Source organism: Delphinapterus leucas, chromosome 8, assembly GCF_059928025.1.
Source record: "Delphinapterus leucas isolate spDelLeu-1000000601 "Yukka" chromosome 8, BTC_Dleu_Yukka2, whole genome shotgun sequence".
Classification (NCBI taxonomy): domain Eukaryota; kingdom Metazoa; phylum Chordata; class Mammalia; order Artiodactyla; family Monodontidae; genus Delphinapterus; species Delphinapterus leucas.
Window position 1 is genome coordinate 6,448,120 of NC_143136.1, and position 72,089 is coordinate 6,520,208.

General features: G+C 43.7%; 1 pseudogene; it reads left to right on the forward strand.

The window, feature by feature from the left end:
* Nucleotides 1-70,401: 70,401 nt before the first annotated feature.
* Nucleotides 70,402-71,126, forward strand: LOC149748497 (charged multivesicular body protein 3 pseudogene; annotated as a pseudogene).
* The last annotated feature ends 963 nt before the right edge of the window (nucleotides 71,127-72,089 follow it).

A 72,089-nucleotide genomic window follows, 5' to 3' on the forward strand; every position in this document is an offset into this window, starting at 1 on the left:
CAGGGGATGGTCCTTACTGCAGGGCAGGACCACAGGCCAGAGCACACCTCTCTGCAGGCAGGTTCAAAAAAGGGAGTGAAAAGTAGCTGGGCTGAGATGCCCAGACCACTCTCCAACCATCACCAATGAACTACAGACCCCCTTCCTCCTAGGGGAGACAAGAGTGACAGGTGAGGAGAAAGGGGCTTAGCCTGCTTGGCGGTCCTCAATCCTAGCCCACCTGCACATTAGAATCACCCGGGCTCCTTCAAAAGCACAGATGCCCACACGCTACCAACTGATGGACGGAGATAGAAACCAGGCACCAGCATTTTCAAAGTGTACCCCCCGCCCTCCGCCGGTGCCTTTGATGTGTTGTGTATCTCTGCTCCAGCTGAAACCCAGCTGTGAGGAAGCCTCAGGTGTGAGGGCACAGAGCCACAGAGTGAACGGGGTGACCCCTGGAGGACTTGTCAAAATGTGTCACCAGGGCTTCCCTGGTGGCGCAGCGGTTGAGAGTCCGCCTGCTGATGCAGGGGACGTGGGTTCGTGCCCCGGTCCGGGAAGATCTCACATGCCGCGGAGCAGCTGGGCCCGTGAGCCATGGCCGCTGAGCCTGCGCGTCGGGAGCCTGTGCTCCGCGACGGGAGAGGCCACAGCAGTGAGAAGGCCCGTGTACCGCAAAAAACAAAACAAACAAACAAAAAAATGTGTTACCAGGTGGTTCTCGAGATGACTCCCAGGGCCTCCCGTATCCGCTCTTCCTGCCATCCACGGATGATCCAGCCAGGACCATCCACGCTCTGAACCTTCTATGAAACAAGCCGGTGACCTCAACATCAGCCGTCCTGACTGTATTGGTCCAACCCTGCAGTCCCTGGCGAGTCTGGCTAACAGAGGCTCACAGGGAGACTGTCTGGAATACACGTATGTTTTCTCGACTCATTCAAGCGCAGGTGATCGTGGTGAGTTCAGCAGGGCTGACCCCTGCCACTGACACACTGAACAGAGGGAAAGGCGGGCAACCCCTTCCACCACTGCAGAGCTCTGAGGGTCTATGCAGGCTCTGAGTCTCTGGGGCCTCGTGGAGGTTGCTCATGGAATGCTCCTAATCGCTCAATATTTCAATTAAAGGGAAGTAAAAGCACAGACATCACTGTTTGACGATATGTGGGTTGTAAGTAATGGGTGCTGATTTGCGCAAGGGAAACGGGAATTATTTGGAGGCGTTAACTACAGCAAAGCCTCTTCGTCGTTCAGAACGACTTGCGACCACTAAAACAGGTCTGTCTTTAAAACGGACTCATACGAAACATTCGTGTCCTTGGGGATCAGGGTTAACAGTTATGACTTTGCTCACCTTTTATCTCTCATCGCTGTTCCTGGCTGATCTGAATCCGTCCTCCGGGACTGGGGAGGTGGCAGGACAGGAGGGGGGATCACAACACAAATCTCCTAGTGAAGGGTGTCCTGGGCTCTTTTTCAGTGACTCTCGCTCCCCTTCTGCCAGCAAGTTGACCTCTGGGTAGAGAGGTGAGTGGACCTGGCCTCACAGCATGGGGGAGGGAGGGTCGACTCCACGGCTGGTCCCTGCACTGCTCTGGGTGTCGCCCTGCAGGTGTACTCCGTCCTCCCCACCCCGCTCTGGGTCCTGCACGGCTGACCTGTATGGACCCCGTCTGTAGGTCTCCTTGCCCTGCAGCTACTGGCTGGGCTGGCAGGAGACGGGAGGCGGGAGGAGAGTGAGGGCGGGAGATCGGTTTCCCTGGTTCTTTCCCTGTGGTGTCCCCAGGGGCTGCCTGGTCCCTCGACTAAAGGTCTCAGCTCCTGGGAAGCAGCCCTCCCTATACCCGGGTTCAGTATCTGCTCCTGACCCAGAATGCTGCACTGTCCCCTTTGGTCCCCTGCTTTCAGACACACCTTTGAAACCATTCCTTTATCCATTCTACTCCAGGCATCCTAATTCGAGTGTGCCCTCTGTTCCTGGAAGGAATTCTGACCCAGGCTTGGGGCCCTCTAAGGCCCCTGAGTGATGCCCTGATTCCACTTGTGCCCGTCTGACCCTGCTGCGTAAGCCTGAGGCTCTCTGGGCATGGCCAGGCACCCCAGGGTCCCACAGTGGTGCTCACTGGTCCTCAGGGTCAGCCACAGCCAGCCTCAGCCATGGGGTTGGCCCACCCCTCTCTATGGGAACTTCCAGACTCCCAGCTTCCCTCTTCTGCATCCCTCTGAAGCACAGGGCACAGGGTCTCAACCTAGACATGGCAGATTTCCCCCTGCTAGTGTGGTGAAGTGGGTCAGCTGGTCTCTCTGAGCCCCAAAGAGGAAATGGGACAAAAGCCCCTTGCTTCGACTTTGACTCTTGCTTTTTGAGGGTCTCCATCCTTTTCCGATCCGCAGGAGAGCTCAACACGAGGGGGAGGCAGGACTCTGACTTGCCACCTCCTGGCTCAACTCTCTTCCCCCTCCTCCTGCCTCCCACTCTGAAGGGCCTTCTCCCCACCTTTCATGCCCCTGGGGACCTCCCCTAGCTCAAATCATCCCCTTCCCTATCCGGTGAGCACCTCTGCTGTAGGGGCTTACCCTCTTCTTCTAGGGGCACCAAATCACATGGCTGAATCTTAAAGACAGATGGGTGTACGGAGAGAGAAACTTATCTATACTGGAATTTTCCTTGCTAAACCAACATAGGCTCAGAAATTCATATTTGACTAACATTTTGGGAAGTATCTTCTTCAGACCTTCAGGCTATGATAGTGGTATAAGCCCTCCTAAAAATAACTTGGGAAAACAAGCAAACACAGGCTGCCCCTTCAGCCACCACTGCAGGACTTATCAGAGCCTTGTCTATGCTGTTGTGCATTAAGACTCTCTAAGGTGGTACACAGAATGCCTCCTTCTTCATGATGTTTGACCTCAGATGTCTTTTTTCCACAGAGCATCTCACAGAGTCCATGTTCCGCTAAGCACTTTGGAAAGCACTGCTCTGTTAGGATTACATTTACAATATCAAATTTCAAAACCATTTCAGAGAATAAAAGCAAGCTAAATGTATTTCTCTGAGACAAAGGGCAGGTGAGAAATGGAATAGCGAAAAGCATTAAAGTCGAGAGCATGAAACATGACAGCACAAGAAATGGATTAAATCCACTTATTAAAATACCAAAATTCTCCCTGGTATGCTGTTTACAAAAATACACCCAAAGGGGGGAAAACAAGGAGATGAAAAACATAAAGGAATGAACAAATACACAACATGCAAATATTAGCACGTTAAGAGTAGAAATAGAATTGCAGAGAAAGTGAATTCTAACCAAATACCATTTAATGGGGCAAATAGGGCCATTTTTAATGGACACAAAACCCAGTCCACTGTGAGAAGATAATGATGGTAGAGCTTTACATGCTGGCTTAAGCCCAATAAAGCAAAAATTATTATAATTACAAAGGACATTGAACAGAAAAGCAATCGTAATATTTTAAAGCAATATTGTCAGCTCAGAAGAGATCAAACACAAATATTGACACAGGAGATTTGATCAATGTAACTAATAAGAAATTTATAGACACATCTTTATTTTTTTCTACAAATAAGCTTTCTTTTTTACTTTAACTATCCATGAAAATTTAGAAAATTGGTCATATGCTCCCCTCTACAGATCTCATATATTCCCCAAAGGAGTGCACAAAACAGCCTATTTTTTTTTTTTACCATGACACAATAAACCCACAAATCAATAATGTGAGCTCAAAAGAAAGCACCAAATCACTCAGAAATTTAAAAATAAATAAAAATGAAAGTCACTTGTCTAAAAACTTGTAGGATTAAGAAAGAAATAAAAATATACAATGATGGGCTACTTAGATGAGAATGAAAATGAGAATACGTCATTTCAAAACACCATGTGTGTTATTGCCACTAAGATTTTTCAGAGAGAAAGGCACACTTTTAAAAAGGAAATGACGGAAAATATATATACTAAAAATTCACCTCAGGTTTTAGTTTTTGTTTTTAAACAAAAATTAGTCCTAAGGAAACTTAGAGAAGAAGAATAAAAGAAATATGGCAGAAATTAATTAGCTGGAAAAAAGATGGAATCCGTAAATATAAGCAAGAGAAGCTTCCTTTTAAAAAAATAGCAAAATAGTCAAACCTCTGTCAAATCTAATTTTTAAAAATTCAAGATACCAAAAAATAAATTCGAAGTTTGTAAGTTGTTATTAAAGAAAAAGATACAACACCCTTTTTAAAAGATGAGTCTACTTAGAAAAATTGTGGGCAATAAAATTGAAAATGTCAATGAAGAGAAATATTTTGTGCAAATTTTTAAATAACAGAAAAATTTAAATAACAGGACTAATGACCGAAAAGTATTGTAGAAGTTTTCAAACAATGGCTTCTTAAAGGCTCTGGTTTCAGTCATATTTTAAAGCAAATTACAATGATAATTTAACAGAAAACTTGTCTTGAAATGCTAACATAAACCTGATTTCAACATTTGACTAGCAGGTATGGCAATTGTAAAGCAGTCTCATATTTAACAAGAATGTGAAGATTCTAATCAAAATCTTACCACACACACCTATGTTCTGAATCTGAAGACGCACACACACATACACAGGTTATATAGAATTTATCCCAGGAATGGAAAGATGTCATAAAATGTAAATGATGCATTATATTGATACTTGAAAAATATATGTAACCATTTCAATCACTTCCCTTTCAGATATAACTCTTCGAAAACTACAACTGAACGGATTCTTGCCTCACAGACTGAGAATAGTTATCTTAAAACAACAGTCATGATCACAGTTAGTGATTCACTTGAGGCACTCAGTGAAATCAGGAGAAAGTGAGAATTGTGACTGTGGCTACCAATTTGTTCAGTTACCCCACAAATATTCTTTGCAAGCCCGCTAGCTCCACGTGTTGTTGTCGGTATTAAAGACACCCAGAACATAGTGTTGCATTATGTCATGGTCATGGTATTGCTATGATTGTTGCTATGTTATGATTGCAGTTGTTATAATTATTGCTCTGATTATTATATGCCTAAAGTGTCAAAGCACACTGCAAGAGTCCACGTCAGAAGAGAGTTCACCAAAGCATGTGAACAAAATCAATGTCCAAAAGAGTTTTCCTATAAACCCATAACCCTGAATTAAAAGACATGGTATAAAAGGAGCCCATTTACTGTAATGACAAAAAATATCCCATAAAATACCTCCAAATAATCTTGAAGACAAATGAAAGTTGCACTGAGAGCTATAAAATAATCTTCTGGAAAGGGGGGAAGAATAGAGAGTCCATATTTCTGAACAGTAATGCAGAATATTGTAAAAATGGCATCTTCCTCAAGTTAATTTTTAACAGTAGAATGCCAACTAATAGATGTAGGAGGCATAGCTGGGTTAAAAAATTACTATTTTGCAACCACCATACTAGTAATTATTTCGGACAAGAATTTGGGTGAATGTTTATTGGGGACATGATATCCACATGGTACTTCCCCACCAATTACAAATTAATTACATAGGAGGAAAAGGTACCTTTCTAGTGGAGAAATCAGGTAGACATTATCTTATTTGGGTGATCAAAGTGATGTCATAAGCCTCCAGAAGTGAGGCATTGAGAAGGACAGAGCATTAATTCTGAAATATTCTGAGAAAAATAAATACCTTGAACTTAATCCTAAAGAAGCAACCAGAAATATCTATATTTAGAACATATTCTACAAAATCATTAGTCTGTAGTCTTCAAAAACGTCAGTACCATGAAAAACTAAGAACCTATTCAGATTAAAGGAGACTAAAGACACATGAGAACTAAACGCAATGTGTGATATTATATTAGGGGAAAATGTTACTACAGAGACATTACTTGGACAACTGGTGAAATTTTAATGTGGATTATATATTATATAACAGCAATATAAAAATGTTAAATTCCTTGAATTTGATAATATTGTGGTTTTGAAAGAAAATGCTCTTGTGCCTAAGACATCCCTACTTAAGTATTTAGAGAGGAAGAGTTATAATGTCTATAACTTACTCTCAAATGATTCACAAAAAGAGATGATAGATAGATAGATAGATGGAATAAATATGGCAAATTGTTAACAATCGAATCAAGATGAGCAGATATATGGGTATCTATTAGATATATCTTGCAACTTTTCTATAGATTGAAAAGCTTTTTATTAAAATGTTAAAAAAATTTTAAACAAAATAAATTCTTAAAAATCCAAAGAAAGAAAACTCAATAGAAAAATGGACAAAACTTATTGGATAAATGGCTGATAAATACTTGAAACAAGAGTCCATGTCATTAGTCACTGGGGACAGAATTAATGGTAGAATAAACAGTGGCTTGTTGTGGAATATTATATAGCAATGAAAATGAATGAACAATTGCTAATTATAACAATATGAATGAAACTCCCAAACCTAACAGTGAGTGAAAAAAAACAGAAAACAGACAAAAGCATATATAGCTTATGATTTCATTTATATAAACTTCAAAGACAGCCAAAACTCATTTATGGAGTCAGAAATCTGAGGGCATGTGATTCAGCAACCCCACTTCTGGGTACACATCCTAAGGGAATAAAATCTGTATCTCGAAGAGATACCTGCATTCCCATGTTCATTGCATTATTATTCACAATAGCAAAGACATGGAAACAACCTAAGTGTCCACTGATGGATAAATGGATATATATACACACACAGTGGAATATTATTCAACCTTAAAAAGAAAGAAGTCCTGTTATTTAATAACACAAACAAACCCAGAGGACGTTATGCTAAGTGAAATAAGCCAGGCACAGAAAGACAAATACTGCATGAACTCAATTATATGTGGAATCTTAAAAAGTCTGACTCATAGAAGCAGAGGCTAGAATGGTGGTTGCCAGGGGCTGGGGGAGGGGTGGGAGGGGAAAATGGGGAGATATTGGTCAAAGGGTATTAGGTTTCAGTTATGCAGGATAAATAAGTTCTGGAGATCTAAGGTACAGCATGGTGACTAATGTTAATAATACTGCATTGTATATTTGAAATCTGCTAAGAGAATAGATCTTAAATGTTCTCACACACAAAAAAAGAGAGATAACTATATGAGGTGACAGACAGGTTAATTAGCTTGATTGTGGTCATTATTTCACAATGTATACATATATCAAAACATCACATTGTACACCACAAATATGTACAATTTGTATTTGTTGATTACAACTCAACAAAGCTGATAAAAAAGAAATTAGGGACAGAGGAAGCTTCTACGGTGCTGATAATGTTCTGATTCCTGCCCTGGGTACTGGATATACCAATGGGTTCTCAGTGCTAAAATCCATCAGGCTATATGCACTTATTATTTGTGGGTTTTTCCTATAAGAAGCATAATCATTTTTTTAAAAAAAAGAAGTGCAAATACAATCATCCTGCACTGGAAGAAAAAACGCTCATGAGAAAACTTTCCTTTCAAACTGCAAAGAAGTCAAGCAGAAGTAGCTTCCCAGCTTATCCCACTCTCACTCATTTCCTGAAGCACCAGCTGGATAATCCCTGTTATTAGCTCTGGAATAGTGAAAAGGTGAGTCACACTGGTTAATGCAGCATAGCTTTGAGAGGAGCTTTGAGTAAGCCCCACGTGAATAGGAACCTGGAATTAATCACTGACTATTGAAGCAGTACAAGTGTTTGAATTAGTAGCCAACAAAATAAAACCTATTAAAACATGTTTTTGAGCAGAACATTTATACTTCAGATACGTGTTCCAGACAAAACAAGTGTGTCATCCTGCTGCATCGGGCAGGCGTTCCCTGAGCATGTGTGCCAGGATGCCAAGGCCATTGCAACTCTACAGACGGCACCAGGCTGCCACACATACGAATCTAGGAATTTCAATCTTGAGATTTGTAGTTACATGGATTACTTAAAAAAAAAAATCTATCAGTGTCCTGTAGCTTGATTTTTATCCTTAGTATTGGTAGCTAACGACAGCAGAAAGTAACTATTAATTTGTCACAAAAACATGGAGACACATTAACCTGAAAAAAAGACGAAGTGGAATTTAAGAACACGACCTCCAAAAACAAGACCTCCACCCAGTCTTACCATTGTGCTCTGCAGTTGGAGGATATGAAGGCTCAGAAATGTGGTCCAAGTAGGTACCCCAAAGTCTTACTGAACAGCAGCAGATGAGTGGGTTCCCATGGTTCGGGGTCCACTCCATGTCCAAAATCTTGGTTGGTCAGTGTGCCCAGAGCAACTCATTCTAATCCCAGCTAAATTCAGCAAAACCTGGAGGATGCTCAAGAATGCCAACCTACAAATTTACAAGGAGAACATGATGTGAATCTCATAAAGTTGAGTGCATTTACGGTCATCCTATCTAAACGTCTAGATGAGAAAGCAAAACGTAAACAGAAAGTTACTTTGTGGGCATGAAACCCAAACAAAAGGAACTCACTGGATATTCTTAATGACTAAAATAAAAACCGGTAACAGGCAGGAGAACAGAATTCGGACACATGTGATGTGAGCCAGGCTCTCCCTGACAACCACAGCACACGACAGTAGGCATTTATTTAGCTCCTGAGTCTGTAGGTCAGCTGGGAGTCAGCCGGTCCGGGCTCAGCTGAATAGATTTTGGGGTGGCTCTGTCCATGTGTGTTTCATCCTCCTCCTAGGAGCAGAACGCCAGCTCAGTCATACGTCTCCTTGGGGGATGGCAGAAGCACAGAGGTGCGAGCAGAAGCACAGGTGCACATTCCACTCCTGCTGCATGCAGTCCACTAACATCCCACTGGCCAAAGCAAGTCAAATACGAAGGTTCCTCAAAAAATTAAAAATACAATGGCCAGATGACCCAGCAATTCCACTGTTGGGTGTATATCCAAAGGAAATGAAATCAGGGTCTCCAAGAGGTATCTGCATCCCTCATCCATTGCAGCGTTATTCATAAAAGCCAAGATCTGAAAATAACCTAAGTGCTCATGGACAGATGAATGAATAAAGAAGATGATGTGTATATATACAATGGAATATTATTGCACCATGGGAAAGAAAGAAGTCCTGCCACTTGTGACAATATGGACGGGCCTTGAGGGCATTATGCTAAGTGAAATAAGTCAGAGAAAGACAAATGCTGTATGTTATCACTTACATGTGGAATCTAAAAAAGCTGAACCATAGAAACAGAGAGTAGAAGAGTGGTTACCGGGGACAGAAGCGTGGGGGAAAAGGAGAGATGCCAGTCACAAGGTGCATAAGTCCAGTTATAAGATGAACACGTTCTGAGGATGTAATGTATAACATGGTGACTATAGTTAACAATACTGTATTATATACTTGAAAGTTGCTTAGAGAGATCTTAAATGTTCTTACCACACACACGAAAAATGGTAATTAAGTGATGGAGGTGTTAACGAACCCTCTCATGGTAACGATTTCACAATATACACACATATCAAATCATCACATTGTAAATCTTAAACTTACACAATGTTATATGTCAAATATACCTCAATAAACCTGGACAGTAAAACAGTGTATAGATGTTATGAAAAATGAAGAATATTTCATAATGTCGATTATAAGGTCGGCAAAACTAGGAGTAATTTTTTATAATTCTGGTGCTTTACTTTCTATAGTAAAGGTGTAGTTTTAAAAATCAAAACCATTATTGAAATACCAAAACAAAAAAAAATAGGCGGGGGGGAAAAAGACTTCTCTGTCCTCGACCATCTAATATAAGTCCTGGCTTCCCTTTCAAGGGTCCAACATGGGTCATTCATCAACCCCTAAAACTAATTATTGACAGAGGAATGTGCCTTGCTGATTCCTGAACCAACCACTGTGGCAGGGAGGATGAGACTATATCAATTGTCTTAACCATCTGGATATAGAAATGGCATCACCTAAACCAGACGGCTACTCCCAGTGGTCGGCTGAAGGCTTGAGAGGCCACCGTGACTAGTCCTCTCTAATTCTCCTTCAACATGCTACGTACTGGGTTGTATACTGTCCCTCCAAAATCCGTATCTAACCAGAACCTGTGAGTGTGACCTTATTTGCAAATAGCATCTTGGCAGATATAATCAAGTTAAGGTAAGGTTATACTGGATTAAATGGGTCCTAATCCAGTGACTGAGGTCCTCCTAAGAAGGAAATTTGTAGACAGACTCACAGGGAAAACACCATGTGACCACTGGATGCAGAGATTAGGATGATACAGCCACAAGCCAAGGAACGTCGAGGAATGCTGGCAGCCACCGGAAGCTGAAAGAGAGCTTGGAATGGATCGTCCCGCAGAGCCTCCAGATCTGTGAGAGAAGACATTTACCTGATGCTGTAAACCACCCAGTTTATAGTACTTTGTTAGGGCAGCCAAAGGAAACTAACACTTGAGGCAATGTGAAGACCAGCTCTGCGCCCTTTGGTTTTCCAACATACAGAGGCCCTTACTCCTGACTTCCAACAAGTACACTGATTTCTCCTGTTTACATATTCTGGTGGTCCTTTTAGAGTTGGAAAGGGTGGAGCTAGAAGCAAACTTTGATCCTCTGTTCTTTATTTCTGTGAGTCTTCTTGCACCAGAAAAATGCATTAAATAGAAAGAAAATGAGGAAGGAAAACTTTTACTGAAATGCTCAGGGGATGGATTCCTTGCCACTTGGAGTTGTGATGTGTCTCTGCACGTGTGTCTCTGTATGTGTGGTTCTGTGAATACGTGGGAAAGGGAGAGGTTGGGGTCATAAGGTAGGGAGTGAGGGAAATATACTGAGAAAGAGAGAGAAAAGGAACAGGGAGATATTTTATCTGAAGCAATTCATTTATCGGTAGTAAAAATAACCAGGGAATGCTGTTCCAATCTGCACAGTCTGCCTTGTAATCCTCTGCTGTATTATTTAGAATATAGATTTAGACATCCTTTTCTCACATGAGTCTAATTTATGTCAAGAACAGCTATATAAAGAAACTCTTGCTCCATTCTTCTTTTAGCTAGTGTCAGGGAAAGTCATCCTTTTCTTCGAAGTTTTTGACAAATACGGTGTTTTAGTTTTTAAGCTAATACTAAGTTGGTCAACTGATCAAAGGAGCTCGTAGTGGCAGGACGTCAATTTCAGACATGTGTTTCTCACAAAGAGAGAGAGATCTTTTTCAGTGGATTTTCACTGGACTACAAATACAAGTTTCAACATGGTTCCAGGTAGATTTATATATAATTTCACTTTACAGCAAAGCAAGGAATGTCAGAACTTCCTGTTGGTCATATGAGGGAAAGACTTACAATAAAAGGTTGATCTGACTTAAAGAATATATTCATTAAGCAAGGGTTTCTGTTTTACATTAATTGCAGCCTCTATTTCATGGAATGATTTGCCTTTCCAGAGAAGGGGAGAAAAATAGATCTACTGTTATATATAGAAAAATCATAATCAGCTGGGCAGAGGAATTCTAACCAGCGCTTTAAATATGCTCTAATGATAAAGGCATGGGCAGGTTATGTTAAAGAAAAATTATTTGTGCCATTTGTTAAAGAACAGTAAGGCAGACTACTCAGGAGACGAGGAGCAGAGGGTGGGGTCTGTGGATGGAAAATTACTAAGAGAAAGCACCAGAAGTAAGGGGGATTCTGGTCAAACGGACTTGACAAGACTTCTGCTGAAGGCAAGCCAGGGTGATAAGATACGAGAACTGGCGGGGGCGGGATTTTTTTTTGACATATTTAAAGTGTGCAATTTAATAACTGTTGATGCGAATACGTCTGTGAAACCATGCCCGTATTCAAGATAGTGAACACATCCGTCACTCCCAAAACTCCATCCTCATTTCACAGTCCTCCGCTACAGCCCTTCCCCATCCCCAGGCAACCATTGATATGCTTCCAGTTACTAGTGATTACTTCGCATTTTCTAACATATTGCCTCTGCCATTTCAGGAAACAAAGGATGTTGCAGCCGTCAAGCCATCACATTACAGCTGCCGGGATGGTGAGCCCTGAGGGAACTCAGGATGGAGACAAACGCAGGCTGCCCACTGCCAAGCCCATGTAGCAGTTGGCTGCTGTAGCCGCCTTCACGGTGCACCTGAGGAAACTCTGCCTGAGAAAACACAGGATGCTGGCCCCAGAGAGCTGAGGTGCGTATCAAAGGAATGATTTCAGTGAGTCCAGCCTCTTGCATCTTCCCTTACATAGAAAATCACTAAATTCCCTAACTTGAGATGTCTGGTTTTCTTTTATTAACAGTCATCCTTTGATGTTCCGACTACCTGGTCTTTTGTTGCAAAAACTTCGATATATCCTGGCTTCTGGGGGGAGGGCTTTGATCAGATATCCAGGGTGGTCAGATACCAAATAAAGAAAAAAATCCACTTTCTTTTATTCTCTTCACAGCATTTCTGTCACCACATGTGTGGGGTTCCCCACACCATCCAGTTCTCCAGCTCTCCAGATACCAACTGGGTGTCCTGCAATTCAATTCTGTTGCAAACTACTGGAGTTAGTGCAGACTCCACAAGTCAAGGGCTCCGTCCCACAAGACTGCTCACACATCAGGTGTCAGTCACAAGTCCTGTACTTCTGCCCAAATGGCTATAAATCAAGGGTTCCCATGACTCCCTCCTTGGGTTTGATAATTTGCTAGAATGGCTCACAAAACCCAGGAAATTACTTTACTTGCTATTACCCATTTATTAGAAAGGATACAACTTAAGAACAGCCAAAGCATGGTACAGGGCTTTCATGCTTTCTCTGGATGTGGCCCCCTCCCAGCACCTCCATGTGTTCACCAACCTGGAAGCTCTCCTCACCCCCTCGTATGGGGTATTTTATGGAGAGCTGGTTGATTCAAACATTGACCCTTCGTGATTAACTCCACCTCCAGCCCCTCTCTCCTCTGTGCGTTAGGGGTGAGGGGTGGGCTGAAAGTTCCAACCCTCTAATCACACAGTTGGTTTCCCTGGAAACCAGCCCCCACCCACTGGTCTTTTCATTAACATCTAAAAAGACATGTATGACTTCAGAGATTCCAAGGGTTTTAGAAGCTATATGCCAGGAAACTGGGACAGAAGCCAAATGTATATTTCTTATTCTATAATAAGGGTGTGGGATTTTTGGTAAACAGACCCAGCAGGATTCTTGCTAAAACTGGACTGACCAGGCCAAGGACAGAGGCCAAGGGCAAGGCCTTGTTAAATACAGGACTCAGAAGAGCCCGGCTAAAGTTTGTTTAAGGACAGGATCTTTGTCAGTTACTAACTGACATTTGAAATACCGTTGAAAAATGAAATTTCATACACTGGGAGACATTATTATGTTCCATGAGAGAGGGGGCAGTGGAAAGCCGGCTCCTGGCATTGTCCCTGGCACACAAGTAGATGCACAGTAAATATTTATTCAATGAATAAATTAATGCTACTTAAAAAAAATGAGCATTATTTGCTGTGTTTAAGAGTCAGCTTAGCCGGAAATTTTATGAACGTGCATTCAGTATCTCTACAATTGTTATCGTGAAAATTAATAACCTCACTAAAATGGAGTCAAGAGCCACAAGGGGCAGCTCTCACATACGTGCCCTCACATCAGTACAGACCCCAACAGGAAGAGTGGCACCTTGCATTTCCGGGAGGAAGTGGTGTGGCTTTACTACCCTTGGCAGGATTCACCACTGCATCCCAGGTACAGAGCACAGTGATTGGTACGTGGCTGACGCCCCCAAGTATTTAATATGTGAATTGATTAAAAGATCTGAGAAGATCTGGGCAGAGAAGGAAAAAAAAGAAAACGGAACTTTCTCTACCAACAAGGTAATTTAGCAAAATTTTATTGTGTGGGAGCTGCTGTTGGAGCCCTGTTAGGGCAGCCTGCTCCACCCCTAGAGCCCCATCCCCAACAATCTTCCCAACCCACCCCAGAAAACCACACTACAGGAAGTGGGGTAGACTCTGGGTGCTGCATCGCACCTTGGGAGATGCAGTCCCCATGAGTAAAACACAGGACTCTGTCAGTCCTGCACAGCAGTTTGTTGCTTTTCCTACATTCTGTTGTTTCTGGACATCTGAGGCAGTGGTGTGCTAATAAATAATTAACAATTAGCTTTTGGGAGTGGGAGGGAAAAAAAACCCAAAACCTGATTTGTAGCATTTGCCTATTTCTGTGGTGTAAATACTACCACTGTAGGCAATTTCAAGCTACCAACATGAATTCACTGAACATGGAGTTGGGAAGATTTACACACAGTTGGGGCTCATAAACCTGTACAGACCAATCTACAATCTCACTGGAGAGTCACAGGCACTCCAGGATCTCACAAACTCAGGATTCCAAGTGGCTTAGATATTTGCAGTGGGTATGACTCTCCTTCCCCACACATGGGTATGTTCAATAACTTTACCCAGTCTCTGACTTAACCCTCATTCTCCCCAGCTGATGGAAATATTAACTTTGGTCCTTCTTGTGTCTTTTATTCCCCCTCTCAGGGTTTTGTCAAGGGTGTTAATGCCAAGATGTAGCAGGGGGAGGGATGCCTCTGATCCTCGGTCAGAGGAAACATGCATGGACTCCACATCTCCTGTTTGTCCTCTCAGCTCAGATGGAAACTTTTGCCAGTCTAAATGTCTACCTAAATAATAACTATGCCATTGTGTTCTGACACTTGATAATAGCATCCAAGCTCTATGCAGTTTTGATGTGAGAACAGCTAAACAAAAAGATTTTTCGTCTCCCTTTACAAAGACCGTAGATTAGTGGAACAACATAATGGCCATTTTTAGTGCCAAAGACTAGAGCAGTGATTTTCTGCATCTTCAAAACTCATAATGATGGGCCTGAATCTCTGGATACTTTTCAGATGAGAACAGTCAACAAACTACCAAGAAGCAGCTTTTCTGTGATGAGCACGCAATTCCTTTACAAACAGGGGAAAATAAACTTAAACGTCATGATGCACAATTTTGAATGCACCACATGATCTTAATAAATGTAAGACAAAAACTGAACTAAAAAAAAAAAGATTTGAAGGAAACACATCCAACTGTTAACTAGGCTTGTCTTTGATAATAAAAATGTTTGCAACTTTTTCTTCTTTTCTACTATTTTTATTTCCAACTAAAAAAAACTACCTCAGCATTATTTTGATAATGGGGAAAAGAAATGTATTTAACTTGCAAAAGCAAGAGAACAAGCAAAGAAGTAAACCATGTTTCCACCACCACCAGTGAAAGCCAGAGAAGCCATGGGAGACTGGATGCTGCCTCGAACTCATGTCTAGGGGCCAGGGGGGAGTCTCCCCCACCCAGGGTGGCAGCAAGACCACTTAGAGAATAGTTTCTTGAGTTCTGCCAACATTGCCCTGACAGTCACTTCCTGCCACTTTAATCAGAGAGTGGTAGCTGCTGCCTGTTCCATTGGTTCCAGGGTCCACGGGTGTAGGGAGGAGTTGGAGGGATCTGGGGCTGATCTAAGAAAAAGACATGACCACAAGGTGGCAATAGCACACACAAGCTTTATCTTGTGAGGCTTTGATGGTGGGGAAAGTCCCTCAGGCAGGATTTTTTGTGGGGTCCCTTCTTAGAAGGGGAGGAGGGCAAGGGAACTCAGGGGGAGAGAGAACTTACACGTCTAGGTGAGACCGGAGAGGCTCTGCATCAGAGAACTCTGAAGGCCAGTGGGGACTTAGGGCATTAAAACTACAAGACCCTATCTTATTAATAGGTAACAGGTGTCAGGTTGGGTTTCCTAGGATACACAAAGAAGTAGGTTTTCAATGGCTAAAATTTTGCTTATTTTGGGCTATTTTTTAAATAACTGGATATGTAAAAGTTGAGTCTGGCAGCAGTGAGGTTTTGTGCTAATGTGTCTCAGCCTGCAGTGAAGAAATAAACAACCTAGGGGCTGGTACACAGAGGCTGTCTTTGGCTCATTTTATGTAACACTAGGGTATCATCAGGGCAAAGCAAAAGCCCTGCTGGCTGGGTGCTAATGGGAACTGGTGTAGGGAGACCGGCCAGCTTCTCTCAGGCAATCACATCTCTATTCCCCACCTCTGAGCCACCAGTGCTGATGTCAACCCAAGGGACTGCCTTATTCCAGGGCTGCTTCTCCCTGACCAGAGAAGCAGACTAAGGTCATGGTGGCAGGAGGAGTGATGCTCATGGCCTGTGATACGTGGGACTCTCCACTCTGAAGTCAGTCCCTGACTCTTCAGAAATTACTCAGGTCCACACACACGTGGGCCTGGCCTTTGGCATTTGCAACAGCATGCTGTTTACAAGAGACACTTGAGAAAAAGGACACACAGAGCTTGAAAATGAAAGGATGGAAAAAGATAAGCCAGTTAGATACCAGGAGAAGGCAAAAAGATATAAATTTCAATATCAGTTGAAATAGAATTTAAAGAAGATAGTGTCATAAGGAGCAAAGAAGGATGTTTTATATTTGTATGTTAGTAAAAGGCACTATAAACTAAAAAGGTCCATCTCTCACAAGCATATATGCATCAAACAATACAACCTCAAACTCTGAGATGCAACAATTGACAGAAAGGCAGAGAAGTCAGCCAACCAACAGTACTGGAGAGTTTAACCTACCTTTCCCTGAAAATGATAGACATAGTAGGCAAAATTTTAAAATTAAAAATAAAAAACACAGATACCAAAGACCTTCACAGTACCATTAATAAGCTGGAACTATTAGATATATGTAGAATGCAATACCAAATAAACAAAGAATGCATGTTCTTTTCAACCAAATCTGAAACACATACAAAAATATGCATGTATTTATCATAAAAGGAGTTCTAAGAAATTAATGTTTACCTACTGTGTTCTCCAACCACCATGCAACACAATCATAAATTAACAATAAAAGGCTAGTTGTAAAATACCATATCTTTGTAAGGTTAAGAAGAAAATTATAGAGTAAATTAAAACATATTTAAAACTAAATGAGGGTGAAAACACTTCATGTCAAAAATATGAGACATACCTAAAATAGTGTCTAAAGAGACATTCATCACTTTAAATACCATTATCAGGAAATAAGCAAGTTAACAGTAAATTGATGAAGTGTTCAACTCAAGAAGTTGAAAAAAGACCAACAAGGCAAACTAAAAAAATAATAAAAGGGAATAATACAGGTAGTTGCAGACATCAATCAAACGGAGAATAAAACAACAGAGAAGATTCACAGAGCCAAAAGCTGATTCTTTGAAAAGATTATTAAAATAAACAATCTCCAGCAAGGCTGATCAAGAAAAAAAGAAAGAAGGAGAGAAAAGATGCAAATAATCAAAATGAAGAATGAAAAATAGGGCTTCCCTGGTGGCACAGTGGTTGAGAGTCCACCTGCCGATGCAGGGGACGCGGGTTCGTGCCCCGGTCCGGGAAGATCCCACATGCCGCGGAGCGGCTGGGCCCGTGAGCCATGGCCGCTGAGCCTGCGCGTCCGGAGCCTGTGCTCCGCAACAGGAGAGGCCACAACAGCGAGAGGCCTGCGTAGCGCAAAAAAAGCAAAAACAAACAAAAAGAATGAAAAATAATTAACTACAGTCTCACAGGTTTAAAAATAATAAAAAGCATATTGTAAGCATATACACATTTTAAAATGTGGAAATCTGGTGGATGTGTTCCCAGAAAAAAAAAAAAAGGAGAATGTCAAATTGGAGCAAGAAGAAATAGAACATGAATACACTGGTAATATTAAGGATGCTGAAATTGCCCTTAAAGACCTTACCTCTCCCTTTAACCCAGCTCCAGATGGTTCCACTGATGAGTTCTACCCAACTTTCAAGAAACAGTTAATTTCTATATTACACAAATTGTTCCAGAAAGCAAAAGAAGAAATAAGCTACCACTCATTTTATGTCATCTGTACTCTTGATTCTAAAATTAGATAAGGGTGACACCAGAAGAGAAGCCATAGGCCATTTCACTTACAAATATAGGATCAAAACCCCCAACTAAAATGCTCGCTACCCAAATCCAACAGTGCATTTAAAACTAACTCATCATACTGAATTGGCTCTGGATAAAACGTTTCATATCAGAAAATGAATCAGTGTTAAAAGTTTTTAAATGGCAGAACTTTTTTTTTTAAAGACACATTTTTCATTTTCACCAAGAACTTTATTTTTTAATTAATTAATTAATTCTAAATTTTTGGCTGAGTTGGGTCTTCCTTGCTGCACGTGGGCTTTCTCTAGTTGCAGCGAGCCAGAGCTACTCTTCATTGCAGTGCATGGGCTTCTCATTGTGGTGGCTTCTCTTGTTGCAGAGCACGGGCTCTAGGTGCGTGGGCTTCAGTAGTTGTGGCATGCGGGCTCAGTAGTTGTGGCTCATGGGTTCTAGAGCACAGGCTCAGTAGCTGTGGCTCACAGGCTTGCTCCGCGGCATGTGGGATCTTCCTAGACCAGGGATCAAACCCGTGTCCCCTGCACTGGCAGGCAGATTCTTAACCACTGCACCACCAGGGAAGTCCAATGGCAGAACTCTTATTTAATGGCATATTCTTGATCTTCTCATTTAAGAAGGTAAATTGATTTGAGAGTATTATTTACACCACTACAGTAATTGATTAATGGAGTGCTGTCCCACAGATTTTTATATTTACATATGTCCTGAAAGAAATAATTCTAGAAATTGAGTATATATAGGATCTTTGTACTGTAACTTAAAAATCTTAATTTTCTCTTTATTTTTCTGTATTTTATTTTTGAAGATAGCCAGTATAAATAAAAGTGTAATTAAAAAAAAAAGAATCGGTGTAATTTGCCACATTCATAGACTTAGGAGGAAATAGCACAATTATCTCCAAACATGTTGAAAAAGTATTTGATCAGATTTGACGGCTGGCAAACCTGGCAGAGAAAGGAATGTCCTTACTGAATAAAGGTTATATACCCCAAATTTATGGCAAATATGCTCAGTGGAAACCTTTGGCTGCATTCTCATTATGTTTGTGTACGACACAAAAATGTCTGTTATCAATGCAAATGCTTGCCATAAAACTGGAAGTCCTGGCTCAAATTGAAGAAAGAGGAATAAGAGATTAGCAGGTGAAATACAAAGTTATCATTCTTTGAGGATGATGTCATCTTCCACCTAGAAAATGAAAACAACAGATTAACAATTAGAATTAATAAGATAATTCTATAGATTTGCCATATTAGAGGTAAGTTCAAAAAAATCTATGTAACTTATTAACATCAGCAATAACCGGCTAGAACATAATATAAGAAATAAGAAAACATTTACAAAAGCACCAAAACATTTATAAGTATTTAGGGATTAACCAAGAACACCCTAGACATCTCTAAGCACCAAAATTTAATAAAGGACATAGAAAATAATCTAGATAAATGGAGAGAAATTCCATATTCTTATATAGGATAATTGAATGTTATAAAGATATCATTTCTCACCAAATTAATCTATCGATTCAAAGCAATACCAACCAAAATTGCAGGGGGATTTTTCCCCACATATAAAACTTTACTGAAAATATGGACTTGGGAGAAAAAAAAAGTATGTGAATAGATAAGCCACCTCCAAAGGTTTCTGCCTCAAAAACAAATCCTACAGGCTAGTTTTTCTTTGAAGCTTTCCAGTTCACCATTGTCACCTTTAGAAACAGAATATAAAGGGAGGATCTTGCCCTATCATATGTGAATACATATTACAAAGCCAAAATATAATTTTTAAAAAACCAGCCTGGCATTTGTTCAAGAGCAGACAAATAGGATAATGGAAAACACCAGAGAACTGAGAGGGGCCAGGAGACACCCTCCTGGAAGCTTCCTCTCTGGAGAGGAACATTCAAAAGGCCCCAGGATTCATCCCCTCTCCCTCTCCAGCCCTGCTACCCTCCCCTCCCCCTCTCTCTTTGAGCCTGGCCATTTGCCTTTTCTCTGACTCATCCCCTTTCTTAGAATGCTTGGATCTAGAGATAAAGTGGTCTCATAGTTCACTTAGAATCCCATGATTGTTTAAAGGACCAAATTGTTTAAAGATCAGTCAAAAGAGGAAAAAATGGGAAGGAACTCTGGCCTTGACCCACAATCTTTCCACCCCCTTTTTTTTTTTAACATCTTTATTGGGGTATAATTGCTTTACAATAGTGTGTTAGTTTCTGCTTTATAACAAAGTGAATCAGTTATACATATACATATGTTCCCATATCTCTTCCCTCTTGCGTCTCCCTCCCTCCCACCCTCCCTATCCCACCCCTCCAGACGGTCACAAAGCACCGAGCTGATCTCCCTGTGCTATGCGGCTGCTTCCCACTAGCTCTCTACCTTACGTTTGGTAGTGTATATATGTCCATTTCCACCACTTTTATTTACCATTCGTTTGGCTTTTCTGCGGGATGTGTTCTCAGTCATCGTCATTACACTGGGGGCATTTGTGGAAAGAGAAAGGAAACTTTAATTAGCATATTGCATTTCACGCCGATCAACTGTTGTTGGAAGGAGATGCCATAACTCATTGGCATCCCTACCTCCCTCCTCCTAGGGATGCTTGAACTCAGGCTGTGGTGCTGTATTAGTTTCCCAGGGCAGTGAAACAAGGTGCCACAAGCTGGGTGGCTTAAAACAATGGATATTTATTCTTTGAATGTTCTGGAGGCTAGAAGTCTGAAATCAAGGTCTCAGCAGAGCCAAACTCTTGCTGAAGGCTGTAGGAGAGAATCTGTTTCAGGGCTCTCTCCCAGGTTTTTGCGCTGCAAACAACCCCTGGCATTGTCAGCCTGTAGCTGCATCACTCCAATTTCTACCTCTTTGGTCACACTGCATTCTCCCTTTGTGTCTGTGTCTCTTCTCCTCTTCTTATAAGTACACCAGTCATATTGGATTAAAGGCCATCCCTACACCAGTATGATTTCACCTGAACTAATTATATCTGCAACAACCCTATTTCCAAATAAGGTCACATTCTGAGGTTCTGAGAAGCACACAAATTTGAATGGGGGCACAGTTTAGCCTAGTACAGGTATACTTGCGTACTTGGTTGGCTTAATTTTATATAAGACTGACTTTGGCATTATCTAAATTATTAGGAATGCATCTAGTTCGTAATCCATCAATTGCTTTCCCCATAAAACCATGGTTAACGACACCAAATCATCAGACGTTTGTGCATGTGGTCATTCTGTAAACCTTTATTATTAAGCATGTACCACATGCCAGGGATTGTGCTAAGAAGGACACTGAGAAGTTCACACTCCATGAGCGGAACAAACACATAAACAAAAAAAATCGCAATAAATTAAAATAAATGCTAGTATAAGGGGCACAGGGAAGGGAGTCTGGCCAGATCAGAAAAGGCTGAACTGAGATAAAGCTTAGGGAGGATGAGGTGGAACTTACAGCAAGTAAGGAGCTTGGGGCAGCCAGACCAGCACATGCAAAGGCACAGAGACATAAAAGAACAATTCCTATCTGAGGAGCTACACGTATTTCAGGTTGACTAGAGAGGCAGAAGTGTCTGGAACAGCAAGAGATGAGTCTGGAAAGATCATCAAAGACAGGAGGACAGATGAGGGTAGAGCTTCATTTTGTAGGATGGGGAGGGCTTTATGCAAAGGATTAAAACAAAAACACGTGAATTTTTAAAAATGCACTTGGGGAGTATAGCAGTGGGGAGGATAGATCGAAAGGAAGGGGAAGAGGTTGGGAGACCTCAAATGTAACCATGTCTTTAGGTTATTCCAGAAGACAGAGTGTGTTGACATGGTCTCAGGTCATAGCATTGGGAGAGGAGAAGAGGGATGGATTAAAGAGATTCAGGAGGTGACACTGATGGGGTTGTAGGGAGGAGATGGGGAGAGCAGAGATTCTGATATGACTCCCTGGTTTCTAGTGAACACTGGTCATGCAAGCGCCACCAACGAAGGCAGACACCTTAGGCAGACGAGGTTTAACAGAGGGTGGCCCGGGCAGTGACTTCCAGTTTTAATCTGGGTGCATCTTCCTTGGTGTGCAAGGTGAATTAGGGATGCTCAGGTGGACGGTTGGCTGTAATAGTTGGGATATAGAGGAGACACAGGAGGTTAAAATACACATTTGAGAGCCACTGTGGTTTGGACATAGTCATGGGTGTGCACAGTGTGCAGAGTTACAGAAGGAACATGGTGGAAGCTCGGAGAACCGAACACGTGCAGCCCGTAAGGGAAGGAGCAGGTGAGACCTAGAAAACTGCTCAGGATGAGGTGAGAAGATAGGCAACAGGGACCTGGCAGAAGGCGATTCTTGGATTCAAAACTGTGGGGAGTGAAGGACACGGAACACTTTGGGCTCTGAGATGTGAGCCACACACACACACACACACACACACACACACACACACACTGTGCTTCTATAACAATGATCTCACGTCAGAGAATTCAGCTTTCTAAATTTATAAAGTTAGTATTTTGATGTTGAGTGTTAATATATCTATTTAAATGTCGAGAACAGTTCAAAGCATTTCTGCTGAAAGAAATTAAATACTGAAGGAAATTTGCTGCAGCCAATGGAGTCCATAAATAAAGCAAAGAGGACATTAATGTAGACTCTTCCTTTGTAGTTCTCTGAACCAGCTCCACACTACTCTGCTATAAAGGTGTTTCCTAGGATGAATTTGATCAGTGGTGGAGAAAGGACCCTGGCGAGGCCATATTAACAATCACAAGAATGACATTCAAACACATGCATGCATGAGTGCGCATGCGCGCGTGCGCACACACACACACACAGCTTTTAAAAGTTAATAAGGAGTTCATTCTTGCTTTTCTTTCTTTTCCCTCCCTCCCTCCCTTCCCTATTTCCTTCCTTCCTTCTTTCCTTTAGAACAGCACCTACAGGCTACTTCCTGGCTTTGCACACCTGGGACACCAGGAAATGATTATGATCGCGAGGAAGTAGGGTCCACCCAATCCAGCTATCTATAGATAACAACTCCTATGGACGTTTTTAAAACCTCTATAAATCTTTATGAAGATGAGAAATGACCCTTTAAATGGAACCCATGTTGATAAGACAAGCTCCTAGAATTTTATTTTTAAGATAGGGTTTTTTTTTTCTTAAGTATAGTTGATTTACATATCACCTGTGTGCAGAGACAGGGATGCATCCATCAAGAATCTATGGCCTGGGCTTCCCTGGTAGCACAGTGGTTAAGAATCCGCCTGCCAATGCAGGGGACATGGGTTAGAGCCCTGGTCCGGGAAGATCCCACATGCCGCAGAACAACTAAGCCCATGCACCGCAACTACTGAGCCTGTGCTCTAGAGCCCGCGAGCCACAACTACTGAGCCCACATGCCACAACTACTGAAGCCCGTGTGCCTAAAGCCCATGCTCTGTAACAAGAGAAGGCACTGCAATGAGAAGCCCGTGCACCTCAACGAAGAGTAGCCCCCGCTCGCTGCAACTAGAGGAAGCCCGCGCGCAGCAACGAAGACCCAACGCAGCCAAAAATCAATAAATTTATAAAAAAAAAAAAAAAAAGAATCTATGGCCCAAGTGGTGTCCATCTGCAGCTCTGCCATCCTGACGGGGAGGGAGTATTACTGAGCCAGGATTAAAAGCACAGTTCAGTTGAGCTGCCTTCCTCTCCTCCAGGCTCTAGAATTCTCTCCTGTGTGGTCCAGCGTGCTCTGGCCCACCCTGTTAGTGGACGGATGTCTGACTGCTTTCTGCTAAGCCTTGGCATCCTCTTCCACGTCTGTCCAAACCTCAAGCTTTGAGTTCTGAGTCTTTATTAGCTGGTATATAAGAAAGACTCATGAATCCTAGGCCATCTCAGTGAACTTAACCACATGGTGCTTCATCTTTCTGCGTCTAACTGGAGGCCCTGTCTCTGTAGCCTCTCACAGCTCTCGCCTCCCTGGGAGGGATGAGGGTCCTTTCCTGGGAAGGGGTACTTCAGCTCCTGCCAGGCATTCACTGAAGATGACAACAGCCACGACACTCCCTGCTTAATACCACTAAGTATGTGCTCAGCCAGCCTGGTCCTCCAAAGCCAGTGGGCATTGGGGCTTAATTACTGGTCCTCCAAAGCCAGTGGGCATTGGGGCTTAATTACTGGTCCTCCAAAGCCAGTGGGCATTGGGGCTTAATTACTGGTCCTCCAAAGCCAGTGGGCATTGGGGCTTAATTACTTGTCCTCCAAAGCCAGTGGGCATTGGGGCTTAATTACGGCTTAATCAAGGCTGCACAGTTACCTCAGGAAACTCAGTGTTTCTAGTGGGTGTGGCTTAAAGATGACAGGTAGCTTCATCTTTAGACAGTCTATGAATTATACAGATTTTATTCAACAGGTTTCCAAGGTCGGTTTTTATGTATTCCTCTTATACACCTTTGCTGCAGAATCTTTACTTCCGGCTTCTGCCTGCCTCCATGGACCACTGCTAGCTGATTCCTTCCACGTGAAGCAGGCTCTGTGGTGCAGGTCTGGACTCAGCTTTCACATGGGGGGTGAGTGAGTTTCTACTCTTTTAAGGATGGCGTTTCTTAGCAACAACGGATTGTTTGCACTGTTGCCTGTCAATCGATTCTCTGCCTGCTGCTCTCAGCTCAGTTTTTTCAATCTAATCTTTGGCAAGAAGTATTGCTGATAGGCTGAAACTAACATGTTCTTTCCATCCCTGCCTCCCCCGCAAGAAAAACCAACTAACCAAAGTAACATGTTGTAAGACTATTCTAGTTGCAGTACTGATTCATAGAATTCATCAATATTATTTAATATTTTATACTGAACTCCAAATGTGCTTGTTGTTTAGTGCCTGGAACAATTACAGCCAAGAAAACTTAATATAATATAATATAAAATAATATAATGTAATGTAATATAATACATATACTTTACTTTTCATTTCTTTCCTTTACATTTTATTTTACTTTGCATTTCTACTTGTACAAGTAGAAAATTATATTTTTCTTGTGCTCATTGGCTGTTCACATTTCTCATCCTATGATTTGTTCAGTTCAGGACATCTGTGACCTTTGTCAGTAGAGATAAATTATTTTCTGGACCACCGTTAACCAGACAGGTAAGAAATTGTAATGTTTTACAGTAAAAATATACTCATGCTTTTCTTTAGGTAATTAAAAATTATATTTAAATGCCCAATGTCACTAAGAAATCAAAAAATTCAAATTAAAAAGATAGCAGGATTTTTTTTTTTGTCCATCAGGGTGGCAAAATTGTAGAGATTTTTAATCTCCAGGGCTGGTAAGCAGTTGAAAAATGAGCGTTCAAGTAGGCTCTAAAGTGATATAACTGGTGCAACCTTTTAAGAGAAAATTTGGCACTATCTATCCAAATTCAAGTGTGCTTGCAATGCAACCATGATGTTTCTATTCTAGAAATCTATTCCACACAAACCCTCCCCCATGTACACAAAAGATGGGTGTTCAAAGGTGTTCACTGCAGCATTTTTATTATAGTGAAAAGTGGGAAAGACCCTAAGTGTTCTTCAACAGAGAGTGAATGTCTAAGTAAACGCTGGTGCACTCGTAGCATGGCGTAGTTCCACGCAATAGAGTTTTTTAGCAATGATGGAAATGTTCTGTATTTGCTCTGTCCAGCACAGTATCCTTGTGGTTGCTAAGCACTTGAAATGTGGTAAGCGCAACTGAGGAACTGAATTTTAAATTTAATTTAATTTAATTATCTTAAACTTAAATAGAAATAGATCCCAAGTGACTAGTGGATACCATAGTGGACAGCATGGGTCTAGAAACAACCAGTCAGCTACGAAAAAGGAGATAGATTTATAAGAACTGACATGGGAAAAGACAAAACATATTGTTAAATTTTTTAAAAAGCCAAGGGCTGAACAATTTTGTACATAGTATAAGTCAGTGTTTTCCCAAATATTTACATAAGCACAAATATATGTAAATAAACACATAGAAAACATTCTGAATAATACACATTTGTAATATCTGGAGAAAGGAGTTGAAATGAGAGCCATAGTGAAGGAGACTTTCATACTCACCTCTGTGTTGGCATTTTATGGTAATATAATTTGTGCCACTTGGTTAATTTTTTAAATAGTTTCGGAAAATCAAGAAAGATGTAAGCAAAATTGAATAAATAAACTATAAGGCATATGCAATATTTTGAGTGTATTCACATGGTCCTGATTCAAGGTCTGTTTCAAATGCCCCATCGCCCTGACATCTTCCTTAACCCATTCAACCAAATCTATTCTCTCTCCTTCAGACCCCACAGCCCAGCACTTTCCCCAAGGCCCTTGGCCTATTCTGTTTTAGTTGCCCTCAAGGCTATTTCCCCGCAATTAGTCTGTCAGTTTCTTGAGGGTAAGACTGCGTCTCCCCTGATTTATTCACTATACGATCTCCCTCATACCCAAACGCAGTGTCTTACATGTAAAATATATAACTTAATTATTCATTGAATCGGATTTTGAAACAGTCCTTTATGGAATCATTATTGATTCTCTCCTTTTAATAAATATTCGTTTATTTCCAGGATTATCATCAGTGCCATTTTCCTGGGCAAATTTGTACGTTCTGGTTGATGAGCTCAGCTGGTTAGAGCTCTGTGCTAACAAGACCATGACCCTGGTTAGCACTGCCCTCTGAGCTCCATGGCCACAAACTGCATCCGTAATTCCAACCAGCTGTCACCAAATGACAGTGGTGTATAATAATGAATATCAGATGGGAAGGCTGGAAAGGTCAGTCTAAAACTGTCACTGTTATTATAGGTAAAGAGGTATATTTACAGTTACACGCTCTATTAGGGTTGTTTCTGCTCTTGTCTCCCTTACTCATTTGACTGTAAACCTCATAAGGGAAAAAGATGTAGCCCATACATCTCTGTATCTGCTTCAATGCCTATCATTCCTTAGTGTATGTGTTCAGTAAGGGATTACTGAATTGAATTTTACTAAGAATGAGTGTTTTGCTAGTGGTGTATTATTTTAGTACATGAGGTCAACTGGAAAAACAGCCAGGGAACTAATGCTTTCGTGTACTTTCTATGTTACAAGGACTGCAGTAGCCTTTTAAATCTCTACTATCTTTAATCTGACAACAGCCTGATAAATTACTCCATCACTATGTCATAAATAAGAAAAATGAGGCAAACAAAGTGTAAGTTCAAAGACACCTAGATAATGAAAGAATGAAGTAATATTTAAACTAATTAATAATCTAAGCCTGTAAAAGTTATCATTATGATATAAAAACACTCAGTTTTCCAAATCCAGCTAATCCTAACTTATAACCAATGTACCTCTATTGTCAATGACCCAAAGTACCATAGTGGAGTCAACACAGCACGTGCAAGTCTTAAAAACAATCAACTGCATATGAGGTCGTCAGATTTGAATTGTGCTATAATTCACTTTGACTTTGTATAACCATTGCCTGAAATTACAAGACTGCAAAATTGAGAGGCTCTATATCCTTAAGATAGAAAAGGCAGACTCAAAGAGGAATGGGACTACCTTTAAGACCACCTTAATAAGTAGTGTTGGAATAGGATGGCTTCCTTTACAGGATTTAGCAAAACCAAAAATGGGAAGACAAGTTATGTCTTCCTTTTACATCGGTTTCAACATAGGAATGTGATATGATCCATGTACACAGAAGGTCCTTAAAACTAAATTGACCTCTAGATCCAGATAATCCAAAATATTAAAGTAAAATACTCTCCCCAAAATAGCATTATATAATTCCTTCCAAAACTTTTCTATAAACACATTTGTTTGAGATAGGGGGCATCTTGTCAGTTACAACTTTGTTTCACTTGGATCTTTACACATGGCATTGTGATAAGCATGTTCCCGTGTCATCAAATACTCTGCATAATTTTAAGTCAATGGGGATAAGAGAGATGGCTTAATAAATGACATTGGGACAATATATTAACCAGTTGAAAGAGAAAAGAAAACTCGATCACTAGAATTCTCTCCTTAATTCAAAGTAAATTCTAGATTATACAAAAATTAAGTATTAAAAATAAAAGCATCAAAGCACTAGAATACAGCTTTAGGTGAATATTCATAATTTTGAAGTGGGGAAGCATTTTCTAAGAATGTCATAAGACCAAAGCCTTTAAATAAAGAATACAGTCTGAAGCATGAAGTGGTTCAACTTCACTAATCAAAGAAAGGCAAGAAAAAAAGGGAAATACTTACCTGCTACCAGATCGCGGATGGTCGACTGGTTAAACGCAGCGTGACAAGGGTGCTGGGAAACGAGCGAGCTCATGGCTGCTCACCTTTCATTGGCCAAAGTGAGTCACATGACCGCATCTAATTTAAGGTGGGCAGGCAAGTTCAATCCTACTACCTCTAGAATAAGAGAAGTCAGAAAATTTATCAATAGCCCTAATGACTGCTGTATTAAGTGTTGGAATAGTTAGAGAATTTTTATTTTCATGTTTGTACTTTTTGTACTGTTATTTTAATTTTACAATTAAGTCTATCTTAAAACAAAAAAGCTAGTGAAATAGCTTCGTAAGCATAATTTTAAATATTTTTATAAGAATCCATTGTGTGGCTGTATCAGAGTTAGTAACTCATTACCTTACCTCAGACATTTGTATTTTTCTAAAGGTTTTACTGTTATACATAACACTATGGTAAACATTTTGTTGCAAAATAGCCTTACTTGCACTTCATTAGGATAAATTGTCATCAGCAGAACGAGTGGATCAAATAGCATGAACATTTTCTGACTTTCCTTGTTTTCTTATCTTTTGTACAACAGAATATAAACTTTGTGAAATAAAATGAAAAAGCAGTGTAGTTTTATGAACTTTAAGGGTAATTTTATAAGAACTGGGGGAGGGGCAAATAACACACACTTAACAGACTTCCATCTCAACTAAGAAATCAGATCATTCACGTGGGATCAGGCCACCCTGAGGTCCTATCTCCAGTCTGCCACCTCTTAGGTACTTACATTACTTTGGGCCATTTATTAAATCTCCTGGAGCCTCAATTTATTGACTACAAAAGAGAGATTAAAATGCCCACCATTCAGTGTCCTTCAAAAGATGAATGGATAAAGAAGATGTGGCATATTTTTACAATGGAATACTACTCAGCCATAAAAAAGAATGAAATTTTGCCATTTGCAGCAACATGGATAGACCTGGAGGGCATTATGCTAAGTGAAATAATGATTACCAGTTGTGGGGGGTGGGTGGCAATATAGGGGTGGTGGAGTAGGAGATACAAACTATTGGGTGTAAGACAGGTTCAAGGATGTATTTATTGCACAACACAAAGAATATAGCCAATATTTTGTAACAACTGTAAATGGAAAGTAACCTTTCAAAATTGTATAAAAAATAAATAATAAATTAAAAGAAAAGAAATATTCCATTAAGAAATTAATTTTAAAAATGCCCACCATTCAGTGATGTAAAATAAATACTTTGGAGAGCCTATTATCATGCATTACGGACCTGCTGTATAATTGTCTTATGGGAATTGTTCCAGCTACTTTTGTTGGTATTTTAATAATATTGGCTTAAGGCCCTGTTGCCAAGGATGGAGAGAAAAAGGTGCTATGAGCTCTCCTAGACAGAAAAAGAATTAATAAATTGATTAAAGCACATTACTGTGTGATTTTCAAAGCAACCTCCTTCTTGGTCTCCACTCCCCTCTAAAGCCCAGGGGAGTGAGCCTGTGCTGGAGAAAGGATTTTGAAAGGGAAAAGGGTGGTGGGTTTAAGACCTGCAAGTGTCCAAATTCATCCTCCAGCAAAGACAGAAGTCATTTTCTCTAACTCAGTGGTTTTCACCTGGGGTGTTTTTACCTCTGTAAGACAGCTTTCGGGGTTGATATTAACACCGGCATCCGGTGGGTGGAGGCCAGGGATACTGCTGACCCTCCTACAAGCGCAGGACAGCCTCACCACAGAGAATTATCTCATCCAGATTGTCAGTAGTGTCAAGGTTAAGAAATCCTGCTCTAAATTGATGTATTCTAATAATTAATTCTATTTTTTGTATTTAGCAACGTCTCTTTTATCTACAGGTTTATACTCTCATCCTAATAACTTTATAATTTTGATTAGATGTCAGTTGACTATATTTCTCCTAATTGGTTATAGAACTGAAGGTCTTTACTGGGAATGAAATTTTAGAAAAACTTTAGAAGTTAAACAAAAACCAAGTGAAAAAAATGTAAATGATGCTTTGTTTAATAAAAGGATCAACTTGTAGTTGCAACCTATTTAGAAAATAATACCCATGCAAACACTGTTAACCAAAAAACATATAATTTGGACAAATCTATTCTCAGATGAAATGTCTATGTTTTAAAAGCTTTTATCACTTGAGAAAAAAAGAAAAATATCAATAAACTAAGGATTTATCTTAAAAATCTAGAAAAGGAGGGGGGGGGAAGCAAAACTCTGAGGGAAGAAATGATGAAGACAAAACCAGAAATATCTGAATTACAAAAACAGTAAAAGTGTTAAATAAATCAAAAGTTAGTTATTTGAAAAGGGCATGGCAATATTCAAGTTACCCAAACTTAGATGATCTTAAGATAACGTCTTGGGCTGCATAAAATTAAATGTCCAGGTCCCCCTACCTCCTCAAATTCAAATCCTGAACATTTGAGGAAAGACCCTGAAATCCGTATTTTATCAAGCACTCCAGTTGATTCTTGTAAACGGGCAACTTCAGGAAATCCTGAAAGTAGCCACTCTTTAAAAAGGCTAATCAAGAAAAAAAGGAGAGGAAGCCCAGATAGAGAAGGTTATGAATGTAAGAGAAGTCAGAACCATATTTATGGAAAAGACTTTAAAATTATGAGTGAAACGTCATCTATTACAGGGAAATCTTTTTATTATGTCTCTGACCTTTGTTGCTATTTCCATTCTGATGATAGATATTTTGAATCTCCTGAATTTGTCCTCCAAGTCCTCTATTTATCTCTACATATTGTTCACTTATTCATTTATCTAGTTAATTTTGCTTTTCTTATTAATCTCTGCAGACTTTTCCTCTGAGAATTTTGGAGGCTCTGATCTAAACTTCCGCACTTCCAATGATTTTTTTCTTTGAATTCAGCGGTTGTACTTTTCATCAGAAAACGTTCTCTCCTGTTCTCATATCATTCTATTCACAGACACAATATCCACTGAGAACGCAACTTAGGGAATCTCCAAAGCTTTCCTTCTGGTTCAAGAAGCCCATTTCACACCCAAGAATTAGGGATCACGATGAAGAGGGTGTTTGCTCTGAGTCCCTAGATTGATCCCTTTTGGAATCAGCATCTCCTTGCAAACGTCCACTTGTATATCTCAGCTTGCTTATCACGCAGGGAGTTCTGAGTATATTTGCGAGCACGGGTAGTGGAGTGGCTTCTGGAAGAGAGGAGGACACACTGTGCAGGACACTCTGCTGGAAGTGTCTAAGCCCAGATAAGGGAGAAAGGAGAGCCATGACTTACCGTGCTTTTTATATAGGTCAGAGGCTGCATTACCTATGGGAGCTTCATGGCTGCACCAAAGACTTTCTTTGCTGAGGAAGGCAGGTCACTGCCCACTTCTGCAGCTGCCATGAAGCCTCTTGATAGCAGCTGGAGGTGACAGCATCCATAGTGTCGGGGTGTCCCTGCCTGCACCTGGAGACACTGTTGTGATGAGAGCCTCCAGTAGCCATCTGCTCTGGAGCTGGACTGCCTGTTCCAGGACACTCGCCAGGAGGGAGGGTGGCTCCCCATCACTGCCCATGTCCCCGCCCTTGTGTCTCTTCTCTGCAGCATGAGCCATAGGGTTAGATGGAGCCCTGCCATTGCCTTCCCAACAACGGTGGGGCCCACAAGCCCAGGAACCTGCCCCATCCCCTCCATCTGGTTTCCATCGCGTGACATTTTGCAGAGATCCCATGAAGTTTCTGGCATTATTTTGAAATGCACAATTCCTGGTTTCTGGTGCTAATGCATTTTCTTCTCTTTTGGATTATTTTCTTTAAAAAAAAAGTATTTATTTATTTGTTTGTTTTTATTTTTGGCTGTGTTGGGTCGTCGTTGCTGCGCACGGGCTTTCTCTAGTTGCGGCGAGCAGGGGCTACTCTTCGTTGCGGTGCGCAGGCTTCTCGCTGTCCTGGCTTCTCTTGTTGTGGAGCACGGGCTCTAGACACGCAGGCTTCAGTAGTTGTGGCACGTGGGCTCAGTAGTTGTGGCACACGGGCTTAGTTGCTCCGCAGCATGTGGGATCTTCCCGGACAAGGGCTCGAACCCGTGTCCCCTGCATTGGCAGGCGGATTCTTAACCACTGCACCACCAGGGAATCCCTGGATTATTTTCTTGATTTAAAACTGGGGATGGAGGAAGGAGGAGGAGACATGTTAAATGCATGTGCTTCGTTCAGTGTTTTAACTGAAAAGTCCACTGCACTCTACTCACAGGGAGTTTTCTTCTTTCTTGCTAAAAAATGAACAAAACAAGATAGAAATGGCACAAACATGTTTCTAAGGAAGCAAGATCTGAAATGTCCTGTGCCTCAATCCCAGAGAAGCAGCATCCGGAGCTGCTGGAAGAAGCCAAGGACCAACGAGCTCGCCCCTCTGAGATGTGGAGCTCACTCCTCATGCCCCCACGAGCTAGCTTCCTACCTTTTTGAGGACAGTCAGTGGGAAGATTGTCTTCTCACAATTAGGCTCTTTAAACCAGACACATTCCCACTAATATTTCATTTTAGAAGGTTGAAATCTGGTTTCACAGGAAACTCATTCCACAGAGACTTTTCCCTTCCACTCAGATCCAATTATTGGAAACAAAGGTGTACACAGCGCCTCCTTTAAAAAAAGGAAAAATAGTTCAAACTCGGGGGCAGCAGAAAATGAAACCTCAGCCATTCATCAAAAGGCACATTAAGCCCATTATTTTCTGAAAGGAAATCTTTTGGCAGGCTTTTGTCAGTTCCAAATTTAGAGGTGCTCATTCAGGATGTGAGAGTGGAAATGATGAAGTTAAGAGAGGCTCCACTGATGCTATTTTTAAGCCAACCCATGTGTCCTCATCAGGGGGATGCAAAATTCATTAGGAAAATGATGTCTCATTGGCTGAAAGCTTCTCCTTCTGTTCCCATTAGCATCCGCACCTCTCAGAAACACTCGATGACCCACCTGCCCCAGAACACCACAGCCAGATTCTGACTGTAGCTGTAGTGACTCCTGAAGCACTGCCAGGGCCACTCCTGGCTTTTCCTCCTGGAGCTCCAAGGGATCCCTGTTCAGTGCCCTTCTCTCCTCTCCTCAGTCCCTGGCTCCTCCACCTTTCCTGAAGGAGAAAAATAAGGAGTGAGGTCATTGTAACTCACAGGGCTGGGGAATCACTATCCTCTTGATGGGAAAGCCCTTCGCTTTTGCTCCTTCTCCCAGACTGTTGGTCTCTGGTACAAACAGCCCTCCAGCAGCATGGCTGGTGTTTGCAGGCGGGAGCCTTGGAGTTGGAGCCCACAGTTTTGAATGCCTAAAATCCACAGCTTCCTCTCTGAACGACCCTTGAAAAGATAACTGACTTCAGAATGTTTGACATACTTATCCAAAGGGGCAATTGTGAGAATCAGAAACCATTATTCATGGAACACTGTACTGCATTGAATAACATCCTCCAGAAATCCACGTCTACCTGGAATCTGTGAATGTGACCTTATCTGGAAACAAAGTCTTTGCAGGTGCATTCAAGTTCAGATGAGGTCACACTGGATTAGGGTGGGTCCTAACTCATTGACTGGTATCCTTATAAGAAGAGGGAAATTTGGACACACACAGGGAGAAGAAGATCATGTGACAACGGAGACAGAGATTGGAGTGATGAGAGTCACTATTCCACAGGTTCAAGGCCAGGGAATGCCAAGGATTGCTGACAGCCATCAGAAGCTAGGAAGAGACAAGGAAGATTCTTCCCTAGATCTTTTGGAATGAGAACAGCCCTGCTGACACATTGATCTCAGACTCTAGCCTTCAGAACTGTGAGAGAATAATTTCTGTTGTTTAAGCCACCCTATTTGTAGTAATTTGTCATGGCAGCCTTAGCAAACTAATATAGACACGCTTAGCATTGTATCTGGCAAATATTCCGCACACAATAAACACACAAGTTTTTTCAGTAGCTAGCAATGTGTCTGAAACATAATAGGTGCTCAATAAATACTTGTGGAATGAAATGAGTAAATGTTAAAGCATCTCTTTGAAGTATATTTTAAGAACATATATAAGAATCTATTTCTAAATTTAAAAAGCCTTTATGAAGAAAAAATATTTATACTAATATGGTATTTAAAGTTAAAAAAATTGTAAATGAAGTCCAAGATTAGCATAATAATTCAGCAAATTATGGTACACCCATATGGCAGAATTACATATAGAAATTTAAAACATTCATAAAGATTTTAATAATATTACTGAATATTATTGTAACATAAAATGTATGATTTTGATCTCATAAAAATTTTTAGCATCATAGAAAATAAGTTAAGGTGAAACAAAATGAATAATATAACTTTGCTTAATTTATATTAAAATATATAATAAAAGGCTGGAGTAGTTAGTTAGCTATGGGTCATTGTAAGTGATTGTTTTTCTTTTCTTTTTTTTTTTTTTTTGCTGTACACGGGCCTCTCACTGTTGTGGCCTCTCCCATTGCAGAGCACAGGCTCCAGACGCACAGGCTCAGCGGCCATGGCTCACGGGCCCAGCCGCTCCGCGGCATGTGGGATCTTCCTGGACTGGGGCATGAACCCGTGTCCCCTGCATTGGCAGGCGGACTCTCAACCACTGCGCCACCAGGGAAGCCCTGTTTTTCTTTTTTGTATGTTTCTTTTCTATACACATTTGCTACAGTGAGTGTGTATTACATTTATGATAAAGAGAAACTTTACATTTAAAAAAACAACTCAGGTGGCAAAATAAATATATAGGTAAGTTATAGCATACAACCCTCTACTGTTCCTTTTGTTGCAGCATGGATTTTGCAAACTAGAATAATATGTGCTTCTGTCTGGTAACAGCATTTATAAAATGAATTACTTGGGACCAAGCTGGTAGCTGCAGAGTGAAGAATAATCATCGACTGGTTTGAGAAGGCATGAGTCTTACAGAGAGCTGTGTTCCCGTGAAATGCTGACCCAGGCTCTGCCTCAGCTGGAAAATATATTGATAAGTTGTGTGGAATCAATCAATCAGTAAGTCCCACGTTAATGGTCATTGTGTGCCTGTTATTGTACCAGGAAACCATAAATTGAAAATAAACTGAACCAGAGAATTCTAGAATTTAAAGAAGAATCAGTGGTAGGCCACAGCATCCTACCCAGAAAATGAATCTTCTCTACAATGAAGCTAGTGGGGCTAGATTGTGATAGAACACAAATTTGGTGCCTCCAATAAAGTTAGTGTGTGTACATGCTTATGGGTTTCCTCCCCTTGAATTTGCTCTGGCCCAGTGACTTGTTTCAACCAGTAGAAGGTGGAGGAAGTGACACTATGCCGGTTCTAGACTTAAACCTTAACTTCTCTTTCGTCTAGGTGAAGGCAGCCACGATGTAAGAAGTCTGACTACCCTGTGACCACCATTTTGGGAGAAGCCAGCCTAGCCATGTGTAGCAGCCACATGGAGGAGAACTGAGGCCTCCAGCCAACAGCCCCAGCTGTGCTTCTAGCTGACGACCAGGACCAACCTGCCAGCCCTCAGTGAGGCCACCTTCAGAGTGGATCCTTTGAGCCACCCAAATGATGCCCCATGAACTGTCCGTACCTAGCCCTGCTCAGATTACAGAATCCTGAGCAAATCAATAAAATGGTCGTTGTTTAAGCCACTAAGTTTGGGGATAATTTGTCACACTGCAGTAGATAACCACACAGACATCTAGTGTCAGCTCAAACTCTTCTAGGAACAGGAGACTCTGTGCTTTATAAAGTGATTCTTTCCATTTTTTAAAATACCAATAATTGCTGGAATATTCTTTTCTACATTTAACCCAAATCTGCCTTCCTATCATTCACAGCCTGTCTCTATGGAGAGTAAGTCTACGTCCTCCTGCATGGCAGCTCTTCCAGTGTCTACAGGTAATCATGACCGTCACTCCCTACACCTCCCACCCTCATTTTACCCCCATGCCTGAGGCATGCATACAAGCCTTCTCTTTTTAGAGATAAACATCACCAGCTCCTTCTTCAAATCCCATTCTTTCCTTAAAAGCTCAAACTCTTACAGGTATATCAGATGCCATCTAGAAGCGCACAAGGGAGTTTTCTTCACTTTTAAGAGAACACCAGTATTTCAGGCCATGGTTTGCTCAGAAACATTTTGTCAGAAAATTACTGATTAGAAAAAATATGTATGAATTATTATTTATGTTTGCTGCAAACGCAACCAATAAAGAAGGTGAGTGAGGTTGTTATCTATTTAAGGCAGAGAATTCTCTTTGAGTCGTTTGGGTTGCTCTCAAAAGGCTTCAAAACCCGACTGTCCTTATGCAGACAAAGATTTTCTTTGATATGACAAGTCTTTTTCTAAGTTACTGCTGGAAACAGGCTGTGACACTGGGAATTCAATTATCGACCCAACTTCATGGTCAGTCAGTGCTGGTGACTGTACCACAGCAGACATACGGAGCTCTACATTTGTCATGAGATGGCCAAGTGATGGATGGATGCAGCCAGGGTTTCTTTGGTCCTTGTTCAAGTAAGACTGTGTGGATTATAAGAAGATGACACCTTAGCCGTTTTAAGGAGTCAATGTAAGATGGGATGGCATTTGGGGGCAAAGTGAATGCATATTATTGTTCCAGATATTTTTTCCCTAAAACATTGCAGAATTACTGTATTGTACAGAAGGGTCTATATGGGGAGGATTGCATGGAGTCATACAGCTGGGTTTGTCCCTCCAACGCTGTCACTCCTTGGCTTTCTTACAACGGCCTAAATTATAATACAAAATCTCTCTGTGAATTAATTTCATCCTTTATGAAACTGAAATAAATACTTTACAGCATTGGTGGAAACACTGACAAACTCTCTGTTAAACATGTTATAAATAATAAAGTGGCATATAAGTATAAAGGTCACTGTGTGTCCATGTAGACACCCTGTAACACACTAGACCTCTTCAAATTCCAACGACCTCACCTTCACTCCACTTTCTCACTATTAAGAATAACCCTAACCATAAGTTTGTTTTCTACATCTGTGACTCTGTTTCTGTTTTGTAAATAAGTTCATTTGTACCACTTTACACAGGGAACTCTACTCGATACTCTGTAATGATCTATATGGGAAAAGAATCTATATAAGAGTGGCTAACTGATTCACTTTGCTGTACATCTGAAACTAACACAGCATTGTAAATCAATTATACTTCAATAAATTTTTTTTTAAAAAAAAAAATAACCCTAAAAAAGTTGTAATCCTGGCAGCGTCAGTATTTTCTCGAGCGGCTCGTGGGGTAGTGAGTATTCATGCGTTGCCTCTAGGTTTTGGCTTTTCCATCAGGCAGAATATAGATCTATAGCAGGCTTCTTCTACTCTTTATACTCTGATGAATCTCACAGTTTTATCTCTGTCCCAGGCTGAGCCCCTGGCCCTCACTCATTTGACTGGCCACCCTTCATCTCTACGAGGATGGCCCCCAGCATCTCAAACCCATCATGTCCCTGAACTCAGACTCCTGACCTTCCTTCCCAAACCTAGTCTCCTCCAGTCATGTTTGACAGAAAAGACATAAGACACCCAGTTACATCTGACTTTTATATCAACCATGGTGAATATATTTTTAGTATAAGTAAGTCCAGTGTGCTATTTGGGACATACTTACACTAAAAAATATTTATTGTATGTATGATTGCATGGGACATACTTATACTAAAAAATTATTTGCCAAATATCTATGCAATCTGATATACAGCAATTTTTTAGTAAAAGTACATCCCAAATATCATATGGCACATACTTATAAAAATGATTCACTGTTCGTATAAAATTCGAAGGTAACCGGGTATCGTGTATTTTTATTTGCTAAATCTGACAAGCCTACCTCCAGTGCTCTCAGCCAGGGGAGGGGCACCTTACCTACCTTACCGTAAGTATTCCATTAGCTCCCCTTTGTCCTCAGGACAAATCTTCAGTCTGGGCTAAGGTCCTCCACAATCGGCTTCCTTCTTATTCTGCTGTTTCTCCGCTGTGTTCCACCCCCAACCCCCCACCATGCACCCACCAACCCCCAAGCCCACTGGACTCAGTGTCCCTTGGGCACTGAATTACTTCCAGGGTGTCTGAAATGGGCACATACTCATCTCCATATCTGCATCTGGATAGTGGATAAAGTTTACCCATTTCCAGATCTTTGTTAAACTATCTTAGATAGTGGGCTTCATGGAGCCCCCAGGGCAGGGGCTTCAGGCCCCTGGGAGCTAGCAGCAGAGGGGTTCCTGTGTGATTGAGCTGCTACTGCATTCTCTATAACTTTGCACATGACTCCAAGTGTGCATGTCTTCATCAGGATTGTGGGAGGCTAGGACCACCGTGGGAATGTGGCTGTGCAGCTGGATCTTGGCTGATAGTGACCTGTGACCGTTCCCCCCGACCCTTGGATTGTGGCTGTGTGACACTGCCATTTGCACTGGATGACTGTGAAGTGGTGAGAGCCAGCAAGAGGGAGGACGACGTAATGGCTGAGAACACTTGTTCTCGAATCTTGACTTTATAATGTACTAGCTGTGTGACCATAGGCAAGTCTCTTAACATCTCTGGGCCTCAGTGTTCCCATCTATAAAATCAGAAATGTTAGTTGTCTCTATTTCTTTTCTTTTCTTTTTTTTTGCGGTACACGGGCCTCTCACTGTTGTGGGCTCTCCTGTTGCGGAGCACAGGCTCCGGATGCACAGGCTCAGCGGCCATGGCTCACGCTCCGCGGCATGTGGGATCTTCCCGGACCGGGGCACGAACCCGTGTCCCCTGCATCGGCAGACAGACTCTCAACCACTGCGCCACCAGGGAAGCCCTCTTTTTTTGTTTTTTAAGGATCTGTTAACTAACTTTTATTGTGGTGATCATTTTGTAATATATACATTCACCAAATTGTACACCTTAAACTTACACAATGTGTTATGTCAATTATATCTTAAAAGAGCTGGAAAAATAAGTTTTTAAAATGAAAAGCAAGTTTTTCATTTTGATGAAAGCCATGTTATCATTTTTTTTTTTTCCTTTCATGGTTTGGGTTTTTGTGCCCTGAAAAATCACTGTCTAGACCATGATCACAAATATTTTCTCCAATAGTTTCTTCTAAAAATTTTATAGTTCTAACTTTAATATTTATGCCTATCATCTACTTCAATGAATTTTTATATAGCGTGTGAAATGTACATGAGCTTATCTTTGGAAAGCAACAACAATACTGCCCGGCATGCCGCAAATGGTAACTTTCATGTTTATATCACTTCTAATTTTTCTATCTCTGATCACCAAGCATTTTGTTTGGCTGTTAACTTTCTATCTCTCCCCACTTTGGAAAGATTTTGGTGAACAGAATTTCTTACTCACCTTTGTATCCCCAGGGTCTGGAGGAACTGAACACATAGAAAGTTCTCAGTAGATATTTATCCTAGCTGCTGAGATGGCTGCAGAAACTTGCCTTGCAGATTATAGAATTGTTTTTCAAAGAAAGAGATCGTTAAGCTGCGTTTTGAGGGATGAAAGGAGCTTTCCAGACAGAAACGGGTGATTAGAAATTCAAGAAGAGGCAAAATCAGAGAAGGGCCACGAGAAGAGCACGGTGGGCGCTGCTGCCCATTTGGGATGGTTTCGGAAGCAGCGTTGGAAGCACTGGGAGTGGTCATCTGGGACTCGGATGTCCACCTGCCAAGAGTGGCCTTAGTTGTCCTGCAAGCATCAGCCAATCCCTGTGGGATTTGAGGCAGACGTGAGTGTCAGGGATGGTTACCTGGCTGAGTGAGGAGATTGTACTGAGGGAGGCAAGTGTGGAAACAGGGAGAAGAGCTAGGAAGTTGCTGCAAATGAAGAGCTGAGAGATGTCGGGCATCAGAATCCTGCCACACAGGGCAGGGAAGGCCCCGTGCACTGCAGTGCTACACATCACGGAGGGTGCAGTCCCCACAGCCAGTGCCAGGAATGGTGCCCGCTGCCAGGGAAGGGCTGGTCCTGGAGAGAAAGGGTACAGACGGGACAGTAAGGGCGACAGGGAGTGGTGGGTTTAAAAGGGGACTCCCAAAGGACCGAGAGCCTCGGGCTCTGGGCTGTGATCTCCTTGGGTCTCGGAGTCACTTACATGTATTTATCTATCAGGGCAGAGTTGGCAACAAGATTCATAAAGCCTCATTACCAGACTTCTCTAAGCTTCTGACTTGTGGGTTCTGGTTCAGGGGACCACAAGGAGAGTCACAAGAGCAAAATGAGTGAAGTTTGTGGAACAAAAAAGAAATGAGATCAGTCCTAAGGGAGACTTAACGTCTTCTCCTCCTCTTATATCCAAACTGTGCATGACAGCATCCCTCGAGAGCTGGCACTGTCTCCAAGAAGGAGGGACCCCCATGCTCCTGGGTATGGACCCTGTGCTGGCCATATCATTCTGGATGCTGTTATAACTCAGGGTCCCCTTTGTCTCAGTATTAGCCTCTGAGAGGAGTGCCATCAACCCATTTTACAGATGTGAAGGCAAAGGTGCAGAAAGGCCACATGACTTGTCCAAGGCCACAGTGCTCATAAGTGGCAGAGTCACGATTCAAAATCAAGCCAACATTTGCACTACACCACCAGACAGGATCTGCCTTAATGACCCTCTGCTCAGCATTTCAGAAGCTAGAGATCTCGCCCAAGGCCATCTTTCCCTCAAGTAATCAAAGCCCCAGAGGCTTTCAAGGCTCCCAGGCTCCTTTGCATTTCTAGTCACCTCCACAGAGAAAGTCATATAGACTTGGCCAAGGACGTGGCCAAGGTCATAAGAAGCTCACCATGTAGAGCCTCAGCGCGTTCCTCACTGGTGACCAGGATCTGGCCCCCAGCTGGTCTCATTCCTGGTGGAGGCGGGTGCCCCATGAGATGCACAGCCTCCGCCCCTGCAGCTTCTATTCTGGCCTCTGTCTTGTCTCCTTTGATCCTCTCCCCTTTTTTTCTGAGATTCCAGGGTTTCTGAAGTGGACTTCTAGGCGAAGTGACCACTGTGATCAGAAGCCTAGAGGTTTTAAATGAAACAGGAAAAGAAATGGGCTCCATAAAGCAGCCATTAGCCACTGTCCTTTGCATTATTTATATGAAAAATATGCATGTTTCTTCCTCTAATTCTGATGAAACCCAGTTTTAGTAAGAACCGGGAGAGCAGAATTCATAAGAAAGCCAGATGAGGGTGCAAAGTCAGGCATTCCTTTTGTGTGTGTGGTTGTCAGTGGAGAGGCAAAGAGCTTAAGATGTCAAGGAAAAAGAAGGAGAAACTACGTAGAACTGAGCAGATGCAAATGTAAATAGTTACTCAGAGATAAATGGATATGCCAGATGCGTAAGGCATAGAAGGTTTCAGGGGGGAAATTATAGCTCAGATCCAGGGAGACCACATAAGATATATGATATTGCAGGTAATTGTATTTTACTCTAATCCTCACTGGGAAAGAGACAGAAAGTTTGACTTCATGTCTCCTTCCCTGGTCTTTTAGTTTCCTCCTGGCCAGCCTCAATTTGGGGTTATTTCTATGTTAATCTTGAAGTAACTGTGCACTTCTCAGTTATCCCATGAGCCCGTCCATCATGGCCCTCACCTGGACAGGTGTGGCCAGTCTTCTGAGCTCAGCTGTTTACCTGGATCTTCTTCCCGAGTCCTTCCAGGACCGCCTGGCCGGACACAGATCACATCCCACCTCACCAGACTGCCTGTCCTCCTGACCTTGAGCTCAGTTTGCCGAATCTGCGTCTGTGCCCTCCTCACACAAGTAGACACACATGTGTGCGTGCACACACACCCACAACACACACAGTAGATGCCCACAATGTATACACAATGTATACACATATACACACACCCGCAGTACATATGCAACATGCATATGCACACACACAACACACAGTACACACACAACACATACACAACACACAACAGTCATATACACAACACAACACACACCCACAACATATACACACAACACATACACCCACAGTATATACACAACACAACACACACATAGTATCCACAGCACACACACGACACATATACACACACAACACACACACAATACATACACAACACTCATATACACACAACACACACCCACAACATATACACAACACATATACACACAACACATACACCCATAATATATACACAACACAACACACACACAGTATCCACAGCACACACACAAATATATACAAAACACACAATATATACAAAACACACCACACATACACAGATCATCGTCATCCTTCTTTGTGGGCTCTAGGATGTAAGCTGACCCGACGTCTCAGTTCTCCCTTTGCCTAGTTCTGATTCTGGAACCTGGTCTGACCCCTCTGCCTTGCAGCTCAGGTCAGCCGAAATTCTTCAGACTCACGGAGCTGATTCCTCACTCAGCTGTGACCTGGTCCTGCTACCACGGGCGTGTGGACAGCCGGTACTCAGGCCGTGTCTGAATGGTAGAGACGTTAATCTAGAGTCGAACCATCTGAACAGAGATCCCTTCCTGACCGAACCCAGCTCACCTCATGGATGCTACTGGGTCTGAGATTGTACCACTAACGAGTCACTGCACTGAAATTTTAATTGAAGAGCAAATCCACCTGTGAATAAGGTAAAATATGTAAAAGGAATTGTTAACATTTATCTGCAGAGATTACAACCTCGTGCTCTGGATCGGTCACTGGGATCCAGTAGTTGCGTCGCTTGGTCGGCTCTCCACACCTGTTCATCAGGGTGGAGCTGGCAGCACACCCGTGGGGCAGGTAGGGTGGCATCAGGGCCGCCCCCTCACTGATGCCAGCACATCCTTTACTGAACTGGGAATCCAGTGCACTCTCCTGGCTGCAGAGAGCGTTAAAGTCTAGACCCCAGAAGGAGTTAATTCAGTCCGCTGGAGGACATAACTGTACGACGTCTGGAAATACGCAGGAATGGAGGTAATTTTTACCACGTGTACTCTTGTCATTTATAAAACATGTTCATAGGCCCCCAGACGATAGGAGTGGAGGATGGCGATTCTCAGAGGTGTCGCCAGGGTGGAGGGGGTGGGGCGGGCATGGGGTCTCCATTCTGTCAGAATAAGAGAGTGGACAGAGCACAGGTTTTGGAGTCAGAACTTCTTTTGTATTCACTCAGCCTCTTGGTGCTGTGCCATCTTGAATAAGTCACTGCCTCTCTCCATAGACCCGGTGTTCTTGTCTGTAAAATAGGGGTAATAGCAGCCCCCTCACAGAGTCACTCTGTTAATTAACTGTGTTCTTGGGACGCAATCGGCAGCAGTGCCCAGGAAATGGTGCCGTTTCTCTTATCAGCAGCGCCAGTAGGTCACCATTCCTATTTCAGTTAGTAAGTTTCTGGAATCATTTTAATTAAAATCACTCCCCAGGGCTTCCCTGGTGGCGCGGTGGTTAAGAATCCACCTGCCGATGCAGGCGACACAGGTTCGAGCCCTGGTCTGGGAAGATCCCACATGCTGCGGAGCGGCTGAGCCCATGCACCACAACTGCTGAGCCTGCTCTCTAGAGCCCGCGAACCACAACTACTGAGCCCACGTGCCACAACTAGTGAAGCCTGCGCGCCTAGAGCCCGTGCTCCGCAACAAGAGAAGCCGGGACAGCGAGAAGCCCACGCACCGCGAGGAAGAGTAGCCCCCGCTCGCCGCAACTAGAGAAAGCCCGCACGCAGCAACGAAGACCCAACGAGCCAAAAATAAATAATAAATAAATAAATTTATTTTAAAAAATCTCTCCCCAAATTGACCATCTTAGGGACTGGGTGACACTGAGTTGGCGGCTGGGCTGAGCTGGGGGGTCACGGAGACCACTCACACATCCTGGCAACCCCCAAAGGCTGGCCTCAGCCGGGATCCTCTGCTGTAGAATCTCAGCGCCTCTCCGCGTGGTCTCTCCAGCCTTGGACGTGGTGACTAGGGCTCCGAGAACAAGTGGCCCTAAGACAGGAATCGGAAGCTGCCTGTTTCTTACGGCCTTAATGGGGAAACTAGTACCAAGTCACTTCTTCCATGTTCTATTGGTCAAACCGTCCCGCAGCACACCTGCGTACAAGGGCAAGGGGCGTGGATGCCGTGTCTCAAAGGGAAGCGTGGCAAAGAACCAGGGCTGTCTTTAATCCACCACTTTCCCTTCCTCCCTCAGGTCTGGTGGCTAAACGTCACTGAGGCCTGCCTCACCCCCCATTTTAAATCGGTGTTGCCCCTCCCTCCATGCCCCATGCTCTGAACCCCTGCCATGATTTATTTCTCTCCATGAAGTGGTAACTATCTAATATTGTGTATTTTACGTATTTACATCTTTATCGTCCACTTCACCATGTTGAAATACAGGCTAGCTCGGGATCTATGTTTTTGTCCATTTTGTTCCACGCGATTGCCCCATACCTACAGAGTGCCTGGTACAGGGTAGACATTCAGGACAGAGCTGTGGAAAAGATGACTGCCAGCTGCTTTCAGTACATCATCAACTTCCCTTTGTCTCCATGCAGACATCTGATGGAAGACCTCAGGCTCTGGGGCAGTTTTAAAAAGTGACCACATGTTCTTTGGCCTCCCTTCCATCAAGAGGCAGGATTGTGGTCCTTGGATCTGGGCAGCTTGTGACAATAGCATGTGGGAAGTGACACTGTGTAACTTCTCAGGCTAGGCCAGAAAGGGAAGGCAACCCCTTCTCTTAGGAAGCTCCACCTGGAACCCAGCCACCATGCTGAGGAGCCCAAGCCACAGGGAGAGGCCACGTGTAGGGGTCTGGTCAGTAGACCCCGCCTTTCAGTGGTCCCAGCCCAGGGCCCAGACATGTGTGGTATGGAGCCTCTGAAGATCCCAGCCCTTTACCTTTCACATCTTCCCAGGTGAGGCCCCAGACACCATGGAAAGAGATGAGCCATTTCTGTCCAAATTCCTGATTCACAGAAACAGTGAGTATTAAAAAAAAAAAAAACAAAAACAGGTTGATGTCTTATGCCACTAAGTTTGGGGTGGTTTGTTACACAGCAACGGGTAACCAGAATCCACATCTTTATTTTCTTAAATCAAATAAAGGTGGTCAGACCCCCAACCTACTAAGCTTGTCAGGATATTCCATTTTAGTTGTGCTTTGGGAGGTCCTTTCCTGATCCTCTGAGTGTGGAACAGTCATTGGAAAGAATCTTCCATCCTGACTGCTTGGTGAATCATCTCTCCCGAGCAGGAGACTCATCTTCCCAGGCAAGTCCAGGGAGCGTCATGCACCCATGTTCCCTGAACGGGGCTCTGTTCCAGGCTCCAGGACAAAACAGAGAAGAAAACGGAGCAAGTTCCCGCCCTCTGGGAGCTTACATTTTAGACCAGCAGTACATAAACAATCACTGACTAAGGTTTAAGTCTTTCCATGCAGTGGACCTGTTTTTTTTTTTTTTTGTCTAATTTTCTTAAATTGAAGTGTAGTCAGTTTACATGTTGTGTTAGTTTCTAGCATACAGCAAAGTGATTCTGTTATTTTTGTTGATGCAGTCTATTACTTAGCACATACTCTCTAATTCTGCAAACCATAGCCCTCGATATGAGTATCAACTCTCAAAGTAAACCCGGAAGGAAAATGTGTGAGATCATCAAATTCTCATAAACTGAGGCACGTGTGGCCTTTGACTTAGATTTCCTGTTCGGTGAAGCTTGGCGCTCACTTTGGAACTGTTTTTTTTGTTCCCCTGACACTTGCATTAGAAGTTAGTCTGACCCTTCACCTCTCTGTCGATTGGCTAATGATCTGAAACCACCAGGACTGGAAATTCAGTCACAGCCTCAGTGTAATTTAAAGACCTATCACTAATGTGTGTGTGTGTTTATTTTTTTATTTTTTTGAATTTTATTTTATTTTATTTTTTATACAGCAGGTTCTTATTAGTTACCTACTTTATACATATGAGTGTATGTATGTCAATCCCAATCCCCCAGTTCATCACACCACCACCACCCCCCTGCCACTTCCCCACCTTGGTGTCCATACGTTTGTTCTCTACGTCTGTGTCTCTATTTCTGCCATGCAAACCGGTTCATCTGTACTATTTTTCTAGGTTCCACATATATGCGTTAATATACGATATTGTTTTTCTCTTTCTGACTTTGTGTGTGTGTTTTTCATCTCAGACTTTAATTGCCCATGTGATTATTATTTTGTAATGAACTGGCAATCAAAGACACACAACAAAATTTAAGTCACTGCTAGATTAATTTGTGGAAGAAATGAAATTTCCTACATTTGGTCCCTCTCTCTTCACTTTCGTCTCCAACCCAAGTATCCGCATTTCCTCCACTGTATACTCTGGAAGCCCAGGGCTCCCCAGCTGCCAACCTGCCCCACATTCCCTTCTGTCCCTCCTTCTTCCCTAACCACCCAAGCACCTCCTAGGAGCCTTTCCATTTTAATTAGGAAAATAGCTCATAGAATGTGAGGCATGGGGTGGGGGGGGGGGGAGGGATGGGGAGGGCTTTAGGGACAGCTTGGTCCAGCCTCCTCATGTTGAGGCTGGGAAGTCTAAGGACCAGAGAGGTAGCGTGACTTGCCCAAGGTCAGCATTATCTTGGAAGCTGGAGAGAAATCTTAGCAGGGCACAGAGTGTGGGGTGAGGGCAAAGGGGAAGGTGGGAGTGGAGGCAGGATTTCACACGTCTGACAGCCCGGAAGAATTACATTTTGCCTTAAATCACAGTCTGTAGGCAGTTCTAATCTAAATGCAAACTCTAAATATAATTCAGATGAAGTATGTTCCAGAAATCCTTTTTCCTAAGTATGTCTTCAATTATTAAGACTCTTTCATTGGAGCTTGTATTTTCCTCAAATCAAGAAGAGAAGAGAATATTTCTCAGGGGCAGAAATTTCTGTGAGTTTTCCCTTTCACCTCCCTGTTTGAACTCTTTCGGCCTTGCTTGAACTCTTCACAGTAAGCATACATAATTTTTACAAAAACTTAAAAGGACCTCTTTAAACAAAAATTGGAATACTTTAATAATATATTTTATTACCTTAATTATACAGGTAATTACATCTTTGCAGACCTGACCTTACAGAATTGGATTAAAAGCTAAATATGCAAGATACAAAAAATCAGTTTAAAAGATTCATAGTATAGATCATGATTAATGTGAATGCCCCTTGGAGCAATTATAATTGTCCGCAGGTATATTTTCACCTGAGCACACCCTAGCGTGGTCAGTTCTAGAATCCTCCCAGAATGGAAAGAGCTCTTTTGGAGAGCAGCACAAATCTGCTGGGATTGATATGTTGTTGACCTGTAATTTTCAAGGAGTTCTAGATTTATCCAGAAAGATGCATAAGAACTGTTTGGAATGGGGGGAGGGGGGAATCCAGATAACTGGATTTACCAATAGTAAAGCAATAAAATTAATTAAGAGCAGTTACTGCTGGGAAGTGGAAAGTAGAAATTTAATATTATTTTCCTGAATAATTTATGCTAAGCACTCAATACAATGCCCAATGTATAGGCAGCACTCCGTAGATATTGTCAATCATTATTATTATACGTTCCTGAGGACTACAATTCCCAAAATGCACTACTCCTCTTCCATTCTGCCTACAACTCCCAAAATGAACTGCTCCTCTTCCATCCAGCCCCCCTGCTTGCTCTTCACCGTTCTGGGAAAAGTGGAGATGAGAGCCGTGGAGAATGTAGACCCCAAGCCGGGAGAAGTAGCTGACCACACAGTTCCCTTGATGGTGTAGACCCTAGATCCCTAAATTAGAAGATAGAGTGATTTTTTTAAAAAAATCATCCTGATTTTGTTCAGGCAAAGCCTTGGAGTACCACCATTAGTTGAATCCCCTGAATTGTCTATTTGTTTGCCTGTTCGATTTTACCTAGGTCTGTTTTGTGTTACAATTGATGTCAATTCCTCCATGATAATGGCATCAAGATGTCCGCTATGCGGCTTCCCTGGTGGCGCAGTGGTTGAGAGTCCGCCTGCCCATGCAGGGGACACGGGTTCGTGCCCCGGTCCGGGAATATCCCACATGCCACGGAGCGGCTGGGTCCGTGAACCATGGCCGCTGAGTCTGTGCGTCCGGAGCCTGTGCTTTGCAGCGGGAGAGACCGCAACAGTGAGACGCCCGCGTACAGCAAAAAAAAAAAAAAAAAAAAAAAAAAAAGATGTCTGCTAGTTATCAGTGTTCCACGTGGTAATCAGTTTTAGCATTTTGCTGTTTTTATGGCTGTGTTAGGGAGAAGTTAGAGGAGGGGCTGCATGATTTCAGACTGGAAATGAGACCAAATTTCTGAGTGATTCTTGGAGTTATTTTACATTTAGAACAAGAAAGGCACCAAGTGTTGCATCAAAAGACATTAAACAGTGTAAAAAGTACATAGGATAGAGTCTTTCTCTCGCCTTAAAATTATACAAAGCATAGATTATTTAGGAAAAGAATAAAATGGCTCCAATTAAGAAGAGGCCAAGTCCCGAATTTTCAGTAACCATATTTTATCTTAGGAACAATTTTGAGAGGTAATAAGAATGATATACATTACAATTGTAATGAGATGAATATTGCTATATCTATAAATTAAGTCAAATCATATGAAATTGTCATTTTTGTAGGTCAGAAAATAGTTACATATTGGCAATTTCAAATGGTTCATCCTAGAAGCTGGATTTTTCACCAAACATTTATTGAGCACTTACTATGTGCAGGACTCCGCTGTGGGGCTCATACTTTTGAGGAAGACCTAGCACTAGCTCTCCAAAAGGCAACTTTTCGGAGATCCCACTGAGCCACTCTTAGATAGAGGTGCGGCTGACCGTTCAACAGGCAAGATGGACACACTGAAAAGCTTTTGTGTTGTTTTTAATGTAGACATAACAATCTCGAAGCTCAAGGACGCAACAAAAGGTGCTGACGTCAAGAGCTACCGTACGTCACAAGGAACAGCCGCAGTTGCTTTGGGGACACATCGCTAGCAGCCCTTTACTCTTGCATGGCGTCACTGGACATGGGCCGCTTGCCGAGCAGCTACTGATGTGACTGCCAGGAAGGTTCACCTTCAACTGACAACAGTTTGGTTATAAAACCCACACCAAGAGCTGGTCTGATAAGAGGCTGTGATATCTAGTTACGCCGTGAAAAGCCACCATCATTAGCCATTGCCAACGGAAACCACCACCGGCAGAAGAGAGACGATTCAGCTGGGAAGACGGGGCCTCCCCATATCCTACTGTGACACACTGGAACAGGACATCCAGGGAAGGCAAGAAAATGTTCTTTTATGATACCTTTCACTCTGGAAAAAAAAGAACAATTTGCCAAGGAAATCTATTGAGTTTGAAGACCGCCATCTTTTTTTTAAAGCAAATCTGCTCTTATTTTTATTTTTTTTTAATGTTTGAATGTTTTGGCTGTGTTGGGTCTTTGTTGCTGCACGCGGGCTTTCACTAGTTGCGGAGAGCGGGGACTACATTTCATTGCGGCGCGCGGGCTTCAGTAGTTGTGGCTCTCGGGCTCTAGAGCGCAGGCTCAGTAGTTGTGGCGCACGGGCTTAGTGGCTCCGCGGCATGGGGGATCTTCCCGGACCAGGGATCAAACCCGTGTCCCCTGCGTTGGCAGGCGGATTCTTTGTCACTGTCCCACCAGGGAAGTCCCGAAGACCTCAAGTTTTAAGGTGAAGGCTCAGATCAGCTACTGAGGGTTGAAGTGTAACCAGCCTTAGGATTCCCAAGGAAGACTGTGGCCAGACTGTATACAGTAAATGTTCGCTCATCGATAGGAAGTTTGCATCTGATGTAAACCTTCTCAAGGAAAAGACAGGCATTTGGAAATGCTTGCATTTTCTCAGTGAGTCTGTGCATTTTAATTTACCCTTAATTGTGCTCTGTGTGGCAAAGGTCAACAAACATCAGAAACCTTAAAAATGTTTAAATATCAAAGTGAGGTTGAGTCACCCATTGTGGTACAAGTAGGTGTAAAACAGATTAATGAAATACAATTAAGGAAATGTTATGGTAGTTTAAGCTAACTAAAAAGGAAGAGGAAATGCTCTTTATTCAACCATAAAATTATCAATGAAGAAAGTTTCATGAGCACCACCTGTTGAGGTATTTAATATTAAACTAGATAAATAAGTCAAAAATACTTTGTCCTCTAATTAGAGTCACAGAAAATCCTGAGATAATACAATCATTACTTTTTTAGTTGGGAACATGAGATCTTCAAAACTTGGAATTGTCATTAATTCATGGAGAGCTGCTATGAAGTCCCCTTCATAATTTGGGGATAAGAGAAGTGTTTTTTCTGATATCTCTCAAAAATAATCAAGGAAACCAGTGTGCTTCCACAAATCTCACAAAAAAATAAGAAGAAACCTCACTGAAATTGATCATGGCATTGATCATTGATGATTATAGATAACAGCTATAGATATATAGATATAGATATATACACACACATATACATATACATACATACACACAAACTATATCTATGTCTGTCTATTTATCCACACATGTGATACAAAGATAAAGTAACAATTGGATCTATTACATAAAGTAATAATTGGATCTAACCAGATCTATTACATAAAGCAGCGTGCTTCCAAAAATGAATGGGTATAGGAAACCCTGTTTCTAATGGCCACAAATAATCTGACCTTCAAACTGAATTGACAGAAGAGCAAAGAAGGCTCATTAGACTCATCAACAGTCAACGTGACACAACTTGCAACCTAAATGTCCATTGATAGGTGAATGGATGAAGAAGATGTGGTATATCTCTCTCTCTCTCTCTCTCTCTCTCTCTCTCTCTATCTACACAATGGACTATTACCCAGCTTTAAAAAGAATGAAATCATGCCATTTGCAGCAATGTGGATGGACCTAGAGATTAGCATACTAAGTGAAGTAAGTCAGAGAAAGACGAATACCATACGATATCACTTCTATGTGGAATCTAAAAAAAAAAAAAGATACAAATGAACTTTTTTACAAAGCAGAAATAGACTCACAGACATAGGAAACAAACTTACAGTTACCAAAGGGAAAAGGGAGGGGAGGGATAAATTAGGAGTTTGGGATTAACAGATGCACACTGCTATATATAAAATAGATAAACAACAAGGACCTGCTGTAGAGCACAGGGAACTATATTCAATATCTTATAATAACCTATGATGGAAAAGGATCTGAAAAAAATGTGTTCGTGTCTGTGTGTGTGCGTGTGTATGTGATAACTAAATCACTTTGCTGTACACCTGAAACACTGTAAATCAACTATACTTCAATAAAACAATTACACATCCTATGACATAACATGTATAAAGGAGGCATAAGAATGTTAGCTATTATTAATGGATTTTAGCCGTTATTATAAAAACAATTGCACATCCAGCTCCTGCTGTGCAGTTTGGGGCCACTGACCTCTGCCTGGTAACCCCATTTCTTAGGTGCTTTACCATCTGGAGGGAATACAGGCATGGGGATTCCAGGTGTCAGAAAGGTAGGTCCCTCTGGGGGCGTCGACGTTCCTTTCCAATATTTCCAGTTCTTTCCTTCCAGACAGTCCAAGAATTGTTCTTCCCTGCTCCGTGCAGTCCAGACGTGGTTGCATGACTTGCTTTGGCAGTTGTGAGTGTCGGTGGCATGTGTTACTTCGGAGGGAAACATTTAAGTGGCAGCAGGGAGACCCTCCAGTGCACTCGCTTTCCCTGTCTCACCAGTCGAAGAAATGCAGTGACTGCGGAGGTGACACCAAGCCACCGCACGGAGGAGGCCTGCAGTGGCCTTTGCACCAACAAGAACAACAGCTCTGTTGCTTTAAGCCTCCGAGGTTTGAAGCCATCATGGCAGCGTTGCCAAGCCTATCCTGACCGATACAAACCCCAACAGTAAATTAACCAAATTTCAGGCTTTAAATCAATCTCCTTTAAGTGTAGTTAGGATAAATCAGTTTCCCAAGGCCTCATCAATCTTGGGGCAATGGACAACATGAAATGTCTAAATCTTTCAAGTTAAAGAACAGTACCTGAAACTGCAAAGACCCTGTTGGGGTCAAATCCCAGAAGTATCAGCCTTGTCTCGTTAACATTCTTCAAGAAGATCAGGAAGGGGCTGCAGACCTCAGCTCAGGAAAGGTTCCTGACCACGAATGGAGGAGAATCCACACGCCTTCTGTCCACAGCAACTACACACAACACAAGGCAACATCACTGCAACCCCTGGTTGGCTCTGGGCAGAGTTTGGCCCCAGTCACAAAACTGGTTGACATCCAGATTACCTTTGACAGCCTTTAAATAGCCCACAAAGTATGACAGACTCAGGTTGAGTGTTTTTGTTTGTTTTGCATTTATTTATATACATCCCTGTGCACCAACTGTTGTGCAACTGGAAGTGTGAAAATCTGAGCTAAACCATAGGAAGGAAAAATGGGACTTGTATGTGCAAATGTCCAGCTATTAAACCATTTTGCCCTTAAAAAGCTACCAAACCCCTAACAATGGAAGGGAGACAGGGACACGAATACCTGCTAGTAGCTGGGTTTGTTGTTTCAAGGACTAACACCCCCAACCCAAGGCCTGATCATGCCGTGACACAGAACTTGAAAACTTATGCTCAGTGAAGGAAGCCAGACATAAAAGACCTCCTACCTGTGAACCTTTATATGAAATGCCCAGAATATGGAAATCCATAGAGAAGAAAGCAGACACATGGTTTATGGTGAGAATGAGTGCTGGCTGGATTTGCATCTCAGCCTGACCCACATTTCTGGACCTCCCACCCCTCCGAGTCAGTATTTCCTGCTGTGGTCTCAGGGGCCACCTCTCCCTCCTGGGCCCCTGGTCACTGCTCACCCAGATCTGGGGATGGAGTGTCGCATTACGTGAGGGCGAGGGTCTGAGTCCTTGCACAGACATAAGTGCGGTGCAGCTGTGGGGTTGTTTGCCAATCTCCATGCTCTTGGGAGAGTGCATCACAGGCTTAAATGAGAGGAAGAGAGTTTGGCCTTATTCTTGGCCTGAATTTCCTCACCTCATGAGCTGATTCTGCCAGCGCCATTAATCTGTTCCTAAACTGTGTGTTGGCCCACGGACGGCGTTCATCTATCTTCACCCATGACACATTGTTCCTTCCTCTATTAAAACTATATTCTAATTGCAAAGGGGCTCTGCCTGGAAGCCCTCCATTGCTCCAAGTCTCTGTTTGCATTCTTAATTTGGCAGGACTTGTCTGAACACAAGAAACACTTGGAGCCTCAGGAAAGCCGAGCAGGTCTAACTGAGGCAGCAGAAAGGATACTGCTCTAAGTAAGCCATCGGAAGGTCCCCTGCCCAGAAGTGATTCTGCCTTCCCTGAAACACTGATGCCAGCTGTTAGCCCAGCGCAAGTGAAGTTCATGACCAGAGCGTTCTGCTAGACTCATGCTGACCGATCTGTTACCTACAAGCTCTGGAAATCAGCCTCCGGGTGAGAGGAGATGCTGCCTGTCTGCGGCTGGCTAGTTCACATCCACTTCCTACCCAGTCCCGCAAAACAGCATGGTGGCCTCCAGTGAGCCGATGGACGGACAGACAGAGGAAGGCCTGCCCGGGCTTGTGTCCAGCATTCTGGGGCTCAGGATGGGCAGGAAGTGGGTTTTCCCATCATTTCCCTGTATTTTATGTGGTCTTCATCTCCCAGGAAGTGCCCCTGGGGCCCCAGGGACATCACACAGCCGGGGACAGCAGAAAGAGGACAGCCCCGAGGTGTGGGGAGAATACGGGGCTGTGCCGGGAGCTTGGGGAACGGGTCAGACTAATCCTACTGACTTTGAAGGAAAGAAGATACTCAGAAGGTCAAGAGAGCAATGACCAGATCTCCCAAGTTGAGTTGGAGTGGCTTCACATCTCCTCCCTCCCACGCCTTGACCTCCCAGGGCCACACGCCTGGGTGGAGCCCCGGAAACCAGGGCGAGTGCGGTTCAGAATGGGTATCAGCACGGCTGGGTCTGGCCCTTCTTCCCACATTCTCCTCTCTTTTTCCTCACAAACTTACCCCTGTGGGGAGTCCGTGTGGAATAGGCTCCTCCGGCATGGAGTCTTCATGGCTGAGACCCTCTTGAAGAGTTCCCCTGAAACGTAGATGATGGGAAAGCGGAAAGGCTGGGGCCGTGCATCCGAGGCCGATGGCAGGCTGTCCAACACTCAACGTAACTCAAGGGACTTGGGCTCGAGTTTAGTATCAGGGAAACCACGGGGTTACCTCTTTTTTTTTTTTTTCTATTTTATTCACTTGTTTGTTTATTCTACATATACATGTATCTATTCTTTTTCAAATTCTTTTTCCAATTAGGTTGTTAATAATATCGAGCAGAGTTCCCTGTGCTATACAGTAGGTCCTTGTTGGACGGACCTAGGGCTACCTCTTAATAGGTGTAGCCTCCTGTCTGTGCGCCCAAACTCAGACCATCGTATTGAATTGACCTGAAAATTGTTTCATTTAATCACTACTCTGGCAGCAGAGTTGTACTTTAGCTTCCAGAGAGAATCGCCAGCCTTATTCTAAACACAGATTCATCACACAGAATTTTCCAGGCTTTGTGATGGAGGGCAGAATCCACCTTCACGCTGGTCGCTCTATAATTAAGTTTTCCCACCTATCAGAGCAGAAACTCTGAAAAGGCTTTCTGCAGAGTTTAGGACTCTATTCTAACTTGACTCGTTGGGAAAGCAGTATCAGGAGTTATGACTTCCTGTCCGTTTGATCTCATTGTCTGAGTCTATAATCTAAAGGGGCCAATGTACGTTTACTCTGAGTGGTTAGATGCCCTGGAAACGCTTCACTGAGCATCTCCATGAACCCGTGTTAATTATTTACTAGTCTTAATAGGTTCCTCTTTAACAGTTTACTTGTTAGAGGTCATTGTCAACTCGGAGCCCCTGGATCTGGGTAAAGCCACTTGTTCCCACAGAGCTCACCTGGGAAGAAGGAATCACGAAAGCCTTGCCAACTGTTCGCAAGGCCTCTGGCGTCACCTAGCTTGTCTGGTCACTGAACGGACAGCAGAATGTCCTCACGTCTTCTCCAGCCACAGAGGAAACTTGACCCTCATTTCTTCATGGCAGCAGCTCACCAAGTCTTCTCATGGTGGGTCATCCAGCCAGATGCACCCCACTGTACATAGTAGCCAGGAGGCCTGAGCACTGCCCCCAAATGAAAGAAAAGAAAACACGCTAGAACTTGAACAAGCAGCATTGCACACAACTCACAAGTACGACACTGGACATTTTGTTAGAACTTTCTCTCCCAAAAGTCCTTCCTCCTCCCAGCAGTCCTGGGAGAGAAACAGTGCAGCCCTTGGAGGCCGAGTGCACATGCTCCCTGGTAAAGGTGTTGATGCACACACCCTCTGTGCCCAGGCCAACACTGGGGACATCTCCTTCCCCTGGACAGCATGGCTGCCTCTTCCTTTAGCACTGACCTTCTGGCTGACCTTTGCTGACCTCGGGGACAGCACACACTCCTCTGTGTTAGAAAGTCTCCTTCGGTGTTTTTGAAGGTCATTAATGTCCATAGAACTCTGAACACACACAACCGCCTGTTAATGGAAAGCAGAAATGGGAGAGAGGATGTGGTCTTCTCCGTCCTGCGTGAGTCAAGTTCTGGGCCGGGTGCCTCATCCTGAGTCACTGGGCCGCTTCCTGCTGCTTCCTCCTCAGCTATGGGTCCTGGAAAACACGTTGATGGTTTCCTTTCCTAAGCTCAGCAGACGGTCTAGCCCAGCTCTTCACCGTTTAGTAGAAAAGAATTCAATGTTTGTCGAATGAATCCAGTATATAAAATTTCTCTTTTTATAGATGATCTGGCAAATAGTAAGATCTCTTAAGGAGAAGGTGAAATGAGAATTGTTGTAACGTGCTTTGCTGATCCTGTGTTCTTTTGAGCTTCAGCCAACAAAGTAGCTAAGTAGATGTTGCTGGTAAGCGCGTTAACACCCTTGCTATAGGTCAGCTGATCATCCTCGGATGTCTCCACGCTGACTAGGCACCTTCCTGCTCCACCCACCTCCTTGCAGAAATCAAATTAATCTACTGTTAGAGGGACCACACCACAACTCTCATGGGCCCTTTGCCTTTGTAGGTCCCCCCCCATTCGGATAGAATATTTGTGGGCCCAGTTATGGGCTGAAGTGTATGGCCCACCCCCAGCCCCACAAATTCACCTGTTGGAGTCTAACCCCCAGGACCTCAGAATGTGACTGCTTTTGGAGATAGAGCTTTTAATGAAGTAATTAAGATAAAATGAGGCCACGAGGATGTCCCTAATCCTATCTGACTGGAGTCCTTATAAGAAATGGTTAGGACACCCAGAGACGTCAGGGGTGAGCTCACAGAGGAAAGACCATGTGAAGAGGCAGCGAGAAGACGGCCATCTACAAGCCAAGAAGAGAGGCCTCAGAGAAGCCAATCCTGCTGACACCTTGATCTTGGACTTGCAGCCTCAGAACTGTGAGGAAATAAATGTCTGTTTAGTAAGCCACCTAGACTATAGCACTTTGTTATGACATTCCAGGCAAACTAATCCAGGCCCTAAAAACTTTCATTTATTTCTGATGTGACCAAAAAACTTAAAATGTCCTTGACCCTAAACGTTTATCTTTTTCTGGTTTTAAAAGAAATTGGAACATTTCTGTGGGCCCCTTGAAGTATGGTGGGCTTTGAGCACAGTGCCCCTCGTACCTGTTGGAGAAGTCAGCCCCACCATCACTGAGAGCACCTGGACCATTTTGCACTGAAACTGGTTTTCCCACTGATGCTGGTTTCCATCCCTGTATTCCACCCAGGGTGCCCTGCACAGCAGCTCTCATTTCATTATGACCCAAAGCCAGACCGCTGGGATAAACAAGTTTTTCCATTTTGTAATCCAGCCTCCTCCGAGAACCTTTGAGGGGTGAGGCAATTTAGAAATACTTTGATAAATGCCGATTTAATAATCAGCAAGGAGGCCTCAGACAATGATTCATAGTCAGAACAATGTGGCCTCCAGGTGACTGCCCCAGCAGTGGGCAAAATCTCTCAGTCCCCTTGATTAAACTCATTGATGCATTTGAAAGCCAAGTAAGATTCCAGAGGTGGGAAGGACTCGTAAGAGGTCACAGAGAGTGTTTCACTTAGCACGAAGCAATTATACAAATTTTATGTGTGACTTTGATGAGACAGAGGGGTTATTCATTAGATCAAGAAGCCACTTGAGCTCTCTTTATTACCTTGCCATTGTCCCCCAGTTCGGCAGGGCTTGGGCAGGGCTGGGGCCCAAAACAAGAGGATTCTGTGGGGAAATGTGGGCCCATCCAGTGTAGAAGGGGGCTGGACATGTCAGCCGGGGGAGGCATCTACAAGAACACAGAGACATGAAAGAGGCTGGCATACGCAAGGCAGGCAAGTGGGCGGGACCGAGTCAGGGATGCAAAAGGAGAAGAGAGGACCTAAAGGCAGAAGGGGCTAGACTGGTCCTGGGGGGCTCTTAAGCATCCCATGGGGCTGAGCTTCACAGAGCCCATTCCCAGGAGATCCTGATGTTTCCAGAACAGGAGATGTGAAGCTGTGTGTAGTGGACTGAATAATAACCACCACCCCCCCAAAAGATGTCCATGGCCTGATCCCCCAAATCTGTAACTATGTGACCTTAAATGGCAAAAAGGGAATTTGCAGATGTGATTAAGACAAAGGTTTTGAGATGAAGGGATTAACCTGGATTATTGGGTGGGATCAAGACTCAGAGGAGGAGATGTGAAAAACAGAGGCAAAAATAAGAGAGAGAGAGAAAAAAAAACTGGAAAGGCAAGAAAGCAGAGCCTCTTCTAGAGCCTCCAGAAGGAGCACAGTCCAGCTGACCTATTTTAGGATGGCCCTCCAGAACTGTAGTATAATACGTTTGTGGGTTTTTTTTTAAGGCCACCCAGTTTGTGGTCATTTGTTACAGCAGCCATAGGAAACTAATACATGTGTAAGAAATGGCATCACATCCGACCCTGAGCAGGCACAACTGTCTCCTCTGGAGATACGATCATTCTGCCCAAGGGTCCCCAAGACCAGCCAGCCCACAGCCAAATCACCGTACTCCTAGTTTTTCATCTTCGACAGGAATCTTAGTAGTAAGTTGGGAAAGGCTGTCTCAGGGGCTGCTAGCCTCATACAATTTTAAACCAGAAGTCCACTACTGCAACTTGATAGATTTTTTTTTTAACTTGATAGATTTTTAATAATATTCAAAACAAGAGTAGTTGCCATGGCAAATACCATAAATATCACTTCAGCAACTCAGAGATGCTATCGCTTAAATAATTAATTGAGGTGTTGGCTGTTTTCGCTGCCCTGTGGGTAAACACTGGCTGTATGTGATCTTTTTTTAAGACAATTGACTCTAGATGTTTACTTCTGTGCCTTTTAAATATAATATCCAATGCTTCCAAGGAAATGCTTTTAGTCATAAGTGAGTTCTGTATTCTTCACTTAATCAAGTGATTCATGTGGCCCCAGAGTCACTGGGGAGAAGTTAAAAGATGGCAGTCTTCAGCTCGGTTCATAGAAGGAATTTCCATGAATTAGATTTGGGGAATGGAAGCCACAGGCTGGACCGTTCTGTGGGTGAAGCAGGATGGTGTGAGATACGGACAAGATCTTTCCTTGCCCTCAGAAGTTACTCAAGAATGAAGCGCTTGCCACGAAGATGACACACCTCTCCGGGTTTCACCTCTCCAGGGCCACCATCAGAGAGGAGCCGATGTGCAGCATGAAACTCTCTGCTGTCCCCATGGAAAGAGAGGCCAAACTGGTCAGAGGCTCCTGCCATTGAGAGCGGGGCCGGGAGAGTCAAGGTTGATTGCCTTTTGTGCAGAAAACGCTGATGCTGAAGAGCCAAAACCATACTTTCCTCCTCATCTCTCCCTGGGACCTTCCCCTTAAACTGCCTTTCCTTTGAGAGCCAGGGTAGCATCGCTAAAGTCCGAGAATGGTGAACAGCAGCATGTCTATACTCGAAATTCAAGAAAGAAAAGGGTTGACTGTTCTTGGCCATAGTAACCACCACAGTCAGTTTTTATTTTTTTAATTGAAGTATAGGTGATTTACAATATTTCAGGCATACAGCAAAGTGATTCAGTTATGTGTGTGTGTGTGTGTGCGTGTATTCTTTTTCAGATTCTTTTCCATTATAGGGTATTATAAGACATTGAACATAGTTCCCTGTGCTATGCAGTAGGTCCTTGTTGCTTATCTATGTTATATACAGCAGTGTGTATCTTTTAATCTCAAATTCCTAATTTATCCCTCCCCTCGCTTCCCCCTTGGGTAACCATAAGTTTGTTTTCTATGTCTGTGGGTCGATTTCTGTGTTGTAAATAAGTTCATTTGTATCATTTTTTAGATTCCACATGGCATTTGTCTTTCTCTGTCTGGCTTACTTCACTTAGTATGATAATCTCTAGGTCCATCCATGTTGCTGCAAATGGTGTTATTTCATTCCTTTTTACGGTTGAGTAGTAGTCCATTGCATATATGCACCACATCTTCTTTATCCATTCAATGGACATTTAGGTTGTTTCCATGTCTTGGCTATGGTAAATAGTGCTGCTAGGGACATTGGGGGGCATGTGTCTTTTCGTATTAGAGTGTTCTCCAGATATATACCCAGGAGTGGGATTGCTGGATCATCTGGTAACTCTATTTTTAGTTTCTAAAGGAACCTCCACAGTCAGTTTTTAAACTTGTCTCCATTGGTGAAAAACATCTTCCTCCCATCGGTGGGTACACTTTAAGAACCAATCAATCAGTAACAGCTAAATCCCAGTCAGTAACCACCGTTCCACACTTAAAGGACAACTATTCCTTTGAAGAAAGTCCTTCAATCCCCGAATCCATGCTTCTCAAATCCTATATAAGATCAGCAGCTTGCTTTTTTACAGACTCATGGGTCCAACAAGCATATCTCTCCCTTTCTTAGAGAGCAATGCTCTCAGCTCTGGTTTCAGATATCTACAGTAGAGGTTGCCTCTTGCTTGAAAGTAGCTGAACCACTAACCCCACAAAGTCAGCGGTATGCTGGTAAATTTTTAACAACCAGCTCTCCAGATGGAAAAAAAAAGTTCTGATGTGTGGCTTTTGCCAATTCCCATGGTATAAATACTCCCACCAAGCCTATTTCAAGATGCCAAGGCAACATCGATCTGCTCACAGAATTCCCCAAAATTTAATAATCGGCTCTTATGAGGTGGTTCTTGCCATCTCCATCATACCACTGACTTAGTGCTGGGGATGGAAAGGCTCCATCATTATCCAGTGGTAGAGTGGGTATCACGGAAGGTGGATGGGCTTAAGTTACACTGTTGACAGCATCTAAGAGGACTGCCTACTTGGCAAGAGAGCCCAGAAGCAGGAGGTCAGGAGATGGACCACAGTGGTGGGAGCTGAGGGGTAGATGAGGCTATCAAGTCTTAGCTTGTTCTCCCGTCCCTGGACACATGAGAGCCAGCATGTGGATGCCTGCTGCAGAAAGAGAACTCATGGCTGCTCCAAGCAGACAGAAGATCATCCATCAACAGTCACAGGTCCAGCACCTTGCTTCCACAGAGAGAGAGTTGCCATATATGGGAGCCATGGTTCCACCAAACCAGGAGGGGACAGCCGATCCACACATAGGGATAGAGAAGGGGACAGATTTTCTCCTTTCCCTCCTTAGTGCCCCAACCCCAGGCCAGGAAGAAGGAGGCCAGACCCAACAGCCTCCATTCCAAGCCATTAGAGCCTGCCCAGAACTTTAAGTCAAATATGAGATTGAAACTAGTGAACAAGACTGAACCTCAATAATAAAATGAGATTTCTTCAGTAGGTGAGCAAGCCTGGAAGGTTATGAGATCCAGGTAAAGTTGTGGGAAGGGAGGCTGCTCCCTGGTGGGAAAGGCAGATGGATACAATCAGATCCTGTGGAAAGAGTACGGCCCCTGTCACAGCACTGCACAGGGATAGGCCCCCAAAGACGAGTTGCTGAGACACCCAGCCGTCCCCAAGATCCCTGCCTCCATTCGAGGTCCAACCTCATTTAAAATGCCCTACAGACATTGCTCAGAGGGTTCAGGTTGCTGTGTGTGTTGGTGCCATGAAGAGCGCTCCCTCTTCATGGCACCAACAATGGAGCCATTCAGGAATCGAGGCTGCTGACAACTCTGCCACCTTCCCCGCATGGCTTTCAAAGTCAAAGTCACCCTGGGCATTGACGTCCAGCCAACAGATGGTCCAAGAGCATGGAAGTTAGGACATGGGGAGCTTCACCAGGCCAGACATGGTACACATCGATTCTGCCCAGATCACACTGGCTGGCGAGATGCAGTTACGGACACATTCCTCTGCAGAGGCTGGGAAATGTGACCCCGCTGAGAACTCAGAAAGACAAAGAGATGATTCAGGTACTCAGCTGGCAGTGTGCCACATCTGCATCCCTACAGATGCAATCACTCCTAATATTCTAGAGTTTACACTTCCACACGTTGTCTTATGCACATTTTTGTACTTTGTAACGGACTCATGGACTGCTTTATAAACTGCTTATTTCACAAGGCGGATTATAAACATCTTTTTTAGTCCACTGATACTTCTATATCATGAATTTAATGATTACACAGTAGGCCATTGGACGTAGACGCCATAATGTAATTAATCAGCCTATCATGTGACAAGGCCTGACTTGTGTGGGTAATTTTTTTCTTCTTCTCTAATTAAAAGTCTCATTTATTTTTATTCTTCTTTTAGTAATTCAAGTGCTTGATGTTTTGAGGTTCAACAGTATTTCCTAACCACTCAGGTTGCAAAACCAAGCGTGGCGTTTAGTGTATTGTGGGCAGGTGGGAGGGGGTGAAGCACAGAGCAAATAATCACACACTTCAGTGTACAATGACAAACTAAGATGTTATTAAAGGGAAAGAACACAGTGCTGGGAGGGGATCACAGAAGAACCTGACTGAATGATGGATGGATTGGGAGGGCTTGGTCACAGGAGGCTCTTCCCTAAGAAAGTGGCATTTAGCTAAAATCTGAGGACTCTCTCAAACCTCTTACGTCGCTGGTGTCGAGTCATCTTGCCGGGAGTTTAAAATTTGATGCTTACAGCACTTAATCTGAAAGAGAATATATTTTGAATCATAGCATCAACAGCGAAAGAAACACGGGTTTAAATTCTGCTTTCGAGGTCAAGTCTCCTAGCAGAGGCCAAGCATGTAGGAAGGTGTCCCCAAGCTGCCTTATGCCTGCCTGCCATTCTTGGAAAGAACTGAGAGGGGAGAAAATTCCATCCATGCCAGCCAGGGGCCTTTGAGCCAAGAGTAACCAGACTGGGTCCTGAATGTCCCAGTCTGTGGCCAGTGCCTCTGGGTGGTGTGACTTTGCTGCTGAGCTGGCCCAGTGGGGCTGCGGAGACACATTCAGCCTGTCACTTGGTAAAGTTTTAGCAGAATTAAAAGGCTTTAAGTGGCTAAGAGTACTGGGCTGTGGAATTCTTTTCAGTTCCCACTGAATACTCACACCAAGACCCAACTGAGTGCCCAAAACCTGACACCATTACATAGGAAAGAATTCACTTCAATGAAATGAATCACTGATTGCAAACATAGCCTTCAGGCACTTGGGGCGGAGGTGGTTCTAATTTCTCAAGAACAAAGGCATGGCAGACTCTAGGTCCACCCACCTCACCACAAATAACTCAGTTTCATTTTTTATGGCTGAGTAATATTCCATTGTTATATATGTGCCACATCTTCTTTATCCATTCATCTGTTGATGGACATGTAGGTTGCTTCCATGTCCTGGCTATTGTAAATAGATCTGCAATGAACATTTTGGTACATGACTCTTTTTGAATTCTGGTTTTCTCAGGGTACAGAGTGAAGTAACTCAGAAAGAGAAAAAGAAATACCGTATGCTAACACATATATATGGAATCTAAGAAAAAAAAAAAAGGTCATGAAGAACCTAGGGGCAAGACGGTAATAAAGACACAGACCTACTAGAGAATGGACTTGAGGATACGGGGAGGGGGAAGGGTAAGCTGGGACAAAGTGAGAGAGTGGCATGGACGTATATACACTACCAAACGTAAAATACATAGCTAGTGGGAAGCAGCTGCATAGCACAGGGAGATCAGCTCCAGCTCGGTGCTTTGTGACCACTTAGAGGGGTGGGATAGGGAGGGTGGGATAGGGAGGGTGGGAGGGAGGGAGACGCAAGAGGGAAGAGATATGGAAACATATGTAAATGTATAACTGATTCACTTTGTTATAAAGCAGAAACTAACACACCATTGTAAAGCAATTATACTCCAATAAAGATGTTAAAAAAAAAAAAAAAAGAACAAAGGCATGGCAGTTTGACAGCTTTGTTGACTGTCACAGAAACTTCCCATGAAAGGGGGTCAGTTGCTTCATCCCCGGGAGGTCTGAAGAAGGTTTATTCTGGCCTTAAATGGGACATGAGAGGTGGAACCTTAGCAAAAAATGAGCCCTTCCTTATAGTAACTTTATCTTCTGCCTTCAAAGTGTTCAGAAAAGAAAGACCTTGCTGATCTTAAGGTCGCTCAGAAATTTCTGGAACACTCTCCTTAACGTGCAGGAATCTTCTAGAAAATGGTCTGACTGACTCATGCAAAGCAGGCAAAGCCTGGGGAAGCAGCTGTGTGGGTCCCACTAGCACGTGTGTCAGTGGCCTCACGCCCAGGCCCTGTCCCCCACTCTCCCAGGTGGGTCCACTCTGATGCTATAACTTCAAGGCCATGAAAAGAACCCTCTGGTCCATAAATGAATGGAGTTGAGCAAATCTGTCCACACTGGTCATTTCAAAAGCAACACCAAATGCTATAGAGTAATGACCCTAGACCAGGAGCCCTGGGTCTGAATCCCAGCTCTGTCACCTACTAACAGTGTAACTTTGGACAAGCTCCCTAATCTCTCAGCCTCTGTGTCCTCATCTGTAAAATGACAATGATGACAAGATCTAACCCATAGTCTTAGTGGGAGGATTAAAGACGCTGATATATGGAAAGTACTCAAAATAGTGCTGGGTCGGTGGTAAGAGCTTAATAGGTGTCATTACTATTAAAGCATCCTTAAAAACCGTCTGGGCGGATGCGGGGCCGCCCTGGACAGCAGGCTTGGAGCACAGGGTCTCATCAGGCTTCACAAGCCCTTCATCTCCCAGGCTAGGGGGACAGATTCCAAAACGGGCTTCCCCATCCCTGGCTGCACACAGCACCCCTGCCCTCGCCCGCTTCCCGGCCCTGCTTGCCGGCTGTGCCCCGCAGCCTCAGCTGTGGCCCTGACCACTGTCGGGGGATGTGGTGGTAGAACCATGTGGTCCTCAGGCAAAGTCCTTGGCCCCATTGACCCTCTCTGGTCTCCTGCCCATGGTCAGGATGACAACGCCCACCTCTCCGGGTCGCTGTGGGGATGGCACCAGCCAAACCCAGGCTTCAGCGCCCAGCCCCTGGATGCTGAGCCCTTATCCATGCCAGGTGACCATCTAGTGCCCGAGGAGAGGAACAGAATGGCTCCCATCTCAGGCGGCCGGGGATTCCGGGAAAGTAGGACTGGAAGATTCCACGGCAATTGTTAAATCCCAGGGACCACTCATTTTAAGAATCCCTTCTAAAGAATCCCAGATCCGGGCTCTCGGGGACCCGATGTGCATTTTTGAACAACTCGAGATGCTAGGGCCCTATTCCACGGTTGTCCCGTTCCTTACATTTTTAAAATTGCTCCTTTACCCCAACGTTTCCAAAAATGAATAGCAGTTAGAGGTAGAAAGGATAGGGCTGGGCTGGGCCTGACTCTTGTTGTATGTATCGTTGTTGCCAAGCTTCCATTTTATTTTCATTTCTTTTCCCTGGTTATTAAGCACCTGCATCGTTCCCTACGTGCTACTAAGGTCTGGGAATAGAAAGTAACAAAAGGTACACGGTCTCCGCCCTCGTGGGCTGTGGCAAGGCCAGAGAGGAACAAAGTGCAGTCATTGGACGGGAAGTGAGGAGGGCTTGGACCGGGGTCCTCATCCCCCCTGCACATCACCATCACCCGGCAGGCCTGGAAACTCATGACCAGGCCACCACACAGACTCTCAAATTCAACCCTTCTGGGCCAGACATAGTGTTTTAAAGGTCCGTGGCACAGATTGCCCCACAGAGGGCGGCTTAACTCCCATTCCAAACTGGTTAGGATAATAAGACTGGGCCCCAAGAGGATGGGGAAACGTTTATTGCTCACATCCCAGGACTCCGGGGAGATCGGGTTGGCTGCAAGCCAGTCAAGGAGCTTGAGGGGGTGATGGGGGTGACTCTGGTAGGAGTAGACAGCAGGTTGGGGTTCTGGCACATGGGCCAGGATTTGAACTTCCCACTGTGCCAAGGGAGGGGGGTCCCTCAGCCTTCTAACCAGCCTGCCCGAATGTGGGCAGGTGGGGAGGGAGTGGATGGCGTCTGAAGACTCTCAGTGGCCAAATATCACGAACGGAGGCTTCCTTTATTTCATTCCCCAGGCAGCCAAGGCTGAGAACCACTGCCTGAGGCCACCAGTGTTTCCCCACCCCCCAAAAAGAAGATTCGAGGGAACTTGTTAAAACACTGATTCCTAGACCCTCACCCAGCCCCACTGGATAAGAATTTCCAGGAAAGAGGCTGGGAATCTGTGCCTCCATCCAGAGGATGCTCATCCTCTGGGAAGTGTGAGAAAGCTGGGCTAGATGCTGGCCCAGCTGAAGATCACTTCTGCTGTGAGTCCCTTCACAGTTGACAAAGGGTTTTACACAAGCTGTGTCATTTGACTTTCATGCCAGCTAGGAGGTAGGGAGGCGGGATGTTCACGTTCATTTTCAGAAGAGGCGCCAGGAGCTCAGGGACGTCAAAGGACTCAGGCATCCACAATGCTTGTTGAAGGCCTGGAGACTCCCCTTTCAAGTGATACTGCCATGGATACCAGTGGCTCTGTCCTGGGGTGGGGGTCTCAGGGGAGATTCCCTTTAGCCTTCTGAGCTTGTATCTCCCACTGGAGATGTCCATGTCCTCTGCATTTCAGATCTCACCATTTTTGAGCTGATAGACACAACTACAAAAGCTTGGGAGTGTCTCCTATTGTCATGAGCCAAGGAGGTGCACAGTCTCAGAATGAGCCTCCCAGCCACTCTGTCCCCCTGTGGTCACCAGCCCTGTCACATGAGGAGTCAATTGGATTTGGAGAACTTATGGGTGTAATTCACCACTCTTCAGATAGAGTGTGTCTGGCACTAAATCAATGACTTCACACACATTCTTCTGTAGCAAAAAACCTCAGACGGGACCATTGTTGTTCAGCCCAGGAAGTAAGCTACCTACTTGTAAGAAGTTCGTTGATCTGGTCAGTTGAGAGGTCTGTGAGTACCTGCTGACTTACCACATGGTCCTGGGCACTGGGCGGAGGGTGGAGCTGACTGTAAAATGACCACAGCACACATAGTGCTTGGAAGGAATCAAAATCTCGTTGGATTAGAACAGCCACTTTTTTTTTTTTTTTTTTTTTTTGCGGTGCGCGGACCTCTCACTGTTGTGGCCCCTCCCGCCGCAGAGCACAGGCTCCGGACGCGCAGGCTCAGCGGCCATGGCTCACGGGCCCAGCCGCTCCGCGGCATGTGGGATCCTCCTGGACCGGGGCATGAACCCGCGTCCCCTGCATCGGCAGGCGGACTCTCAACCACTGCGCCACCAGGGAAGCCCCAGCACCTTTTTTTTAAGGTTTTTTTTGTTTGTTTGTTTGTTTTTGATTTATTTGTTTTTGGCTGCGTTGGGTCTTTGTTGCTCTGCGCGGGCTTTCTCTAATTGCGGTGAGTGGGAGCTACTCTCCTTTGCAGTGCACAGGCTTCTCATTGCGGTGGCTTCTCTTGTTGCAGAGCACGGGCTCTAGGCACCCGGGCTTCAGTAGTTGTGGCTCGAGGGCTCTGGAGCGCAGGCTCAGTAGTTGTGGCACACGGACTTAGTTGCTCCGCGGCATGTGGGATCTTCCCGGACCGGGGCACGAACCCGCGTCCCCTGCGTCAGCAAGCGGACTCGCAACCGCTGCGCCACCAGGGAAGCCCCCAGAACAGCCACTTTTGAAAATAGTTTGGCAGCTTCTTAAAAAGTTAAGCACACACTTATCATATAAGCCAGCAATTCCACTCCTGCGTATCTACAAGACAAATGAAAACACGTGTCCACACAAAAACCTGAACATGAATGGTTAGCAGCATTATTCGCAATAGCCAAAAAGTAGAAACAACACAGATTTCCACCAAATGATGAATAGATAAGCAAAGTGGAGTATGTTCATCCAATGGGAAAGTTCTTGACACTGAAAAGGACCAGACTCCTAATAGGTGCAAAAACATGGATGAACTCCCAAAACATGGTGCTAAGCCAGACACAGAAGACTACATGTAGAACGATTTCATGTATTCGAAATTTCTAGAAAAGGCAGAAGAGTGGCAGCAGAAATCAGATCAGTGGCCACCTCGGGGGAGCTGGGAGTAGGGATGGACCGACACTTTGGACTGGTGATGGAAATGTTTCTAAACTAGATTGTGGTGATGGTTACATGACTGTATAAATGTACTAAAAGTCACTGAACTGTACACGTTAAAAGGGTATGTAGGGCTTCCCTGGTGGCGCAGTGGTTGAGAGTCCGCCTGCCGATACAGGGGACGCGGGCTCGTGCCCCGGTCCGGGAAGATCCCACATGCCGCGGAGTGGCTGGGCCCGTGAGCCATGGCCACTAAGCCTGTGCGTCCAGAGCCTGTGCTCCACAACGGGAGAGGCCACAACAGTGAGAGGCCCACGTACCGCAAAAAAAAAAAAAAGAAAGGTATGTAAATAATACCTCAATAAAGCTGTTTGAAAAATCTGGTTGAGTAAAGCAAAGCACAACTTAGGAAACACCTGGTGACGATATAGAAGGCCTCGTATTTCAAGGTATCGCTTGATTTTGGATTCACCTTTCTATTCCCCTAAGCAGATCGTGCATGGCCTGTGTCAACCAGAAGCTCAGCACTGACTGAAAATGAGGAAGAGATGCACCGAGCTGGCTGCTTCCTCGGTGCCGCTCATGTCCTAAGCGCTCCTTGCATTATCTCATTCAATCCCCAAGGTGCACCTAGGCGGGCACCACGTCATCATCATTATCCCCGGTTTACAGCTGGGGATGGAGAAGATACATAACCCGTCCCAGGTCCCAGGCTGGGAAGCAGGGGGCTGGAGCTGGCACCCAGAACCATCGTTCTAAGCTGGGCCTGTGCTTTGGCCCATTTTCTCATTTGCCCCTGGCATCGGCCTCCTTTTCCTGTGGGGAGACATCATTGCACACAGGGCTCATTTTGGACGAAGGCCACATCCAGAGTCTCCTGTGTGGCTGTGGTGGGCTCTTTTTTTTTTTAGTGTATTTTTTTTTTTTAACATCTTTATTGGAGTATAATTGCTTTACAATGGTTAGTTTCTGCCGTATAACAAAGTGAGTAGCTATACATACACATATATCCCCATATCCCCTCCCTCTTGCGTCTCCCTCCCACCCTCCTTATCCCACCCCTCTAGGTGGTCACAAAGCACCGAGCTGATCTCCCTGTGCTATGCAGCTGCTTCCCACTAGCTATCTATTTTACACTTGATAGTGTATATAAGTCCATGCCACTCTCTTACTTCGTCCCAGCTTACCCTTACCCTTCACTGTGACCTCAAGTCCATTCTCTATGTCTGCGTCATTAATTCCTGTCCTGCCCCTAGGTTCTTCAGAACCTTCTTTTTTGTTTTTTAGATTCCATATATATGTGTTAGCATATGGTATTTGTTTTTCTCTTTCTGACTTACTTCACTCTGTATGACAGACTCTAGGTCTATCCACCTCACTACAAACAAATAACTCAATTTCATTCCTTTTTATGGCTGAGTAATATTCCATTGTATATTTGTGTCACATCTTCTTTATCCATTCATCCGATGATGGACACTTAGGTTGTTTCCATCTCTGGGCTATTGTAAATAGAGCTGCAATGAACATTTTGGTACATGACTCTTTTTGAATTATGGTTTTCTCAGGGTATATGCCCAGTAGTGGGATTGCTGGGCAGTATGGTAGTTCTATTTGTAGTTTTTTAAGGAACCTCCATACTGTTCTCCATAGTGGCTGTATCAATTTATATTCCCACCAACAGTGCAAGAGGGTTCCCTTTTCTCCACACCCTCTCCAGCATTTATTGTTTGTAGATTTTTTGATGATGGCCATTCTGACTGGTGTGAGGTGATACCTCATTGTAATTTTGATTTGCATTTCTCTAATGATTACTGACGTTGAGCATCCTTTCATGTGTTTGTTGGCAATCTGTATATCTTCTTTGGAGAAATGTCTGTTTAGGTCTTCTGCCCATTTTTGGGTTGGGTTGTTTGTTTTTTGATACTGAGCTGCATGAGCTGCTTGTATATTTTGGAGATTAATCCTTTGTCCGTTGCTTCATTTGTAAGTATTTCCTCCCATTCTGCAGGTTGACTCCCAAGTTGGCCCCTCCAGCACAGCCTCACTCCTCACAGTGCAAGGGCGTTTCCAGCTGTGTGGAGGCAGCCCTGTCGGGACACTTTGTTAGCATCTCACACACATGGGGGCCAAAAATCAAGCTGACTGCATCCTTTTCCGCTCCTCCAGGTCTGTGTGATTTAGTTTGCTAGAGCTGCCATGGCAAAGTACGGCAGACTGGGTGGCCTGAACAACAGGAAGTTATTTTCTCATAGTTCTGGAAGCCAGCAGTCTGAAATCTGGCCATGGCAGGGTTGGTTTCTTCTGAGGCCTCTCACCTTGTCTTGTACACGGCTGTCCTCGCATGGGCATCCTTCGCACTGTGTGTCACCTGAGGCCTGATTGCTTCTTCTTATAAGGATATCAGTCCTCTTGGATTAGGGGCCACCCCAATGACCTCATTTTAACTTAATTACCTCTTTAAAGATCCTATCTCCAAATACAGACACCTTCTGAGGTAATATGGGTTAGCCCTTCAACACATGAATTCTGGGGGGACAGAATTTGGTCATAACCGCCATGTCTCAGCAGGGGCCTTGTCTTGCCTGCTCCCCTGGTTACTCCAAGCCTGCAGCCTGCAGGTCCTGGCTGTCCCACCTCCTCCCTCCATGGCCCCATTACATTCTGAGTAGCTCGTTCTTTCACTGACAATCAGGCTTACCCAGAGCCAGTTAAAGAGCTGTTCAGTGATGGTCATGGAAGATAAGAAGGGAAAGAGAGTAGCCAACGGGAAACCAGGAGGTATCCAAAGGGAGGAAGAAAATGTGAAACGACCCGGGAAAGATGCTACTAAGAAGGGCTAGAGGACATCTGTGCGCTTCTAGCCAAGGAGACGATGGGCTGGAAGAAGGCTGTGAGCGAGCACCGAGCAGCAAAAGCTCACCTGAACTCTGTGCTTGTGAGGACGAAGAACCAGCCCAGGGTCTGCACGTGACCAGTTCTCTGCAGAAGAGCACGGAATTGATGGAGGCCATGCAGAGTCTTACGAAGATCTCAGAAATCCAGGCTGCCCTGAGGGAGCCGTGGAGTTATGACAGAGACGGGGATCCTGGAAGAGTGTTCCAGGACACTTTTGAAAGCATAAACAGGAAGAAGTGGAAGAAGTGGAAATGGAAATTGACAAAACTGTGTTTGACATTATAGGAGGGCCTTGGGCAAAGCACCTGGTAAAGGGACTGAGACCCTTCCAGAGCCTGGACCTGCAGGAGCGATAGGGACTCAGAAGGGGAGGCGGAGGGGGCGCAGAGGTGCTGTAGGCCGTGCAGCATCCCTCCCCTCACCACGCTCCACAGTGAGTGGCCAGCAGCTGTGCCCACCCACAGTCACTCTGAAGCAGCCATCCTTTCCTGCACCTCCGTCATGAGGCATTGCATTCTGGAGAAGGTTCTCTGCTAATATAACTCCTCTGTCCGCAGAGGTTGTGAGAGGCTATCTTAGGTCTCAGAGGGATTGTTCTTGTGAGGGGTGATGTAATTAAGTGCGTTATTTTTATGGGGATAAACAGAAGCCTCTTGCTGTGGGAAGGGCAAAGAATTCTGTCTCAGCACAAAATACTTCTGAGGATAGAGTTGATTGCCTGAAAGTTGAGAACGCTGCACCTAGTTCCAGTCCGTTAAACACTATATCAATGGCTTTTAATACATTTCTGCTTTACAAAAAAGCAGTGGTCCCCAGGAGTAGCTGTGCTCTACCTGAATCTGGTCACAGCGTGAATATTCCAGGTGCCCAGCATATAGTAAACAGTAAAGAATGATAATGGTATCAGCAGTGATGGTAAGAGTTGATGTTATTGTTCTGCCTCTAGTGTTCAGTCTAGGACCGCTCTGTTTTCTTTGGCCTCCTTCTACTCCTAATGCAGGATGCCCTTGCCTGTTTGTGCCCCCCTTTAGGTTTCTATCTCCACCTGACTTCTGCTTTACAGCCTTAGCTGATGGATCTCCGGATTCTCCCCCTAGAAAGTTCTGTTTCTTTTTCAATTCCTATTTGTGCCCCAGACCTACTTCTTTTTTTTTCACTAGTTCACCCTCAATTTCTCTTCTATGTTCCAAATTCCTCACCTTGAGACTTTTGGTTTAAGTACACATGAATCCTAAGTCATTTATACTGGACATAATTAGACAAAGAAGGGGCTGAGAACCGAGAATGTGGTAGACTTGATGGCTCAGACATGGTGAAGAGGTTTACAAAGAGCCTTAGAGAAGATGAAGAAAATGAACCCAAGCTTTGGGCACATACCTGAGCAGTCTATAGATGGGGTCCGTAGTCCGGCTTTGGCACGAAGCTCTCTCATGGGCACAATGGGAGCATATGACCTTTTGTCTATTGGGCAGGGCTGAGAAATAACAAATGGGAACCAGAAAAACTCATTTCTGGGCTG